Raw genomic sequence first — 72,089 nt, 5'->3', positions numbered from 1 at the left:
AAATTGATCATAGCTTTTATAATTAAATACCTATTCCGAAATATTAATTCTAAGCAATGGATCGGGGCCCATTTCGTTGAAAGTCGTAGGTGTACGAAGACTTTTGGGAGCCACTGTATAAATAAAACAGGGAACATATATGTGTGTGTGTATGTATGTTCCCTATACAAAGCTATAGTTTCAAACGGATCTTGACCAAATTTGTCAGGGAGGTACTTGCTGGGCATCTGAGAAGGAACGTAGGTGGTTTTTCGAACACTAGAAAACAACCGAATCGTTTGAATTTTAATTTTACCACCCGAAAATGGCGTTAAATGGCTCTTGCTACCCAATATAAGTATCCGATTTACTTGATTCAAGTCCCTTTCGAAAGCCTGCAGAAAATATCCGTGAAATTGATTTATTTCCTTAGAATTTCCAAAAAAACCAAGGCTGTAAAATCACCCGAAAAAAGTTAAAGCATTTTTAAGCCTAATAGAGCTCCAATATCAAATCGGAAATTTATTGTTTGCCAACAAGATCAAGTTAAATTAACGTGAATAAAATCATTTTTGATCTGTTGCCATTTTTTTCTTGACTGAACAAATAAAATTCTTTGCTTTTTGCTTCGAAGTAAAGCTTTCCCATTTGATTATTTTTTGGCCATTTATCTTCATTTCTGGGCTGCCAGCAGATGGTAATTTAGGATTTTAGCTGTATTAATGGAGAGCAGCGCTTAATTTCTGCGGGACTTTCAGATTTGCCGTTAACGAACTTTAAGAATCATTATTTTGACGGGAAATTTTACAGTATTTTTTTCTATTATTTAAGCCTAATTGTTGAACACGCGTCACTCGACACAACTTTTATTTTCCAGGTACACCGTGCGAAACCAGGCAACGCAGCTAGTCTATATAAATAAAACAAAGAATATGCGTGTATTTATAGATTTATATGTATGTATATATGTATGTTCCTTATACAAATCCACAGTTTACATGGGTCTCGACCAAATTTGGCAGGGAGGTACTTGGGCACCCGAGAAGGAACGTAGGGAGTTTTTAAACGCCAAAAAAGTACCAAACCGTTCGAATTTTAATTTTAGGATCCGAATTTTTTTTTTTTTTTTTTTAATATGAGGGCGAAAAAATGCTCGCAAATATTAGAATCAAGTATCCATAGCAACTCCCTGATTTTTCTGCATCACGTACTATTTGTTCCAATGTTCTAAGGTAATGAGAGCGTTAATTATAACTGCTTTTAACTAATTTCATGCTGAAATTTCATGCTGGTTTTCGTTTTGAGGTTTCTCCTATAATTGGGGATTTAAAATTTTTCCATTTTGGTTATTGACACAGAGTCATCCCTGAAGACAAGTACCCATTCAGTTTCAGGATAGTAAACTTCAATGGTGCCCAATTAGGTTCACTAATTGTAAAAAATCAATCGAATAAAAAAATAGTACTTCAGTATGTTCTTCACTCGGAGAATTCCCCCCCCCCCCCAATCCCGAAGTCAATAGTTTTATCTTGATAAAGGGGTTCTGTGCTGCTGCAAAGCTTATGCATGCAATTTGTAAGCTTGTACGGTAAAACATTTTCTACCAATTTTAATTTCTATAAAAATGATAATAATAAACTCTGTATATTTGTATATTCTTTATTTAAGTTGAGGCAATTTAACCGGAGCAAAAGAAGCACCAAACAAATTTATGTCACATAACAAGTAATGAATGATATAATAATTGATCATATTATGTTAATTAATAGGCCATTTGTTAGAATTAAGATCAATGATATTCTTCTCATTAAATAAAACCTCAACCTCATAAGCCAATATTGCACACTCCGTTTCTTGCTTTATTTTCATGATCATTCAAATTAAGTGGGCACCCACACGTATTTTAAGCATTCATGACCTAAAGAGATATAAATATTTGTGCATATGAAGGAATATTTAAGAAATTCTTTTTCGAGTGTCAGCAAAAAAGAGTGATTATGCAGAAGTGGGTTATCATCGCTCTCTGCTTTTCGTTTGTAGGAACGGTAAGTAAACGTAAATTTAAGTAAAAAATAGTTTTCATAGAATACGATGGTATAAACTTTTTTAAGGTTCGTTTGGAGTGATTTTCAGCCGAATCAGATATTAAACTTTTTCTTTCTGATAAATAAAATCTTAAAATGTATTTCTTTTTTCTAATATTGTACCCCGGCAAGTAAAGTCACGCAACTCAAAAAAAAAAAAAAAAAAAATCATGGGAGAAAAATGAAGGTTTTTTGGAACAGTAGTTAAAAATGATTTATTTCCAAATGTAAAGTCATGTGACGTTTACTAGTTACTTTTTGTTTTTTAAATTAATAATGCATACTTAAAGTTCAAAAATATTTCTTCTAAATTATCAAATTTACTGATGTATCTCTTTTTTCTCAAGTTGCAGCTTTCAAAAATTGAAAGCATAAGATTTGATCAACAATTTGTTAAAAATTAAAAGGGAAACAACTTAATCCCTTTTAATTTTTTTTAAAAAGACTTTTAAGCAATCTCACTTCAAAAATCACAACTATCGGAAAATTTGATTTTCAAATTGAATTTCTAACATTTCTTGGGTACAAATACAACACGAAATTTCATAAAAAGAAATTAATGTTTCAATCTCTGTTTAGTGGTTCCCCCTCCTCACATGAGGGGGGATTCAAATAAATAAATAAAACAGCCGGAGTCGAAGTTTGCCATTTTAGTTCCGACTTCGCAGAATAACAAGTACTTCATTTCTTTAATTCTTATTCCGAAAATTCAATACTCATCTTCATTGTTTTTTATGCATGAACCTTTTTTTTCCATTACGTCTGCTACAAGTTTTATCAAAAGAAAACAATTTTTAATCTTTTTTCGCGTATTTGACTGTTGCACTGAATTTTCTTAGTATTTGGACGGTCCTTAGCTCATATTGGTCATCTACCAACTAATGCTGCTAAACTGCGGTTCGGAATAGAAGCAACATAGAATACTATTATTCAGTAACACATTCAAAAGTTGTGTGTTTCTGTGCAACAATCTGTAAAGACTTATTGCATCAGTCACCAAATACTGCTTCACCAACTACTGATTTTTTTGCACTTAGTATGATTATTCTTACATTGGGTTTCAATTTTAGAGACATGATTACATGCTGCTTAATCAACAAAATTATAGGTTTTACTATACTAACACGAATCACAATAAATAAATAAATAAATAAAATAATTTCAATTATTGATGTCGATACATAAGAGTTATCCCTTATCCTCCTCCCAAGAACGATGGCGCACCCCCTCAAATGTTGCGAAAGCTTGACCACGGAGAGATGGAGGAACTGGAGGCGGAAACGGACAATTTCATTTTGTAACAGGTAGGATTAGCGAGAACACGAGACATTACTGCTCGCGCATTCTCGCTGATTCCACCTATTACAAAATGAAGCATTCCGTTTTCACTTCCACTTCGCCTGCCATCTCTCTATGGTCAAGTTTCATCCGCTTCTAGAGAAATCTTAATCTTCTTAACATCACGAAAGATAGCATGTTGAATGAGTCAGCACATTTTCTACTTTTCTTTAGATTCCGATGAAGAATATTCAAGGTGAACATTTATTAACGAAACCCCAAAGAAAGAATTCCAAATTTTCACGGGATTTTCAAACAACAAACAATTTAACTGAAGATTCTATTCCTAGATATGAATACCTGTCTGAGGTAAGTTGTGCATTTACATTTATTGTTTCTATAATAAAAGAAAAAATAAGGTGAAACACTAGTACCAGTGCTTCAGTAGTGGCCCCTTCAAGGTTTAAAGCATACTAGTAGTGGCCACAGTGAGTACATTTTTAAACTGTGTGTCTACAATATTAATTACCTCTCTAAAACATTCAATGAGTGTATTATGGCCCAACTCATCCTCAATCGTCCCATGATCTAAAAATGCAAGTTTAATTTGTTCATTTTTTTTTTAATTCATTTTTTTCCGGAACCTCAATTTTGATCCATTAGCGGCCACTCCAAAATCTGAAAATTTCAGTAGTGGCCATCTGACATTTTCCCATTTGAAGAATTTACATTACTTACTTTAAATTCAAATAAATGAAGAAAAAAATTGATTCAATATGATAGTTACATTAAGTGTCAACAAAAAATCATATTATTATTGTTCATTTCTTTCTTAAAAGTATATAAGTAAACTTGAAGTGGCCACTGTTGATGTACTGTCACCAGATGTTGATGTACTGTCCACTACTGGCGCTTAATCTTAATGCTTCATTTTAAAGTTCTTCTATATCCAAAGTATGTTAAAGAGAATGATGAATTCATGAAGTTATTCGAATATTGACGGTTTAACTTGCTCCAAGGAAACCTAGAATCTTTTTGAGCATTTTGGGTGCGCCCTTTTTGTGAGCGATCAACTCAATAAGTAATGAAAGTAGTGAAGCGAAATGCGTTATAAAACTGAAACCCACAGAAATATGATGGTGATTAAATTTTAACACCAATCGCTCTATGGTGTACACGTACAGTCGAGTCTCGACTTAAGCGAGGGATGGGCCAAGGCCCCTCACGTAAGTCAAAATTTCGCGTTGTGGTGAAGGGCATACTATAACCTATGTACACGAATTTTTAACATACATACCTGATTATTTTAGGCATTTTAAACACCTCTCAAACTGTTTTAAACTATTTCTTAACTATGTAATGCCATTTCTAAGATAAAGAAGTGAATTTTTACTGTATTTTTAAAAAAGATGTATCATTCAACATAAAATAGTGTTACGATGCACAAAATCAACGATCAATGGGAAATAGAGACAATAATTAAAACAAAACAGTACGTACAGTACGTTGTAATAACAAACTGCATCACTATAATGGTACTTTACAGTAGATATACAGTAATTATTAACTTTAAAAAGATGATGATGGTTTATGTTGCGCTATCGTATAGTTAGCAGTCTACCCCTGACAGCGCATGCACATCAAGCAACTCGTCAGAAGAAGAAAGACTGATGAACTATTTTCTAATTTCTGCCCCCGAAATTATTCTGCCAAAAATTTTCGTGTTGTGGCCGAGGGATTCACGTTAGCTATAAAATTCGTTACTCGTGAAAAACTCGCGTTATAGCTGTTTTAATCGCGTTGTAGCGCGAGCCGATTGAATAGTGAAATCGAATGATTTCCTTGTTTAACGTTTGAACGCAAAACGTTCATGGAGTTGGTGCATTCAGATTCTTAATTCCTTGGAAAGCTGTGTAGTTGCTGTGTATCGACAATGACGGGTTTTAAGGGGGGGCAGGAGGCCCGAGCACCCCCAAAAGGAAAAGTTAATTCATAAAGGAAAAATTAATTTCATTTTTTTTAATGACATGAAGAATTGTTTTACAGTTATTTAAAAAGGACACAAAAAACAAATCTTATTTGAATAAAAGCATTTTCCTTTGCTAAAGAAGTAATACTGAGTTCAGAGACCAGTGCGGCAATTTAACTTACCGGTTTCGAACTCAAACAAACCTAATACAGCCATTCGTCTATTAATTCTTCTTTGATGGAATCAGTAATTGACATTTTTTTTTTACAAATGTGTGAAGATGTGCCCAGAAAAGTCATTTCAATCCAAGAAGCTATTTGCGAAATAATAGATTTTTTTCTCAGCGTATGAACGATACAAATTGAAGTAAATTAGAAGATAGTTTCTTGGCAAAACCATATACGTATTAATTGAAACGGCATGTAGTGTTTAAATTTTTAAAAACAATCAGCAACTGCTTTGAAATTCTCAAAGAAGTAGCTTCTGAATTCTTCAATAAAATCTACATATTATAAAGCTATAATTTTCTGATTATATAATATTTTACAGTTAAATCTAAATTCATTTAAAAAAACTCTCAAACTTAAAAAATGAGGCATGGGTTTATTTAATAACCTTGTCCTCATGTCATAATCATTATGAATAGTTAAAACTGCTCGTTTTACAGCATCTCGGTGAAATTATATACACTGTAAAAAATCTCGGAAAACTCTCTGAATATACAAAAAAGCTTTCCGTAATACACAGATTCGTACGCCCTCAGCAGTTTTATGCTCTTATCAAAAACCTTTCCCGTTTAACAAGAAAGTAAGAGTCGACGCATGCGCAGCTCACACGGCAATTTTATAGTCCAGCAGTAAAACCAAACTGAAACTCGTGAAAGCACGCAATGAAAACAAGTGCTGACTCAAGTGCTGAACTCAAGAGCTGAAACAAGTGCGAAGTAACACTCATCAAGAGGATTAGTAGAAGTTTTGTTCCTCGCATGAATTCACTGAAGATAATTTTAAAGTTTTATATTTTCTTGCTAATGTATCGTCCTGAGATTGAATTTGAAGCTATGTCACTTATTTTTAAGTACGAAGTGCAACTTCTCGACGCATGCTCGTGGAAGGAATACAAACTGAAATTAAAAACCAAATAACTGCCGAGAGGATGCCATGTAAATTCGTTGCGTCGCATAACTTGTGTAGGTAATTTACTTTTTTCATGGATACTTTTCTTCTTTCTACCAAATGGGTAATTTTTGTAGGCAGAATTTTATTCTGTCATAAAAATCACCTTTTTGGTGACCAAAGCCTGCAAAAGACCACCCGCGACGAATAGGTAAGTCGCTTTGCAACTCTATTACTTTAAAGTGATTTAGTTCATATAAATCTCGTTAAAAAAAACTATTTTCCTCAGTAGGGCCTGGTGGGGGAAAGTGGTCAATGGGGTAAAGTGGTCATTCGTGAAATAAATGGCTATAACTTGGAAATAAATGTTTGAATTAATGTAAAAATTTTATTATAGAGTAGGGCAGTTAGAAACTCCATTTTGAATACAAAATTTTGCAACTGGCAAAATTTTATTGGGTGAAAAAAAATATTTTGTGTGAATATGAAAAGATTTAAAATCTAAACACCTTTTTTAACTTCCTTGGGAAATTTTGTTTGTTAGAATTATGAACAGATTGACTCGATAGGAAGCTTCCTACGTGTCTCAAGAACTCTTACTCATTAGCAGTTAGCTGAATCTCTTTTAGATAATTTTTTAGAACAACTTAAGTAAGATGGGGTAAAGTGATCATAATACTAGGCTTAACAAATATTGTGTATCTAATGCCACTTAATCGTTAAGTATAAGGAAGATATAAATTAAAATAGTAATTTCACTTAATATGTATTGTTTTTACACTAAACGGGGTTAAATTTACGAGTATATGCATATGCATACGCATATACTCGTGTAGGGACGTATATAGACGTATTCACATAAATGCACCAATAAATACGTATATGAGTATCTGCAAGTATTTTTAATCTATACAGATATACATTCGACTATACACGTACATACTCGCTTATACTCGTATATGTATAAACACTTATGTACTCAGGTAGACACGAATATACGCATACGTACTCAAGTATACACTTACATACAAGCATATGATATACAAGTAAACAGGGTGAGTTTAAACATTTAGGCAAATTATTAAAATGTGTTAGAGGGGAGGATAAGAAGAAAGAATCATAAGGAACATATGGTCACAAACACAATCACAAAGCACTCTCTTGCAATAACGAGACTTTGGAAAAAGTTTCATCTGTCGCTGCGCCTTTGTTGCGATGCTTGTATTAGAGCTACTACAGGATGTAACTTTTACCAACTGCTCTAAATATTTCTTAAAAACTAAAATGTTGGTTAAAATCATCTTTGTGTAACAAAATTGCGATTTGTTTGCATCCATCAGTTTCTGGCTTTGTGTGCATGTAGCGCGTCAGCGAACGTAAGTTTCTTATAACTCTTTGCTTCTTATCCTCCCCTTTCACACTCCTTAGATTTTTGCTCAAGTGCTTTTGCTCATTCTGCAGGCACACATGTACTGGTGTACACACGTAAATTTACTTATATACGTCTATACAGGACATAATCGTGTTTGCACGTACATACGTATATACTCGTGCTTCACAATATATATATGTGAGTAGACACGTACCAAACACGCACTAGATGTATCCACGAATTAAATCGTGTATACCCGTATATGTGTGTATATACACTTATATATGCGTGTATACGTCCACTGTACACGTATATACTCAGGTATGCACGTATGTACTTGATATACAAATGCATACACGCATATGATATTCGTTTACACGCGTATATTCCCGTATGTACACGTGACACGTATATACACGTGATACGTATATACTCGTGTAGACACGTATACACTCCTGTAGGTAATCACGTATACATGCTTATATACTCGTGTATGCACGTTTATACTTGAGTAGGCACGTGCATGCATGTATCTGATGCACACATGTATCTACTCATGTATGAACGTGTTTACTAATGTTTACACGACACGTATATACTCGTGTATACACACATATGCTTGTGCATATACTTTTAACTATAAAAAACACCGAAATATACAAATATTAGGGTTGTTTTTAATGGTTTTGCATTTATTTTTAACTATGACCACTTTACCCCATGCTATGACCACTTTCCCCCACCCTATGGGGTAAAGTGGTCATAAGTACAAAGGGAAAAGAAAGTGTTATAAAACTACTTAAATCAATATTTATTTTCCTAAAACTCAATGTACTGTGTTCCTTAATAATGCAATGTAAAATAAAAACAAAAAAAGTTTAAATGTTTAAAGAATTTATTGTATCTATTATTCACATAAGTTGAAAACCTATGATTTTATGACCACTTTACCCCACCAGACCCTATCATTTTTTCGTTGTGAACTATTGCAATTTGAAAATATATTACATTACATAGAACACATATTTAAAGTGCAAGTGTGTCTAATTTTATTCTGTAAAATTTATGAATTGAAGATTATAAAAAACTTTAAATAAGTGTTATTGTGTACTTTGTTTTTATGTGTTAATCTCAGTTAATATTTGGCTGAACATTTATGTATCAAGCATTATGAATTAAATGTTATAATATGCAAATTGTCAGGTTTGATAGTTCGTCTTTAAGGTTGCATGTTTTCATTCTCTTGTAAACAGTGTAGCTAGATTGTATGAAGTAAAAAAAAAAACTATCTCTTGTAATTAGGAACATAGTGCTTCAGTATTATCTAAATGACGATAGCTCTTTAAATATTTACATTAGCGAAACGCTTTAAATTAGTTAAATGTGTATTAATTTCTTTAACAAATCGATTCATATATGTATTTAAAAGTGTCTTCATTTTTTTCGTTTTACGAGCCTCAATTTTACCAAAAGCAAAAAAAAAAAAAAAAAAAGACTTAATAAAATAAATAATTTTGTATTTTTACACCATATTAAAGTATTAGACTTATAATTTATATGATACTTTGATTTATAATGTATTTGATACTTTGATTTATAATTTATATTATACATGAAATATTATTTATCTCAGCAGAGCTTCATTAGTACGATTTATTTTAGTTGCAATGTACCTGCCCTTAAGTTAAAGAAGCTGCAAATATAACAAACAAGAATTATTTCTCAATAATATATTTTTGTATATATATGAAATACACAAGCAATGAATAGCAATGAGAAAAAGAAAATTAAAAGTAGCAATTATTAGAATAAAGTTGAAAGGTTGAATTCGGAGCTCATCAGCCGTGGAAGATTCGATAAATATGGTCAAAAGACCAAAAGATATTAAACTACTTACTAAATAGAGAATGTTTAAGTTCTAATATATGCATTACATTGGGCCAAACGCACCATATGCTAAACTGTATGCAATAAACAAGAGCTTAAACCTAAAATTAAAAATAGGGGTTTTTTACCTCGGCTAAATTAAGAAACAAGTCCCTATAATTTGTCTTCCTCAGGACAGTACCTATTGCATGCATACTAGTTTAATGTAGGACAGTCAGGAGGAATGAGTCAGTGGCAAAAATGGAACAGCTGCATTTACATGCCAAAATAAAAAGTAATATTATTTCATGTCATTGTTTTAAAAGTGATCATTTTTAAAAAAACTATGTTATTAATATACAATGTACATATGGGGAGAAGACGAGGGGCGTTCACCACACAGACTGTGCCATTGACATTCTCAGGGGGTTGCTTTTTTAAGGGGGGGGGGGCGCTTTATAGCATTTTTTGGGTGCACCATCACTTTTATGGTGGGGGGGGGGATTCTCGTATATATGAAATGGAATAAGCATGTAATAGAGTTCAATGTTTTAATAAATAAAATATATATTGTATTTTGCGCACACTGTAAACATAAAATCAGTAACCTATTTTGAATAAGTATTTATATTTGTGATGAGCTGGAAAAGGGCAAGAACAGAAGAATCAACCCGAATGGTTCTAGCAGGGGGACTTGGTGTCATATTTAAATTCATCAATTTCTCTGTTGGTACTTTTCGGTACACTTTGTTCGTCAGAGAAATTGACTTGAGGTGAACGAATTCCGGAACGCAAAGGGTAGGTAAGTCCAGTCAAATTTTATCCGAAGATAAAAGCTATCAAGTTTGATACAAGATATGTTTTTAAGTTCTGCATTAAAAATACAATATGTTGATAGTTTTGTCTTGAAAATATTGAGAGAAAAACTCAAGATTGTTTAACAAACATTCCCCACTTTTCAGAAGGTACCCCCCCTCCAATTCAACGACGATTTTGTGATTAGGAATGAAACTACTAGATTATTTCATAATTTTTCAAAAATTTATAACTGTTCATATGTTATGCTGTTAACCATGCTATTTGGCATTAGAAATTCAAAAAAAAAAATCCACGAATGATTCTAAAATTGCTTGTATTATTGCTCTTAGATATGAAAGAATTGAAACTGATATGGTATGCAATACTATAATAAAGAATTATATTTTAGAAAAAATCACGGAAAAAGGATTCCGATATTCTCGGAAACGTTTTTGAAAATTGTTTGGAGAGTTCCGAAATACTCGGAAACGTTTTTGAAACTTTCATGAACCACAGCTGCACAGAATACTCAGAAACATTTCTGGAAATTACGGAAAGAGGATTCTTAAATACTCAGAAACGTTTCTGAAAATTACAGAAAGAGGATTCCGAAATACTCAGACACGTTTCTGGACATTACAGAAAGAGGATTCCGAAATACTCAGAAACGTTTTTGAAACTTTCATGAACCACAGCTGCACGATATACTCAGAAACGTTTCCGGATTTTTTTTACAGTGTATCGTTCGTATATTTTTTTGCTATTACGTTCAGCACCATTGTATGTGACTAGTGCTGCGTTCCCTCGTACTTACATTGTTCTTTTGAATTTATAGGGAAGAGTCACATCATCCGATTATGAAGATTACGAAGGTAAGATCATGAGTTTTATTTACATTTTCAGTTTGATAAAGTGTATTTTCTTAGTGTTACATAGAACCTTCGAATTCTTAGTGGTTTTTCGGTAACATTATCAAGAATTCATTTGCAGGCGAAACATTATTTTATTCTTACTTTACAATTTGATTGTCAATGAAGTATTACACTGCAAAATACTCTTATTTCAACTTTTTTGTAATATCTTAATTTTAATTCTGAAAATTTACTGTTTTAATGATAGCTTGCAGTTGGATGGAAAAACCTCATGTCATATTTCATAAACAAAGTCAAAGTAGTATACTGTGACCAATACGAAAGTTTCTTCAGTATATTTTTATGAGTTCTAGCATCTGAAGCATAATTACAACTACAAAATTTTGCCGTCTTTGCATTATTTCAAATTCAAGTTCCACGACAATCAGATTTGCGCAATTTACTGTTTCGGCGGAATGTATAATATATAATTTGATCCAAATTATACATTAAAATTCAAAATAAAATAATGCCCATATCGAACGGTTCTGCAGAAAAAAAAAGCAAGTCCGGGAAACAATCAACAGGGAAAACTGAAATGTATTTAAAAAGCTTTATTTTATGTGATAAAATCATTTGCAAATATTTTATTTTTTAAGCAATAGAAAATGGCAACAGATTGAATTCTGATTCTTTGAACCTTTTTTTTTTTATTCTGCTGCAAAATTTTTTTTTGCCATCAATCGCGCGCAGAACAATCCGTTACTTTAATTATTATCAAGATTTTAAACTAGCGAGAATGTTTTCTTTATCAAAATCACGAAAAATTGTTTTAGTTAATATCTCTCTTAGTTATTGTCCTACAAAGATGAGACTGGGCTTAACGGGAACTTTGGAAAATTTCTTTTTTGGTGCTTTGTAAGATTGTTAGTTTTCGGCTGTTCTTGGGGAGATTGCATTAAATTTAATTAATTTTTTTCTATATTTAAGTCTAAGTACGAATTTTGTCTGAATGACATCTTCAGATATAGCAGTCCAAACTAACGATAAAGAATGTTAGATTGCTCCATCCCCCTTAAGGACAATAAAGATATGGTGTAACCTCTGATGTCTACCTATATCTCAATTTTGTTTGAATCCCTTTATTACTATTTGAAATATAGCAATTAGACATAGCGAATTAGACATTAGATGGTTCTTGGAGGGATTGATGCCAAAACATAAGCAGCACCAATTCATGTGGGGGGTACATTAGGGAATCAAATATCACTCAATTTCATGCCGTAGTTTTTGAGCTACAGTGGCCAGAAAAAAAATCTGCCACACAAGTTGACGCATCTAGACAGACGTGCAGACAAACAAACATTTTCCAAAAATAGTCAAAATGGATACATTATATCTCAAAACGTGTGAATCTGTAGTACTTCAAAAATGTTCACCAATCTAAAACTTCACGGACAAATGCGAGTTTCTAATTTTCCATTCTTTGCATTAATGTCTACCAAGAGTCTTTCCGAACAAAACTGATAATGTTCTACATTTTTTTATACACCGTTTCTCCCTCTATCTCATTTCATTTTCAAAATAGAAATACCAGGTTCGCCGTTTTCCATCAGGTGGCGCAGGAAGTAGTTTTATTCACATGCGCAGGTCAGGGCTCTGGGGAGCAACACAGATGTAACATAATATACACATGTATTATATTCGGTGTACTCCATTCTTACAAATTCAAGTAACGAAATAATGTACTTCACTAAGTTACTATCCTAAATATTCAATTATCTTAGTATCAACGAAAAAAAAATCTCGTGTGATTAGAAAAGGCAATGTTCTTGTAATAACTCAATGTTTTTCATTTCAGAGAGGAAAAAATTAAGAATGAAAAAGGTGAAAAGATGTACAAAAACCATTAAAATAATATATAAGCTTGATAGGTTAACAAGTGAAATGCAATAACATTAATAATAGCAATAAATAAAAATAAATATGGAAAATTATTAAACCTTTGTTTTCATCGCCACAAGTCTGTTGCTTTTAACGAAAAGTTCCTTGTAAATTAAAAAAGTTGTCTCCTTTCTCCTAGAAAAATGTTTTTTAACTTACGCAAGCAGCTTAATTTTGCTCAGAGTATCAAATGTTACAAAAGCTGTTTTTTTAAATATTGAGAATCAGTGGGGAAAAAAAGAGTAACTTTAAGTTTTATATGCTAAATGATTTTCAAAATAGTAAAATGTAATGCCTTAAATTTTATAAAATGTGGAGATTTATGAAGTAATATGTGTCTTTAGATTCAGATATGTATATATTGACACATTTTACATAAATATTAATTTAATAAATGAGATTCATCTTTCATCAGTACGTGTAAAGCACAAATCAAGAAGTAAATGAATATTTTCGCTCTAAGAACTAAAACATTACATGTATGTACAATAGCCTTAAAAAAGCTAAACATCTGCATAAATAAATAAATAAATAAGTCCGCACATGTTTTAATATTTAATTGAAATCATTTATCAGACAAAAATAGAATGAGTTTATGGAGGGAAACACATAAAACAATATCGTGGAACACGTACTCTGCAATTTTGTTACGTTGCTTTTTAATATGCTTTAAATTTCTGAAGTATAGGAGAAAAATTTTGCGTGGAGTAATGCATCAGGAATTGTAATATATACACCAGAATCACAACACAAGAAATAAAACAAAAACCTTTTATAATACCTTTGAAAATAAGTACATGAACGGACTTCCTCTTTTTTTTTCTCTCTCAATAAGTTGTTTCAGAAATAAATAGTAGCATAAAAGTATAGCAAAGAAAAGCGTTTTCTTCAGCGCTGAAGGCAAAAAAAAAAAAAAAAACTGATAAGTCTAGAGGAAAAAAAACAATAGTTATCAAAATGAGTTACATCAAAAATTCCTTATATGCATCTAAATCAGGTGTTTTAGTGGACTCAAGAAAAATTTTTCTGAGGACAGTGTGAAACTTTCGGAAACTATGAGAAAACTCGGAGTTCGCGATAGAGTTCGCGAACTACCATTTGGAAAGCAATGAATTAAAGAAGACTTTTGTTTCACATAGTACAAACAACAATATCATGCAATATACCGACATGCCGATAAGAATACCGTGTTTAAGGCATGTATTAGCATCTTATACATTTCAATGAACTCAGTAGATATGTTCTTTCTTTAAAATCTCCGAGGTAAAAATATTTTAAAATAGAATGAAATCGTTTAATATAAAAATACTCACTCACAGAACTTCATTCAGGCTTTATATTCAAAGAAACCAGAAAAACAGTCAAACTTTTTTTCAACTTACCAGTTGATAAAGCATTAAGGTCTGGGAAAGGTATTCGAATTTCCACAACGTGAACAAAAGACGAAAATCTTACAACTCCAACATACCCCACCTGTTTACAACCTGCCACGAGCTAAGAAAACGTTATTTATTAACATCCCGCATTAAGAGGTTATTAACAAGACCAATTTCATATTTACCCTTTCCAAGGTCAGTTTTTTCTACAAGCTGGTATTTTCGAAAACAATCAGCTCTAGCACTTTCGTATTCGTGGATAATTAAGTCTTCTACTTGGATAATTTTAACATTTTGCTTCAGTGGTTACCGTTTGTAAATACATACATCAAAATTAGGGAACAAATAAAATTTCTTGTTTGAGTAGTGGTTAAATTAATGAATAATTTAAGTAGAATACAAAAATAAATCATTATTACAACGTGGGAAGTAAGAAATCAAAGAAATGCAGTGCCTTTACAGCAGAAGAAATGCAGTGCCCCTTTTTTTTGCATTACTGCCTTTGAGCAGTAAAGTAAAAGAACATATTACAACTTTAAACCGCTAAGTTTTGAGAAAGCTACATACACGTGTTTCGAGGTAGCAAGGAATCCCTTTCTCATTGCAAAAGTGGTGAGTTTGTGGATGAGCGTCGTATTTATAGACATCAGTTTTTATTTACAAACCTTTGACGGCTGTCTTTTCATCAATAAACTTACCTCTTTTGCATTGAAAAGGGTGCACATTGTGACCCCGAAACACGTGTATGCCATTTTCTGAAAAATTGAGTGATTTAAAGTTGCAATATTTCCTTTTAATGAGAGCATTGGTAGCTTTTTCGATGTTAAAAATTGATATGATGCAATTGATTAACCTTACATGTGGTTTTTGGAATAATATCCTGCAGACTTTTTGTTTAATAGTATTTTACAATTAGTATGTTTTGAGCCCTTTCAGATTTCATGACCAAGGTCAAGATCCCGTGAGACCGTGCGACTGCCAGGCCCTAAATATTAGCACTAGGAAGGGTCCTTTTATAAAAATTTCAAGAACCTTACATTTGCCAACATGATCTTAGAAAACATCAAATGTTTTTGTCTTTTATAAAGATTAATAATAAAGCAAGAGCCCGTGAATGCCAGACCTGCGTCATAGTATAAAGGCCAAACATTTTCTGCGAATGAGCATCAAAGCAAGTAAGAAAGGTTCGCTGTTATGTAAGCTGAATCGCGTTGACTTTGGCAGGAGTCGGAGAGAGAAAAGTTGTGTCGAAAACTAAGTCATTCCATGTTAAGTGACCTCGTCATCTCCACCCAACCATCTCCGATTTGAACGAAATTTTATAGAGGAGCAGACATGTCTTTGAAACTAACCAAAACAAATTTTCAGCTTCCAAGATCCAAATCCTGAGGATTTAAAATCGAAAAAAAGGGCTCCAAAATGGTGGATCAGCTTTGTGAAACGAATAGCCATGTTTAGCACGAGTTCCCCATTGGAGGCTATTTGGAGCCCCCTTTTCTTTTTCTTTTTGAGGTATCCTAGATCTTCATGATTTGTGTCTCAGCCCTTTAAAGCGTCCTCCAAATCTTAGATGGTTGGATGGGGATCACTAGGTCACGTAACATGGAATGTATCTATGATATTTAGCTTTTGCAGCAATTCTACGCACCTTTGCTGGGGTAGACCGACCAGTGAATGAACAGTTAAGCACAATTTCATTTTTAAAAAATCCTAGTAATTTTAAATACTATATTATACAGATCGTGATAGCTAAAACATTTTAATTGATCTATGTAAATATCTCTAAAAAATCGCGGGAACTTAAATGGTACCGCATGGCACACCGACCCAGTGAATGAACACCTCGAACCAGTAAATGAACACAAATTGGTCCAGTGAATAAACATGATAAATTTTGATTCAAAAAGGGACTAAGTTTCTTTGAGATCTATCTATCTATATGACTATCTATATCTACTTATCTATCTATATCTATCTATCTATCTATCTATTTTTCTATCTACACATCTATCGGTCTATCTCTATGTCCATTTACCTATTTATCAATGTACTTATCTATTTTTCTATCTACCTTTCTATCTACCTATCTATTTATCTACTTATCTATCTATCTATCTATCTATCTACTTATCTCTCTACTTATCTACTTATCTATCTACCTATTTACTTATCTATCTACCTATTTACTTATCTATCTACCTATCTATCCATCTATCTATCTATCTATCTATCTACTTATCTATCTGTCTATCTACCTAACTATCTACCTATTTATCTGTCTGTGCATCTAAATATCTACCAATTTATTATCCTAATAAATCTACTTATCTATCTATCTACCTACCTGCTTTTTTACCTGTCTATCTATCTATCTCTTTATCAGTATATTTACTTATCTATATCTATCCACCAATCTATATCTATCGGTCTATCTACCTGTCTATATATCTACCTACTATCTATCTCTATATTAGTCTTTCTATCTACCTATCTATATATTAACCACTACCTATCTATTTTTCTATCAATAAATCTATCGATCTATCTACCTACCTACCTATTCTGTCTCTATATTTATTTACCTATAAATCTATTCCCCTCTTATTTTTTATACATCTATCTCTATATCTTCCTCTATTTATCTATCTATCTATATACAAACATACATACATATCTACCTATCTATTCTCTCTCTTTGTATATATATTTCTATATCTCTATCTCTGTATCTACCTGTATATCTATCAAGAAAGATAAAGATATATAAAGATAGATGTAGATAGGTATAGGTTAATATACAGATAGAGATATAGATAGATAAAAGATAAAACTCAGTAAAAAGTGCATTGTTTACAAAGACAAAAATAAAGAAATTATAAAATATATAATGAAATACATAAATAAAATAAGCATATAAAACTATCTGCATTACAAAAAAGTACGAAAATGAAAATATCTCAAAGAAACTTCAAATTTCTTTTTAAATCAAAAGAAATTTTACCATTGTTCATTCACTGGGTTTTCGCAATTTTTCGTACCCAGTGACTGAACACACCTCTACCTGAAAATCTACGCATTCTGCATTGACTGAAACAATTTAAATCCATAGCCTAAATATGTATACTTAATTTTTCTTTCGTAGAGTTAAAGAATAAAATTTATCGATAAAAATAATATGTATCAAAATAATTCCTGGCAGGAAACCAGCCTTATTATTTTGAAAGAGAGAAAGAACGATTCACGGCAGTAAAAATTTCAAATTTTTTCCAGGAAAAAAAATATGTATCCAAAGTAACCAATCAGGTGTCAGATAGCTTAGAATATCAATAAAGAAGGCTTTTGTAGTGAATTTATTCAGAAAAAAAATTTTGGAAGCTTATTTTTTTTTTTTTTTAAATGACGCGCTGTTCATTCACTGGGTGGTGTTCACTCACTGGTCGGTCTACCCTACCTGTTTCCTACCCAAGTCATCGCGACTCAGCTTAAATAATAGCAAACCCTTCTCACCAGCTGTGATGTCCTTACGCAGAAAAATTCTGGGCCTTTATACTATGAAGTAGGTGTGGCACTCATGGGCTCTTGGACTATAAGCTACGCAACTTGGCGTTGCATATGATGTCTAAGCATTTGCCTGGTGCAGATGAGTGTAAATAAAGCACGCCAAACACTTTATCCTAAGCAAATAAAGAGGATTCCATTTTAATAAAAGCACCGATTCTTGTCCAAAACATCCTCTACAAAGACTCCAAATATGTTAGATCCTTGTTTTAATGTATGAATTTTGTGAAGAACACGGACTCTTATTTCTATAAAATACAATTAAACTTTGAAAATTTGAGGAAACAATATTTTAAAGATATTTTTTGGTTCAGTAACCGATGCATGACGTATTTTATGAGATATGTCTATTACTTGGGGCAATTAGTATTTTAAATATTTTTTTCTGGAAATTTCCGAACTATTTTTGTAATACGTAGAAGTAGGGTCCATATTCGTCATAAAGTTCATGCAAAACAAGAGTGTAACATATTAGTAGTCTTTGTAAACTGTTATATGGAAATCGATGTCTGTTACCGTGTGATTGCCCAAAGATGAGTTGAGTTAAAAATTGCCATTGCAACAAAGGAAATAGTTTCTATTAGTCTATCCATTGAGTTACATTTATAAGGTTGGAAATACTATTTACATGTTAGGTATGAACTGTCACAAAACGTTGCCAAGTTTGGCGAGATTTAGTGATTTCTCGCCAAATTTAGCAACAAAAATAAGTCACCAAAAATGATTTTCAAGAATTTTCAGAAGATAACTTATGTTAATTTTTCAATTTTTTTTTTCAGATGACCTCAGCCCAAAAATAGTAAATGGAAGAGAAGCTCAACCTGGCGAGCTACCCTGGATGGTAAGGATCTCATTTCCTCATTCTCCAGTTTCTTAAATAAATAAATTTACATACAAACAAACAATAGTTCTGATAATCAATTTTTAGAATATACTGTCAAGATTACTGGAAAAGGACGACAAATTTTGCTTATGTCAAGTATTGCAAGTTACAATGCACTGTATTAACTTTGATACAGTGCTCCCAAATGTAAAGCAACTTAATTTTTTTAATATATTTCGGAAAAACCTAACATTGTAACGTCGTAATGCTGTGATTAGGATCTGCGTGGTAGCCTTCGCAATGCTGCCAGGTTAGGTTTGTTTCAACAATATAAGACGGGATTTAAGTTAAAAAAAAGAGAGAAAAAATTGCAATCAGAAAGCTCATTAATTCTTCCGTATTTACTTTCTGAAGTTCTTTAAATTTGTAACCCCAAAGCAAAGAGAGGGTTATAAAAGTTTAACGTGTTTACCTGCGTCTGTGTGTATTTGTGTGCTTGTTTATTTGTGTATACTATGTGCGTTTTGTGCATGGCATAGTAGCTCTTAAAAGGATAAACTAATTTTGATACCTTTTTTGTTTGTTTGTAAAGTGATTTGATAGAGAGTGGTCTCATCTACGATTTGTTGAGTCGAGGGTTTTAAATTTCTAATTCAACTTTAGTTCGTGTTTTTAAGTAAGATTCCTATTTTTTATGGCACCTTTCTTGAAGTTTCTCTTTTACAAGTTCTGATTTAGGCTTCCATATGCCAATTTTTGTTAGATATAACTACGTCGTCACTACTTAAAAATCATCAGCAAAAAGGGATGCCAGAACTATCGCGAGGAAGTGCAGCTAAACACAATAATCTGTTCTTATTTTCGGAAAATGGCTTAAAACTGTGCTTTAAGTTTAGTACATACTTTGAAGTACTGTTCAACAAAACTTTTAAGTATCAATATTATCTTTCGTTAAAAGTATACATATGAGGCAATGAGAAGCAAAGAGACCTAAGTGGCAAAATTAAAAAGTTAGAGGTAACCAGTACAAATGGTAGAGGAACTTCTCTGTCTTGGGGCAAGAGATAGAAAAATCAATTAAAACCTACATAGGACATTATTTCTAAACGCATTTTACTCAAAACTTTAAAATGTCAACTTACATCCATTTGCTTCTCGCTGCTTCATATTTAAATGTATCTTTAACCAAAATATTTAACAGTTCCGATAGCAGTTCCTTTCTTCCTCCAAAATTCCATCAATCTACGAAAACTGTAGTAACTGTTACATAATTTCAATATGATATTTAAAAAATATTTTCCACTAAAAGTTTTAACGTTACAACCTTGCCCATCGAAAAATTTTATATCTGTATTTAACACTCTTTCCTATACATTTTTCTGTCATAGATATTGTTTTTAAGGAAAAATTATTATTACTTATTTAAAATAACAAGTTTTTTTTCAGGTAGCTTTGTATTATAATAATCAGTTCCGATGCAGCGCCTTCTTGATATCTCCTCGACTAGTTATGACAGCTGCTCACTGTGTGGAATTGTAAGACGATATCTTTGCTGTTAAGATTATGATTTAAATTGTATATGGTAATAATTTAAATAACGGTGCATTTTGTAACACTATATTACGCTCCTCATATTGTATCTACGGTTTGTGATCATACCGTTGTAGTTATCTTGCGCTTTCATTACAATTACACTTGACAATTCAAAATAATACCTTTTTTCATTGATCGGGAGTGTGCCTCTATTCATAATTTGATTTTTGCCATAAAGTGTACTTGATTGGAGATATAAACATTATTTATGATAAATAATATCTGCGTTTCCGCAACATTTTGTTTCAAGCATGGCAAATCAATGGCTTAAAAGGGTACTACTCTGCAAAAATTGCAACATCGTAAAAAATTCAAATGGTTTTTAATAGTTTTCAAAATTACCACTGCTGAAAAATTTCCACAAATTTACATCAATCAAAGGCGAACAAAAAGTGGTTAGATCCACCGATGTGTCACTAGAATAGCTTTTTATTTAGGAATGTCCAATTGAATAGTTGAAGGTTGGATCCAGTGTCTTCAAGACCTTCAAGCGTTGAATCGATTTATATAGCCTCTAATTGCACCGAACGCAGTGAAGTTACTATTGTAAAAGAACTTAAACGCAGAACACATAATCGGAGCTCTTGAAATTACTTCAAACATAAGCATTTATTTCATAATAAAGTTTCTTTTTTGGTGACGATAGGACATGAACTTAAACATTAAATCCCACACTCAATTTAGTTCATAGAAGATGCTTTTTCTTTTCAGCAGATAGTTTATCTTTTGGAGAACAAAGAAAATTAAATCATCTCAAACATTACATTTCAAACATTTCATGAAAGAGAATTTAATTCATAAAAGATATGTGTTCATTTCAGAAGATAGTTCCTATTTGCCGGTAAAAATGAGATATTTTAAGGCAAGCACAAAAACTTTTGGGCTTGTCACAAATTACTTTTACAGGAACTCCTCCATATTGTTTACCCTACATCCCCATCCCTACAAATATTTCGTCCCTCATTTTAAAAGTCTCGAGCCCGGGCAACAGGTGCCTCCCCCCCCCCCCGCTGTGCACGCCCCTGGGAAAGCACAACAAGTACAAATGGCTCAATCAATAAACCTTTTTGGAAATTTAAAAACTACTTGAAACGATTATTACATGTGTTCTAATTGTTTTGCGAGTTTTGGAAAGAGATCATCTTGTGTAGTTTTGTACGGACATTAATATGATTAAAAAAAGAGAGATAAAGCTTCTTAAATGAGCTAATCTCTAATTTATAATTTGTGATTGAAGTAGGAATAGAAAAAGAAAAAAAAAGATGAATTTTGAAAAAAAGGAAATAAAAAAGATGAATTTTGAAAAAAAAGGAAAAAAATAAATAAAATAAAAAACCGCTTTAAGGTCGTTGGGACCTGACACAAGGTTCCTGCGGCCAAAACTGCGTACTTCTAGACCCTTTTCATCTAGACAGGAGGCGACCGACACACACAACAGCACATACGTTTGCATACGCTTGGTTTTATTTATATAGATGACATAAATTTCCCTTTACTAGTTACAGTTAATCTGAAAATCCAGAAATGGTGTAACATATTACGGAAAAATCATTTTCTACGTAATACTTATCTCTCTCCCTCTCTTTCTTTGACTCAAAGCAGCAGGTGGAAACAAATGTGCTAGTAGCGAGGATGAAGCCCGCATTCACAGGATAAGCTGTCGTCATCAAAATCAATCACATTACAAATAAAATAAAGAGACCTATCACACCGAAATGAATTTTTACAAAAAAACCTTTTTCGCTTTGAAGAGCAACCTTTACTACAGCATTTTAAGTTACCGAAATATTCCTTATTCCATACACTGCAGAACATGTGGATATTATATAACTGAAGTCTGTAAAATTGTTATAAATTTACAGTTACAAAAAATGTTCATTTATAATTTTTGCTTCAATTTATCTTCAAATGTTGTGGATGTTCTTTAGTTGATGAATTTAGCTGCTAGTTTTTGCACGATATACGAATATGTTAAAATAATATTGATTTCTCTCTCCAATCTCCAATTCTTTTTTAAAGTTAGCTCTTTTTTCGCTTAAAATAACTCTTAATGGGGTAAATACGATATTAAAAAATCATGGGCACTGATATACTATGAACCATTCACTATGTCATACTTAGGTGATTAAAAAGATAAAAAAAATCGTCAAACCGAATCATATTCAGAAAGACAGACAAAGTTGTGTGCACAGTATGAATAAATTGTTTCTTTTTCATAAAATCTCTTTAAAATGTTGACAAAGTAAATGTTATGCGTATTTTAGAGATGTGTTTATTCAAAATTCTTATTGTAATTATTACTAAGAGTTCTGCTCAATGGAGTTCAAGTAACTCATTATAAATAATAAACTTCATATTTATGAATAATTTATTTATGAAGAAAATAAATTATTGATCAGGATATGACTTGAAAATTTGCTGAACAAGTACCTGAGCAAAAAAGTCTGAGTAATGAGCCAAAAAAAAAAAAAAAAAAAAATCGTTTTCGTTAAAAAAAAATCGTTTTCGTTAAAAACAAATTACGTATTTTGATGCATTTTGCAGTGGCATACATTTAAACCAGATGAAAAGCAGCAAAATATCAACTAAACAAACTCTAGAATAACGTTTGAGTTTACGTTAAAAACATAACCACTGTTTAACATTGCATCAAAAATAATAACTTCCGACAAGCGTTTCCAGGTTTCAAAGAACCATTTTCCAATCCAAGGAAATAATCTTGTGGACCAGACACCCAAAAAATCTACAAAAGACTTTAACGGACGTCTTTTTGTCCATACGTTATTTTCTGTGCATTGAAAAAAGAGCACCGAAACACGCGTATACAATGGAGTCGTTTCCGAAATTATAAAAGTATTTTTCCTGAAAAAGCATGCTTAAAAACATAGGATTTGACCATTTTTTAATAATTTGACAAAGTTTAATATATTTTTTAAAAAATTACTTTAATCGGTGTGCAGATTCAATTTCCTTTTTTTACGCTTCTGCCGATGACATCACAAGTGCTGAAATGCCATTCACTGATGCCATTAGAGCAGACCGCGATATTTAACTCGCTTCTTTACTCACATCAACTGGCAACGATATGGTTGCTAGCAAGCGTAGAGCGCAATATTTAATTTGCTTCTGAATTATCAGGAAGCGCATTAACCTGGAAACGCGGTAGACAGTAAACGTAAACATTAAGCGTGCCAGTGGAGTGCGCGCCAAAGTTCATCACTTGTGACGTTATAAAGACCACACCTTATTTGAAGAATTGGGCATTTTAAAAAATTAATTAAAAATTAAAAGTTTTGAAAATAAAATATTTTCCTTGCTCCATTTTTTTTTCTTTGCTCATTTTATCAATTTTAGGGACTAAAAGTAGTAACTTTTGACTGATGGAAACAACCCCATTTGTATTGCTATCTGTTAAACTAATGTTTTCTTTATGATTTTAACCAATCACAGAAAGTTAAATATTTTGTTTTTTAATTTTATTTGTTTTTCTCCTCTGCATGGTTTTCGGAGTAAAACTCGTGAATGCTCAAGAAAATTTTTAAAATTTTATTTTTTTCTTGAAGTGAAAATGGCATCGAGCCCTCGTCTGCCTTCTACGGCATTGCAGGGAACGTGGACCGCCTGGGAACGGAGACTCGGTTGGAGTTCTCCGAAGTGATTCCGAATCCCAACTTTCGCCAGGGTACGAACGAGTTCGACATCGCCGTCATGAGGATAGCCGAGCCCCTGGAATTCAACGACTACATGAAGTCGTTATGCCTGCCGAGATCAGGAAGAGACTTTGAGTTTGACTACACAGAAGCCATGGGATGGGGACTAACGGCAACGTGTAAGTTATTTCTGACATTCATTCATCTTTGAAGTAATACCAGTCGAACTCTCTTCTAACGAGCGCAAAGGAACCGCGATAATTGTGCGTTATAACCGAGTGTTCGTAAAAAGCGAGTTTGAGAAAAAATTCATAAAAATTCATCATGGTTGCTTTTTTTTCTTCTTTTAAATCACTGTGCAGTTGATTACTCTGCTTTGAACTATCTGAACATATCTTATGTCATTGTTTTTGTGTATCAACTTTTTGAACATTTCTTTACTCCACTAATTGAAAAATGCTGTCATCGCTTGTTCTCAGAGTTTATGATTTATCACTAACTTTGGTTTGGGTTGACTTTGGAATGTTAAAGAAAATTTACCAACAAAGGATCAGCCGAGCTGGAAGTCAATAGAAATTTTACGAATCACAAAAAAATTGCTCGCTTTAAGCAGAGTTTTCTCGTTCAAAGCGAGTTATGTTCCCATAGACTTAACATTGTACCAACTAAGTATTTCTGATTTCTTCGTTTAAATCGGTGTTCTCGTGAAATCAGGGCTCGTTATAAACGAATAATACAGCATCTAGGACAAAAAGATCCAGCATCTAGCCCCTGGCATTCACTTGAATTTTGACGTCTTGAATTATATTGTGCTTTTTAAGATCACGAATTTCAAAAGGACCTTAGTTCGTTGGGTTTCTTATTTTTACATATTTGACTGTTATCGTAATTTTAATAGCAGGAAACGTAATTTGAATCTAAGACGTCAAAGTTCAAATGAATGCTATGGGCTGGATGCTTGATGCTGTGTTCTTTTTTTGTCTAAAGACTGTAAAGCCGAGAGGGTCAGGTATAAATAAAGTTCATTCCATGGGCCATTGTCCAGGATGAGGGACATGCTCACGGAAGCTCGTGCATCAGAGGAGTTTGTATTATAAGCATACGAGTAGAAAAATAAAATCAAAGGAGCATATACTAGGGTTAAGTAAGCAATCCGTAAGCAAACCAACAAGCAATTCATAATTGCTCAATTACATATTTCTGAGCTACTTCATATATTAATAAAGAGTTATGCAAGTTATCCATGCTGTAAACATTATTTGCTGATGCTCTAAAATACTAGATACCGTAGAGACTATTTTATAGACACTGTAACAATCTATATTGACAATATAGCCCTTTTCTATAGCCAATCTAGTCAAATATATTGTTCTGTTGCTTATTTTTTCACATTTACTACTAATTAAAGACTACATGATAATCACTATGCATGAAATTAAAAAAAAAAATTCAAAAAACTGAAACCCGACTACGGTAAAAAACACTAAAAGGTAAGAAACAAGATAGAGCCTCTTTTATATCATCGTCTTATTGAGTAAAACAAGTCATTTGATATGTTTGATACTCCTATTTATTTAGTTCTATTGAAATTCTCTATCACTTTCAGATTAATAACATTATAATTCAGTTCAAATGCCATTGTCATGCGTTGGTAAAAAAAAAACTGTAGTTGACAACGCACGACAACGGCATTTGATTGAACTACAGTCGGACCCCGATTTAACGAACCACTATTTAACGAATTTCGCGATTTAGCGAATTTTTCTTTTCCCACGACTAAAATGAAAGCAAAAACCCCTATTTACCGAATAATAAAAATCGAATTAACGAAATATTTTAACAGCTGAAAAAAAAATTTCTTGTTATTTTGAGTTAGGAAATATTAGATTGTTTTTCAAATGTTGTATCCATACCGTCCGAAGCAGAAAAATACTTTTCTTGAACTCAGCCATTTTTGACGGGCGAGGGGGCAACCAGTGATTCTGATGCCGAAAGCGATAATGAAACTCCTATTAAAACTTACTTTTTCAAATACTTTACATGGCATGAAAACTGTAAAAACTAATCTCATGCACCAGGCTGCAAACGACATAGTATTTTCTCCTCTCCCACAAGTCGAAAGAGAACTATTTCGAGATAAGTATTAAGGAAGTTGTCAAACATCTATTGCTCAGTAGTTTAAATTTTCAAATTAACTAGTGTGTAATAAGTCGTGGAAAGCTGCAAAAAAAGTGTACACTTTCTAATTATGGATATTTTTGCGCAGTAGCTTATTCGGGTTTTAGATAAGGTAAGTGCAATTTTTTAATTTTTTTTCACACCTCGATATTACGAATAACTCCAATTTAACGTATGAAAGTTTCGGTCCCGATGAATTCGTTTAATCGGGGCCCAACTGTATAATATTATTAATCTGAAAGTGACAAAGGATTTCAATAGTACTAAATAAATGGGAATATCTAACATAGCAAATGACATGTTTTACTCAATAAGACGATGTTATCAAAGAGTTGTTTATTACCTTTTAATCACTTCTTTTATATCATCGTCTTATTGAGTAAAACAAATCATTTGATATGTTTGATATTCCTATTTATTTAGTTCCATTGAAATCCTCTCTCACTTTCAGATTAATAACATTATAATTTAGTTCAAATGCCATTGTTGTGCTTTGATTAAAATATACCATAGTTGACAACGCACGACATCGGCATTTGAATCGAACTATAATATTATTAATCTGAAAGTGACAAAGGATTTTAATAGAACTAAATAAATAGGAATATCTAACATAGCAAATGACTTGTTTTACTCAATAAGACGATGATATCAAAGAGTTGTTTATTACCTTTCAAACCTTGTTTCTTACCTTTTTTTTTTTTGCGGTAGTCGGGTTTCAGTTTTTTCAACTTTTATTGACTAAATGTTTTATTTTTCAAAAATAGTGACAAACATTAAAATACACTGCTAAGCAAAATTACTCAAAACTTTTAACGTTTCTTTACTTATAACTTAACCCAGTTGAATGTTACTTTGTTAAAGTAGAGATGAATAACTAACAAAATAGTCCTGAAATTAGAAAACTAAAAACTTTTATGAAACAATCACTGTAATTTAAAAAATAGAAACTTTAATATCTTATCATTTCGTGAAACCTGGACAAAAGCAGAATCAAAAAGGGCAAAATTCCGGGATTACAGTAACATTTTGTTCGAATAAGTCTTTCTGAATTAAAACTTTTTTCTCGATTATTCAATCTTGATTTTATCGAAAAAAATTTGACTGAGTTAAGTTATGATTAAAACTAAATAAAAAATTTTTTAGTCTATGGTTTTGTCCAGCACTGTAGTATAAGGAAAGATGCAAGTACGCTACGTAGGTAGGTACAAAAGGATTTCAAAAGCAATTTCTTGTATTGCTTCATCTCGCTGAATACACGTTTATTTTCGTCTTTTCTACCCCTTAGAATGCAATGCAACCCTATGATCCTACGTAATTATTGGCTGCCTGGATGGATGTACTGCCACCACTCTTAATCTGTAAAAAAATTTAGAATCACCCTGTATTCATCATTAGCAACTTATCAATTTCGAGTCGAGGGCGAAGCAAAACGATTAAAAAAACGGGCCGCCCGCCCTGTCTAGTGGTCAGAGGAGTCTGGCTACGATAGGGAGGACTCGGGTTCGAATCTCAGCTCGGGAATAGATGTACTTTCTCTTGTCCTTTCTTTGTGTGAATGTGTTGTTATGCTGTGAATGTTTGCCTACCCTATAAACGGATGCTTATAGCATGTGTGCACTGTGGAAGTCGGACTACACATCAAATTACGGTACAGTGGGAAAAGTGAAGCAGTGCACCCTATATTGCCAGCCTAGCTGGCACAAATCAACAACAACATCAGAAAAACATTTCAGAGAACAATCATTCATCCCAAAATCAACGTATTCAATGAGACCCGCTTTTATATTACAGTCTCAAAGCTTATGAAAATTTAACTGAGTGAAATCTATAAGATAAAGCATTTTTTCACGTTATAGTTCTTTGGATTTATTTTTGCGATTGCTTTTGTTGTTGTGATTGACATTTGAATTAGCAATCAATCGAAGAAAACTCTTTATAATAAAATTGGATTTTTTTTTTCTTATAGTTGGTGACGAGCCTTCGGATGTTCTGCGTGCTGTGGAGTTGGCGGTTGAGCCGCGGCCGTTATGTCAAGTGTTCTTTGCCCTTCTCATGATTACTATTACTGATCGGCACCTATGCGCAACATCTACAACCAGAAAAGGAGCTTGTTTTGTAAGTGCAGCTTATGAAATCTCTCATACTTAACCACAGAAATGAAACCATCTAAATCGGTGTTTCTCAACCTTTTTTTGATCGGTGGACGAACAAGAGCTTTTGAAAAAAAATTGCAGACTGATTTTTTTTTTTTTTTTTTTTTTTGAAAAAAGAAAAAAACATTCCATTTTCGAGCAGCTGTGATGTGGAATTTCAAAGATGTGAATTTTGAGGTGTTGTTTAGAATTTTGTTTAATGAAAATTCAAATGTGAAAAAGATGAAAATTTTCGACTGGGAGACTGCTAAACACTTATGAAAAACTTTTGCGGATGGCTCAGGGTTTTTCTTTTTTAACAAATAATAATATAAATGAATAAATTATGATATTACCAAAACTTTACTTGGTGTTAAACAACTGTTGCAAAAAAAAGTTTAACAGTTAAGAACAAGATAAGTAACTAAAATAGTAATAAACAATACTGAAAAATTATAGAAAGCTACGAAAGTTAATCAAAAAGTTCAGAAAAGGAAATCGTGTAGGACATTATTATTATCATTATAATGTTTTTTATTTGAGTAAAGGAATTATATTGACGAGCAAAAATGTCTGAGGACCGATCTGCTGGTGCCGGTTGCAAATTGCCAAACTAAATAATTTATTAGAATAATAATAGTACAGGAAATAACAGTTTCGTATTTTTTTTTCGCATCACCAGAGTTGTAAAACGATAGTTCAATTTGGATGATTAAAATTCTCATTTTTTTTGCAATATTAGTAGCGAAAAAAATATATTTCACAAATATGTAACAAAACGAAATTTGTTTCATAATGCAAAAATGATTTCATGCTTTTTATTGCCATTAAGAACAATAATTAAGGTATTAGCACTCGCGCAGATACACATACACGCACACAAAATGATTCATGCTGAATGAACACTGGAATGCCATCAACAAAGAGAGAGAAAGATAAATTTTGAAAACGCATGTTAATTTTTATTTTCAGTAACGAATCAAATTTAATACAATTTTGATTTTATTTCATATTAGTATATTATAATGAATGCTCTTTCGTTACAATATGCTTTAAATAATGCAAGTTTGCTGAATTTGGAAGCTTTCATGCGATTAAACATCTGATAATTGATTTCTGTGCATTTTTAGTAATTCCAGGAATGATCTTTACTTTATTTAACCCTTAAAATAAAGATTTTACAGAAATCAAATGATTCAAAAATAGCAAGAAAAATTAAAAAATTGCTTCTTTTGCCCCCTACAATTCTTTTTTTTTCTGCACTATGCATTATGAGATCTGAACACGTGCGGTCTCTGAAAACGAGGCTTGTTTTCTTTGAAATTGCATTTATTATGTGGTAGATCATAACGCCAGGCACCTCTTGATCTTCCCTTTCTTGATGACGAAGTGTGCATAATTAATAAGATTCAAAATTGTAATAATAATGCCGAAGCTTTGCTAGGTCACCCCCGCCCTAAATAGCGCTTAGTTCTTCCTATGAAGTTCAACTCGGAGTGACTTCCCAGCAATGGTGAGCCATCGTCAAAGCAATAAATATTCCCCTTGGTGCCTCTTTCCTATTTCTTTGATGTTCTTGCGAAATCTCTCCTCCTTCTGCTAACGGTATCCAGATTTTATGGAAAGTAGTTCCATTTTGAATTCCGAAAAAGAGCTCTTGAGTTTATGGAACGTATCAAGTTTGCACTTCTTGGGAAAGAGCAAATTGAAATATTTCGCCAAAAAAATTATTTTCTGTTAAACCAACTGGAAAGGTCAATTCATGCTGCAAAAAAAAAAAAAAAAAAAATCAAACGTGGTAAGTGTAGTATGAGAAGTCCAAAGAAGTTTCGGTACTGGGAAAACTGTTGAGAACATTTAACAGAATGAGGTTGGTTCTTTCAGTTAAAAGTAAAACTTTTAGTCACTGAAATTGATAGAATAAGCAAAGAAAATAACATGGACCCAGAAAATTCTTTCATTTTCCCAACAGTTATTTTTTAATTAATTTTTTAAAATGTCAGATTTTGAAAACAAGGCGTCGTCTTGATGACGTCACAAATCATGCTCTTTGGCGCATATTTGTACCGCGTTTTCACGTTATGATAATCAAGAAGCGAATTAAAATTGCGCTCTACGCTTGCTATCCACTATATCGTTGCCAATCCACGTGAATAAAGATGCGAATTAAATATTTTGCTGTGGTGAATGGCATCACAGAATGGCATTACATCATTTGTGATGTCATCGGCAAGAAATGTAAACAATGAAAGCGCAACGGCTTTAGTATTTTTTTGAAAATATTAAACTTCAACAAATTTTTTTAAAAATGGTCAGATCCTATGTTTTTAAGCATGCTCTTTCAGAAAAAATACTTTTAAAGTTTTGTCATCAAATTAGGTGAAGAGAGGTAGCGGTTTCTGAAGGCATGAAAGCCTCATAAAGGTAATTAAAAAATAATTTAAAATAATCAAAATAAATTTGGGATAGTTTCAAGCAGCGCTGCCAAGGCTTGGATTTTCAATAGACCTCGGGCTCTTGGGATTTATTTCGAAGTTCATTACATTTATTGAATATTTCTTTGATAAAATATAATATTTTTTTTAATTTTAAAAAATGCTGCATACGTACAAAGGAAAAAAAGAAAGATGGAAAGAAAAAAACTTCTCCGCGGTAGCCCTAGGTGTTAATTATTTCTTTCATTGACTTCCTTTAGGTTGATTGCAGCCTATTTTGTTGTTTATAAAAGGGAACTCAAGGCTACTAAGGGAGCTCACGTGGAAATGTATTAATCTATATATATAAAAATGAATGTTTGTCTGTATGTCATCCATGAACTCAAAAACTACCCGGCAGATTTGGCTGAAACTTTCACCGTTTGTTATTTTTGGTACTGGGAATGTTTATAGACCAGTTCGAAAAAAATCCAATCGATAGTTCCTTTTTTATTCCAATTTAAGTCACAATCCATTGGATAAATACGAATAAAATTATCGGCTGCAGACATTAATTCGCGTGAAAGATCTCATTGATAAGAAGTTAGCTTTTGCCATTTTTCTTGAGTTTGAACAAATAAATTCTTTCTTTATTGTTTTATGGCTTTTCATGCAACGGGGGGATTTAAAACTTTTTCTATTTGATATTTTTAGCGATTGATTGATCTTGCAAACTGCGTGAGTACAAAATTTGAGTATAGTTACGGCTTCACTTGATACCTGGACCGATTTTTATGAAAATTGCTATATATATGTATTTTTCCACGGAGAAGGTGCATAATATGCTCATTGAAGCCACTCACCACTAGGTGGCACTGCAGAGTAGCAACTTCTGCCCCGTTCAACCGATTGTCATGAAAATCAGTATAATGATGTATTTTTTTGTTGGCGTAGCAACGCGCGTCGGGTACAACTAGTCTTTTTATAAAAACTTTGTATTAGCATCTAATTTCAGTTTTCTTATGTTCTTCAACTCTCTGTTAAGTACAGCGACCTTTCCAAATTCAGTACATTTGTTTTGGTTACCCTGTGATTTATAACTTCTTTCAATATTCGATTTATTTTCTTTTTTTTTCCTAACTCGTACATTTTACGGAATGTTTTTGCAATGTATTTCTCGCTTCGTAAAACTTCTTCCATTGTAATATCATTTTTCATGCGTTATTTTATTTATTATTTTTCAGGGTGATTCCGGTGGACCATTGGTATATGATGATCCAATGAGTGGAAGTCCAGTTGCTATTGGTGTTGCTTCTTTCATCACTCCGCTAGGCTGCGCTCGTCCTTTAGCACCAACCGTGTACTCAGCAACAGCAGTTTTTGCCGATTGGGTAGCACAAGCTGTTGGAGAAGACGCCTCGGAATTGTGTTTCGTGTGATTGAGAAGCATCACCTAAAATTTTCATTTCTCTGATATTTACATTTTATCCTGTCTATTGTAAAGCTCTCTAAATGGGATCATCAAATTTGAGCGTTGATTCGTCTACAAGATAGATAGGATAATATACGAATACAAAATTATGTATGAATTAAAGAGTTAAATATTAAACTAATTTTCGATGAATGAAATTGTAGAATCGAATACTAAATATTTAACTGATATCTTACTTTTAGATTCGTAACGACCGGGGCCACCCAAACTGGAACACGCAGGAGGTCACTGTGACTTCCCAAAAATTTCCTCATTCGGCAAATCTTGTCTGACGTTTCGGCAAAATTATCATTTAGCCAAATGAAGTGTCATTCGGCAAAATCATCATCATTCGGTAAAACATTGGGCAAATTGAGAATTTCCACCCTCCCAAAAATTTACGTTTGGGGAGCCCCTGCTAACTGCTTCCCCAAGTTTCATTGATGAAATTCACGATATGATTTACATTTGTCGAATATTATGTATGGGATAAAATCGCTCATTCGGAAGAAGAGTGCCACAATACGAAGACATGAAATTTTACTGGAGAAGCGTTTGAAGTTGAACTCTTCAGGCAATTTGCATTAAGAAAAGTAAGTTTGCTGTGCCCTCCAGTGGTTAATATTAGAACAAAAAATCTGTTATTATTTGCCAAAAAATATAACGTCATTTGAAGATCTTTAAGCGAAAAAAAAAAAGAAAATCAAAAATTTCGTATTGTGGCACTCTTTTTCCAAACGAGTGAAATATGAATTACAAAATTATGTATATGATTGAAGAACATAAGTAGTAAGCTGCTCAACTGATTAGTTGTTATTTCATCTCCCTCAAAGCTGCCCAAATTTGATCACAATAATTGGTGCGAAGGTTGATGCTCGTAGAGAATCTACAAGAAAATACATGAATACAAAATTATGACCAAATAAAAAAGACAACGAAAATAATATTTAAAGAATTTTTAAATAACTGGTTCAGGCTTTTTTTGATTGAGGATTAAGAAAGCTTCACTTTGCATTAAAAGACGGGTTCTTAGAAATGTGTTAAATGTTTGTTTCTTATAAAATAAACTGATTTTGTTTGTGCATATGAACAATTGCAAATGTATTTGTGTGATTAAAAATAGCTGTACCGATACAAAATAATAAAGTCAATTCTTGTTTTGAATTGAAACGTTTTAAAATTTTATTCCCCTGCTGAACTCAAACAGTTAAGATGAATTTACACTGCGCAAAAGCAACGGAATATTTTTCAAGGAATTGCAACGGGGGTCTCAGAAAACCCGACATTGATTCTACGAAGTTTAAACTATATATATGTATATATAAATATATATGCATAACACACTACCGTGTTATCAGTCGCATGAATCGGCATTTTTCGTTCCCGTGATTTAAAAAATACTTTCAGCCACATTTTTGTAACGCTACAGTGTAATACTGAATCTCATCAAAAACAACCCTGTTGTAAAAATTTCCCCGCCAAGAAAACCTTTAACTTTTCCGCACAAAAAACAAAACCTGCATCCTAAACCCAAAAACCCTCAGCCATAAAAAGTTATGATATCTAGTTTGCCCGCCAAGTTTCTGCCAAACTATCGTCCTCCCTCTTCTCCTTTTTCATCACAGCTACTTCCATTAGAACCTCCTCCCACCTTCAACTCCTCAGAAATATGGATAGATCTTTTAAATTGTTTATCTTAATTGGCGGGAAGCTTTTCTAGTTGAGGTGGTTGCTCATATGCGTTCAGTTTCATACTCTATGTCATGCAAAATATTCTAATGGTTTAACCCCAGTTTCGCGCCGACATTTAAAATTTCTTCTTCCCTTAAATATATCAAAACTGAAAAACAGGGGGAAGGAAATTTCGTAGATATAAACTAGATATCATAACTTTATGGCTGAGGGTTTTTGGGTTTAGGATGCAGGTTTTCTTTTTTGTGCGGAAAAGTTCAACGTTTTCTTGGCAGGGAAATTTTTACAACAGGGTTGTTTTTGATGAGATATCACATTATTTTTGCATTGATATTATTACTTTGTCTGCATTTTTAGAATTGAGAACATCAAGTCAAAAAAATTTCAATTGAAGCAACGCTGTTTTGTGTTTTTAAGGAACAATAATGGCTAGCCTAATTTTACGTCAAGTTATTTTCTGACTATTACGATTCTATGTTCATTTTGCGAGAATTGGGCGGTTTAAATTTTATTGCAATCCTTGTATCCTCTCTGTTGCAAAGAAAACTTCTTGGATAATAAAATACTACATTTTAAATTATATTGTTTTCGAGTATTTTACAACTTTGCAATAAATTCTAGTACAGTTTCTTTATTTGACAGATTATTCAACATTTTCATGAAGGTTTCTTTAAATGTTTTACAGCTTGAGGGCTATTTTAATCTAGCTTTTCACTTTTTGTTTAATTACATTTTTTCTTAAATCGTGGATTATTTTACGTTTTATGGGATAATTTTAATTGTTTGGTGATTTATCTTTTTCTTGATAGAAGTCTTTGTCTTGTTTAATACCTAGTTTTGTTTAAAAGTTCATTTAAAAAACGAAATAACGCATGTTATCACCAAGCAAAAAAAAAAAAACTAAGCCATTAAATATTTTAAATTTGAATGTGTCAGAAAATCTATACAACTTTACTCGACGTCAAATGCGCATATCCCAAATTTGCCATAGCGAATGCGCATGTTGCGCTCGGACTAAGCTCATTAAAAGTCTTGCTTATATTAATTGCAAAAAATTTTTCAGCTAACAAATTACTGCAAAGCACGGATATCCACACACGTATTTCATATATTTTCAATTCATTATGTGTTGTTTGTGAAAAATCCATTAATTTAGAAAATAAGCAAACCAATAAAAAAGTGCTATTTTTCGCATTCAATTAAAAAGTTATATGTGCCGTATTCATATGCGTACAGTTTCATATAATTTGTCACGTAAAATATTGTAACGGTTTAACCTCAGTTTCACGCCGACATTTAAAATTTCTTCCCTCCATAAATATATCAAAACTGAAAAACAGGGGGGAGGAAATTTCGTATCGGCAAAACTTTGGGGGGGGGACAGCATTCTGTTCTCATTCATTAATTTGTTTCTCTGCTTAAGTATAAACAAACAACATAGAATCTGAAAACAGAAAGCCCAATGAGCTAAGTCTGCGCGCATGCGCAGTCGCTGTGGCAAATTTGTGATATCCGCGATTTAACGTCTAGTTGCAACTGTTGGATATGTTTTAGTCTTGATTGAATTTCATTTCCTAAGACAACTTTGGAGTAACTGTTAGATCTGTTCTAACCTTGCAATTGCAGTCTGAGATATTAAAAAAAAAAAAAAAAAAAAAACCCTATGAGCTGAGAGTAAGTACATAAGAATTTAGGGAAAATTAGTGATTTTCACACTTCAATTACTCCGGCCCATGATGTCCCTGGGGGTTGCATTTTTGTATATGTACTCAATGGCCCCCCAAGAATATGTATACAAAAAATCATTACCGTAGCCCCCGGAGGGCTGTGATAGAACCCCGGGAAGGTACAATTTGGGGGTAAAAACGAGGGGGGAAGGGGAGGGGGTCAAATGGCACAAAAGGCACATCAGTAGGGCACAAGGAATGTGTGTGCGAAATTTCAGCTTATTCCTTTTTTCGTCTGGGCTGTAGCTCTGTCAAAGAAAGCGAAAACTTTTTTGAACAGCCATTTTATAACTTTAATACCTCTACCCCCTGATGGTCCAGGGGATTGTATTTTGGTTTACGGCGTCAGGAGCCACTAGAGATTGAGTGTACCAAAAATCAACTCCGGGGGGTCTTCACGGGGCTGAGATACAGAGGGGTGAAAAACCCAAAAAACCCCAACTTGTTCTGTCGTGTAATCTTGTTCTTGGTCGCTTTTATTTTCTTTCGTCTTTGGCGGTGGATTTGCTTCTGTTGGCTGCTAACGTTTGGTTTCCTTGGCGGAGCGGGACGCTCCCGCGTCCCGTGATAGCTAAATCTTCACCGTTAGGTATGATATTCAGCGCACCAATCATGGATGTTGAGTTAGTTTTGCTGTTGCTCCCTTTCTGACATTATCATGAAGGAAAATAAATAGTTATCATCATCAAATTAAAATGTTCTTAAATCCCCAACCTATCCACTTTTAAATTATAATGGAACGATAAGTTTAGATTCTGATGAGCAGCATGTAATGTAGTTTCTTCTAAAATTTTTACTTCCTTTTACAAAAAAGGAAGTATTCTATTCGCGAAAAAAATTTCACTAAAAAATCGGCCTGAATTTCCATTTTGCTCACCCTTGAATGAATGTTGAGTTTTTTTTTTTTTCAACCCAACCAAACTCAAGAACAGTATGTCCTAGAAATTTGAAATTTGGTACGTAGACTCTTAATGGGGTCTAGTTGTGCACCTCTCCTTTTGGTTGCATTCGGGTTTCTAAAGGGGTCTTTTGCACCTTTTTGGGGGGAAATCATTGTTAATTTCGATGTAAACACAAATGATGTTTTAATTTGGCAGACACTTGACGATGTATGGGCAGTCTTTTGGTCGCCAAGTTTTGTCGCCGACTTGGCAACAAATTTGGCGATTTTTTTTTCCAATTTGGTTTCAATTTGGCCACTGTTGGTGATATTTAGAGAGTAAACTATTGAATTACATTAAAATTGCCAATAATGGGAAAATAACACATCAGATCGGTTTTTTTTTTTTTTTTTTTTTTGATGACATAGTAAATGCATTAATTGTGTGCAAAATTTCAAAATGGAAAGACAATGGATTATTATGGAAGCAATTTCCTTTGGATAGTCAAAAAAATCTGAAATGGGATATGCGTTCATTTAGCATGGTTAAATGGTAGCTTTAATGCTTCAGAGTTAAAAACAACATTGTTATTTGGGTCACATTAAATTTATTGCAATTTTTTACTATACATAGTTTGCTGAGTGTATAATTGCGGTTATACTTTCTTATTGTAATAAAGGTCATAAATTAAAAGTAAATAAAAGTATCGTAATTCTTTTCGTAAATCGTCCTCAAGTCCAAAGGTAATTAAATTGTTTAATACTCTTTGTGAGAGGTGGTGTAAAATAAATTTATTTCATTCAAAATAGTGCAACTTTGAAGCAGAAAACTAAAATTTCTAAATATTGAAAAACTTCCCCATTTTTGTTTCACAGTAACACGAGATTTCTATACTTGATTATTTTGCGCAGATGATAAGATATAAGAGAAGAAAATTTAGCAACATCTAATTGGCATTCAAGAGCAGCTTGCAAACTGTCACTTCAGGTTAATTGGATTAAACATTTACTTGCATATTTCTAAAAAAAAAATTATTGTTGAAATTTTTTTAATCGGTGTCTTGCATTGTAAAAACGTTGTGACTTACAAATTCGCAGAAAAAAAAATGCATACACGCATGTTGAGTTTATAAGGGATTCCTTTTTCAGCATGAATTGAAAAAGGTGATCTCTGTAATCCCAAAACACGTATATCAAACATATTTTCAAATTTTTTATATTATGAGGTTGTTTTCTTTTAAGCTTGGTTACTGAAAAAACGCAAAAATTATATCGGTTCCAACATGGAGATGTACCGCATGCTGAATTGATTTTTGAAAATATAAATAATAATAACAATGATAATTATCCTCATGTATACATATAATATCCTGATCGAGTAACGCTCTGACGTCACCAACAATGAAAATCGCGCCATGGCGTGCGTGACGCCATATTTTATTTTTGGAGCACCAAAAATTCAGTAAGCTTTATATAACTTGATTTTTTTTCGCGATGTTTGACACGCAAGGAAATGCTTTATTATGACAAGGCTGAACTGGATCCGGTAACTTAACTGTTTTACTGATCAGACTCATTTTAGGAGAATGAAGAAACGAAAAAGTGGTCAGCAGCTTAACGCTATCTACCGGAATTTAGGGTTAATCCACTTGAGTTAAGGTTAAAATTTCAACGAACAAAATATCACCCAACAGGTCATTGCTTCGCTCAAATGCAGAAGCAATTTTCTCCCTTCATACCTCGACGGGCGATTTTCTAGAAGTAATAATAACAATAACTTCCATAGCCATTCCATTGTGAAATTTAGCCGTGAATTTGCTTAGAATTTATTCACTAATCTATTTATTTTAAATTGCTTTATTATTTTTCACGTCTTGGAAAAATAGAAGACTGAAGTAAGAAATAACAACGTAAAAAAAAAAAAAAAGACATCCGACCTTTTTATCCATAACCTCATTTCTTTTGGATTGAAAAAGGCGTTCCTTGTAACGACGAAACACGTGTCTGCAATAATCTGCAATTTGTGCTTTTTGACGTTGTTACTAATATTTCTTACTTTACTTTTCAGCACAAAGGTATTTATTTATCTTAGAAGACTGGTTTTAAGATTTTTAAAATGAAGTAAAAAAATTAAATAGTCAATGCTATATTATGTCGAACATCAATTTAAAAATTAAAAAAATAGAAAGAGAATAAAGCCGATTCGAGCTATCTTTGTCAGAAAGATTCTGATCTACGGTTGTTTAAAAAAATCTACATAGCATTGGAATATTTTTAAATTGTTTCTTTGTTCAAAACCAATAACTCTCAAAAACGAAACCCCTAAAAATCGGTAATTCTAGGTTTTGTCTCCTCTTACGAAATGCTGTGCAGAATCAAAACGAAATATAAATTTTTAATTGAAATAAGTGTTCTTTGGATTACTTTAATATGGAATGATTTTTTTTTTGGAAAAAAGCATGAACGAGCATTTGGTAAAAAAGGTTTCTTGGTTCAACCCTGTTTTGCAGCTTATATGTCCAAAAACACTGCAACTTACTTTGCTTGTTGTGTCGTACTTTCAAAATCCAGGGGCAAAAACTATTGAGATTATTTATTTACAAAAATATACAATAATGCCTTACAAAAGTCACATGAACACAAATAAATTGAAACGTACTGTTATGTCGTATTATCGTACTTAAAAGAACCCCTTTCAACAACATGGTCGTAGTTCTTACCCACCTTATTTAGAGGGTTGCCACTCATTCATAATAATAAGCTGCTCAGGTGTTCTTTTCGGAGTAACTTACAACTAAAGAAGGCTCTTACGTAACATTGCTAACATAGTTTGCATTGATATTAAATTTCAGTTTTCTTAAATAAGCAATTCGCGCTGAGAGCGCACTTAACGTTCATCATTTACAAATGGGATGGGTATCGAAAATGTAGAATTTATAATACTAATTAAAATGATAACGTTTAACCCTTTTATTCTACGTTTAGACAAGAAAAAAAGTAAATGAGATGAAACACCACCCTAAGAGTAAGCTTGTTCAAACTTTTTACATTTATAATACGTTTTCTAAGAAATATTGTCGTGGGAAAATTCTATCTATTAGAACAAAATTTCCGTACTAATAAACATTTCATTGAAATTTGTAACTATAAATATTTATTTATAGCGCTTTTTTTTTTTTTTACTTGTTACAAGCGAAAAATTATAAGATTTTGTTTCTTTGCTATATTGCATTTGCTTTAAATATTATAGCTTCAATAACTTCTACCAAATTTTTATGAAGAGGTTAAACCAGTATATTTGTTCGAATATATTAACACTGTAAAAACAATTAAAACAATTCTGAAACCTTTCTGGAAAATAATGAGCGGCTGATGTGCCCAATTTCTTCCAATAACATATCTTGCAAAAACCAGGATTGTTTTAAGCTAAAAGTCAGTAACTTTTTCTGAAATTACCCTTGAAACTTTTTGAAGGATTGGAAAATCTACCCTGATATAGCCTGTCTTGTCTCGGAAACCTTTACGAAAAATAAGGTAGGTGTAATGTAACTGATTAGAACCTTTCTGATTAACCAAGAAAGCTCTAGAAGCATGAAAACTACCACAGCCAAAGCTAAGAAAGAATTGCAGGTAAGCATTTCCCTTGCCTTACAAAGCTGCAGATATCCAGCGACTTATTCTCTCTCATTAGGAGCTTAGTTTTTCTGGACGCGGGCAGTTGTCAAACTAAAGCCGAACATTTAATAAACACATTCAGTCAATCTTTAAACTGGTAGCTGAAAATATTTTTCGCAACTGTGAAAAGTCTGCATTTGTGCAAATTGTAGAAATTAAAGAAAATGTTCTTCAAAGATACTTGATTTTACGGAGAAAAAGTTGAAAAACTGCGAAATAGCTAAACGTTCCACGGAACTAGCCAGTAACGTTTCGGAATTTTTTTGCAGTGAAATGCTTCGAAGATTCTAGAACGCTTTTGCCACATGCATCAAAGTAACATGAAGTTAGTTTTTTCTTTCTTTTGAATTGGTAAAGAAACTCTGAACATAGCCAAATCCAAGAACGGTTTTTTTTTTTTTTTTACAAGTATTTGTTCGAACCAAATCCTCTTATTATAAGTTCAAAGTTAGGGAAGCGAGACACACATACAGACCAAACGACTAACCCATATTTCCTAAAATCAATTTTTTTTTTCAAAAATTGTTAATTTAATTTTTTTTTTCAGCAATATTTATACGATACGATTTCATGCCCATTCTCCTTTTTTCTATAGAAATTTCGTGGGAGAAAGTAAGCTAAAAATTTTATCATGCCCTATTTCATATCTATACATATTGTAAAACTATCTTGTGCAGTTAACTTGAATTTCAGACTTGAATTAGACATTTTAAAATTTTCGGTGGTGTTCTTATAATTGTGAACTGCTTCAACACGTGTATTTTCACAGTCAGTTTGATACATTCAATCATTCATTTCAGTCTGGATGATTCATTTCAGTCAGTGACAAAAATAGTATCGTTTTATTAATCTATATAAGGATCATTCTCCAGAAAACGCAACTTTTGAACGCAAATATTTTTCAATTTCGAAATCTTTCGTTTTCTTTTTTTTCTTTTCATTCTTACATGAAAGTGTTACCTACTAGATGTAACCATAAACAATGGCCCAGCTAAGTTCCAATTATTTTACTCATAAATAAAAAAATGCCTAGTTCATGGAAATAAAAAAAAGAAAAAACTTTTAATGTTTAACAATCGGGGCCAATTTAATATCAAAGTCGTAATTTTGTTAATTGTTCAAACAATCAGCTATTTTAATGATTAGAGGGAATATAATATTAAGCTCTCTTAATTAAAGTACGGCTTAATTAGCAGTTTCAAATGTATGTTAAAAAATAGTATTTATAAAATTTGAGGATATATTGGCAATTTATAATTTTTGTAGAATGCTTATTATTGATGTATTTCCCCTCCATCAGGTCAGTCACTGAGGTGAGGATCTTTCCATTAATATAGGCCTAATAAATACATTTTTCAGGGTTTTTTTTTTCTCCGTTGCTACAATCTGCACATTTAAGCATATGAAAACATGTTCACTTCTTTTTTTATATTAATTTACATCCCTGAAATTCAAGTTCACGCAGGTGAGAAGTTTTTAAAGCAAAATCTGTCTTCTTGTTTTTCGACAAAAACCTCACAACTTCAACTATGGCTGAAAATAAACAAGGGGGCTCGCTTGTGTCATGGAAAGTAAAATTTGATGTCATTACTGCCACGTGTTAATGAAGAATGGCATTTTGTGTTTAGGTAGCGGAGGTGAAAAGTTATTGTGTGACATGACTCCTTGTCCTTCTAAAACAAACTAAAACACAATATTAAAAAATTAAATATACTTAAACAATTAGTATTTGAGACACTTGTGAAAGAAATAAGAAATAAAAAAGTTTTTTCTTTTAATTAAACAAGTTATTGAGCAACATAAACATTCACACAAGGCGTGTGACATGCCGCGGAGATGAGAATTCACATGTTGCGAACCAAAAATATACTAAAATAAAAATTATTATTAAAAAATTATCGGCAGGTTTAAATAGATGTATTTTTGATGAAATTAAAAATCATTGTTAAATGAATTGTTCCTTTAAGTTTTTACTGTAGAAAGCGTGTGACAGAAAAGTTACACTTTTTGAAGAATGAGTGAATACACGCTATTTGAATTTCAAGGGCGAATAGAAATTTCTTAGGTAAAACAAATTATATTATTGTTATCGTATGCTTTTTTAAGAACGTTGCCTTTTATGCGGCCCACACTGTCAGTTCTCGACAACTGTTTCATTTTAGTATTTATAGCTGAAAATAGTTAAAAATGTATGCTCCACTGGCCTCCTTTTTTTTCTACTTTTTATAAACACACGTTTAACTTTTTTTTTTTTTTTTCAAAATAACCTGGCATGATAATATTTCACCATAATCATATCCCAAAAAACACATCAAAACATATTCTATCAAAAAACATTGTTAAAATATTTATTAACAAACAAAAAATTATTTATTTTCAGGTAACATAATTATGTCACCCTCACCTGGAGAAATTAAAAGACTCTAATTTAGCATTCAAATTGCTAAAAGATGACCTTGACCGCGAATAACCAGCGTAATACAGACTTCAGTCAAAAGCAAGCTAATGGGATTGAGTAAAATTCAAATAATATTGCATCACTTCTCTTTACACTGCTACAAAATGTGCTTGTGACGGTCGTTTCGGTAGTTGTCCTGGTAAGGAGGGGAACATGGGGCAAAGTAAAATAGCGGGACAAAGTGAAATGGTGAAATATTTACTCTATTTTTAGCTCCACCTATCTGGTATTATTTTAGTAGTCTATTCCAGTCAGGGGAAAAAAACCCGCCGAAGATTAAAACATTTGGTAATGCAGGCAGTTTAAAAAAAAAAAATGATTCTCATATTGTAATATTTTGTTGAGACCACCTAATATTCAATATAGTTTTAATTTAGTTAATATTAAGCTTATTTGTATTTCAAATAAACTTTACAATTAGTCAAGTACATACGAAACAAAGTGAAATAATGTCTTTCATTTACTCACTCAATCATTTAATATAAATCAATTACGTTATCATTTATTAATCAATTCATTTACATTCCTTCATTTAGTAATTCACTTATTTATTCATTCATTCACTTATTTTCTTATTCATTCATTCTTTTACTCGCTCATTTATTTTTCTTCATATTTTAATTGATTTATTCATTTAATTATTCGTTTATTGTTTCATTATCTTTCCCTTTATTCACTCAACCTTTTTATTTACTGATTCTTTTGATCAGAAATATTTTTTAATCGAATAGAAAACATTTCATGAGAAAAATATTTCATTTTTCACTTTGCCACTTGAGAAAAAAAAGTGACAAATTTTTCTTTTTTTCTTGAAGACTCAAATTTACTGCCAAAAGTAAAAAATACTGTTTCAACGCATTTTTTCTATGAAATACAATATTCTTTCTTTACGCACTTAAATTTTTAAAACAATTTTCCGATTTGTTCATTTTGAAAAACCTCAATGATATTAACCATTTCACTTTGCCCACATTCCCCTATATATACATGTTTAAATTTTATTGTTACTTAAATATGCGTTTGTACAATGCAATGTTTATTATGTGTAGACTTCACGGATTACGTTTAAGTTCTGGTAAAAAGAAAGCGTGTTGTTTTTATAGATTATATGTGAATTTGTCACTTCTTTGGTCTCACTCCTCTGGCAGTTTTAAAGCCAATAGCGTAACACCCTGAAGGTATATTTTCCCTAGGTGCCTATAAAACTCATAAAAGTTCAAACATCATCTGCCTTCATCTTTGCAAATACAAAAATAACAACTAGTATGGTAATGAGTATTAAACTAAACAGAAAAGTTTCCTTTGGGAACGCAAAAAATTTACCGTATATTCATCTTTACTAATAAATTACTTTTAAATAAAAAAAACCGCCTTCAAAAAATACCCAGGAATTAAAAAAATAAAAAGGAAATACTGTGATTACACTTACATTCTATTTCCTACCCAAACATAGAAATGAAATTTTTTTTACAATTCCAGTACAAAAATCAACTAAACACCGAATAATAAAATAAACACTGATTTAAATTACTATTTGATGAATTATTTTAAATACCTAACTAATTATATACGATCTCTTAATTTTTAATAACCTTTTGAAGTCGGGGCCTCCTATAAACAACTACATAACGTAAATGACAACCCACCGAATCCTGAATTAAACACTAATTTAACTACACGCGAGTCTTAGTCTTTAAAACTAAACCTACTCAGTTACGTTAGATTGCATTTTATATTTGCTTCAGAGAATCCTTAATTCAAAATTTTCATTATCATTTCTCTTAATAATATATATTTTTAGTACTTTATTTAACTATAGGTAAAGAAAGTATAAACCTTTGTTTTATGGCCTTTGTTTATCAATGGGTTTTATATTTAATCGTTTGTGAGGGAAATTGCATGAAATTTATTGTTTTACCCTTAACTTTTCCCTAAAGAACAATTTGGGTAAATCAAAGATTTGGAACCTAAGTTTGACCACCCCTAAAAAAAAAAAAGAAAAACCGCTTCACTAAGTGAGACGATATACAAAGTTAATAAAGTACAAATCGATTTAAATGTGAGTATGATATTTGAAGAGTTCCCTCAATTTCATAAAACCTGAACTTGATTAACATTAGACCGCCGAGGAACTATGCTGTTTCAAACAAAAAAACTTTTCCTTATCGGTACAGGCAGGGGCGTGTACAGAAAGTTTAGAGCCCATCACAAATGACTTTTCCGGGCCCCTCTTCATATTGTTTACTCCTATATATCACCTTTAGTTACAAAATATTGGGCCCCCTCCAGGCTCGGGCCAACAGGTGTCTCTCCCCCCTCCCTGTGCACGCCCCTGGGTACAGGTGTCTTCGAGTATTTGTGGAACATTGTACAAAGGAAAAACAAATCCGACGAGTTCAGAACCTCCTCCTTTTTTTTTTAAGCCTGCTAATTAATATAACCCTAATTTCAAATTGAACTGGCGGCATCGTGAAATAGTAAATCCAGAATATCGGTCAAATGTCGGAAATCATACACAGTTATAATGTATATTATTAAAGAATATAAATTAAATCGTGGGGGAGGGGTGTTCTGTATTCAATTCCCCCTCAATTGAACACTGAATATATTTAAAAATTGGAATATTAAAGTATGAACTTTATATTTTAGTGCCTAAATAAAGTTATTTATTAGTAAATAAAATATTAAGGTAATTGATTCAACTATTAAAGTAGCAAAATATATTTAATTTACTGCTTTGCTACGCAGTAATAAATACATTAGTAACACCTATAATAAAAAATTACCATGTGGCTCAGCGTTGAGAAAATTAATCATCCATGTGCCGCGAGAATTAAATATCGTTCAAGAGAAAGCCAAAAGCTTAGGTGTGAAAATACACCGATCACGGCAACACCACGTGACCATGACGTATGAAATTTAAAGTTTCTTGGATTTCTCCGAGACCCCTTATCAGATCCAGACCAAATTACAATGGGACCATCTGGGAAATATACCCTTCCAAACAAAAAAAAAAAAAAAATTCAAATCGGTCCAGTAGTGTTGGAATAATTCGAAAACACACATAAAAAGCCGCAATACGAAATCATAACCTACTTTTTTGAAGTCGGTTAATAACAAAGATGAAAGTCTAGAACTGTCTGTCTAGTACAGTAAAATTAGGCCAAAAAATGGCCAAACCCAAACATCCAAAAAAAAAAAAAAAAGTGAAACCTGTTGCAAATTACTTTTTACCCTTCCAGCAAGAAGGGGTAAAAAGTCCCAGCACTTTGCGCGTCGGGTTTTGGGGGGAAGGGGGGGGGGACAAAATAATCCTCTATTTAAATAAAAATAATTTCTATTACTTAAAAAAAATTCTCAAACCTCGCAGAAACCACTCTATAATAGTAAAATAATAAATTCTCACAGAAAAAAATTCTAATTAACAGGGGTACACAGGCGGGGGGGGGGAATGGGGGGGGGGGGTTCATGGAGCTGCTTTGCGTCATTGGAATTTTTAAGACAGTTTTTTCAAGGGGTATTTCTTTCTTTTTTGAGTTCTTTTATTCTGGATGGATACTCCGTCACACTTAAGGGGTGCACCATCGCTTTTTTTTTGGGGGGGGGACCCTGAATTTGCATTCTAAAATCAACTATTGCAGTGAAGTTTACGAAAAAATTTCCCTGATTTAAACTTTTCCGAAGTACAAAATGCCACACAATGATATAGTAATGTCAGAATGATAATTCTAAAAGATCTAAGCGAGCTCAGTAACCAAATTATTTGTGACTGGAGTTGTTAAACTGTTTAGAGCGCTGGAAAAAAAAATTCCTGTGCAGCATAAAAAAAGTCCAAATTGACCAAAGTTTCCCTACTTCTTCTTGATTAACAAACTTCAACTATTCTACAATCTTTTGCCATCACCGTAAGGGGGGACAAACCGAAATTGCCAATAGTGAGATGGGCAATGCTGCAATTCTGCACCCTCTAAGTCGGTGGGGGTTCTCCCCCCCCCCATTTGCAAACGCCGAGCTATCTCTCTTTTACGCAGCTGGTTATGTGAATTATGCTAAATATGCAGACATATACTTTCAACACTATCTCAAGCTTTTGAGTACATTATGCAATAAAAAAAATTTGATCACATCAAACATCAGCTATACAGCGATCTAACTCAGTGACAAATTCAGGTGGTCTAGAACCTGTAGTGATTCAACGATAGAACAAGTCTTGATGAGAGCAATGAGCAATACAACAATAAAATGCTAAATATTTGCACCTTTTTGTCTCCCAGCCTGGAAATCACAATCCGTTTCTAAAGCCCCCAGAAGTTTCTTCCCTCTTAAGTTGGTAGTGGTATTGCTCGCTGATGATAAGGTGAGTTGCGATGAGACCTTAAACGTTCGGGTAGTAGCTATTATCTGAAGCTAAAGGTTCATCCACCATCAGAGAACGAACAGCTGGTGTTATATATGAGGCAGTTTTGAATAAAACGCGTTTAAAGATAAGATCCTAGGTAGGCTTTCATTGATTTTCTTTTCAAAATTATGCTGTATAGAAGCAAATACCAGGTCTACTAGTACCATCTCTTGCCTCAAGATAGAGGAGAGATTTACCGACCATTTGTACTGGTTATCTCCAAATTTTTAATTTTTCCACTTGCATCCCTTTGCTTCTCACTGCCTCATATGTAATAGATGGAAGATACCTGCTTGATCATATTTTTGGTAATGATCTGTAAACTTCAAGGAAATATGCCAGCAGTGCAGTGTATAGGTAATTTGTAAGTATGGGAAAGCTAGTGTCATTTTTGATGGATGCAAAGAAAGCACCGCAGAAATATAATCTGCGTCCTATGACAACTGTCAAGCCTTCTGCTCTAGAAGACTTTCTGCGTCTCAAATCTTGTGCTTGCTCTGAGGAGTTCATTGGATATAGTGAATGTTTGAAAAGTCTGAAATTGGACTGAAGTGCTCAATTATATGCACAAACTGTGTTAGACATAGCTGCAACAATAACGAGTTTGCTGAGGATCTAGATTCTAAAAAACATCTTGATAACGAAAACTTTTTGTTAGAAGCTTAGGAGAAATCATTTGAAAGCAAAAAGAAAAAAAAAACAGTTCAGCGTAATTTTTCTGGCCATTTAATCAAATGTGCACCATTAGAGGGGGTGGGGGGAAGGATAATATTTTAGTATATAATTTCGTTTTGGGAGGTGAGCTACTGTTCTTATGGGGTGGACAGTGCTGATTTAATGCATTTTTGATTTGCATGAAATAATACTTCTACTTGAAATAAAAGGGAAAGGGGGGGGGGTGAGGATTAATTTTATTTGGTGGAGGGGGGGGGGGTTGTTGTACTTTGAGAGGAGGTGCATCATCGATCTTGGAAAATGGACACACTCGATTTCTAACTTTAACTTAGCATAAAATAATGTTTCCATATGAAATGTATGGAGAGGGGCTCGGGGACACTGCTTCGTTTTACGGTGATAGGGGGGCTCTGTAGCATTGGTGGGTTACGTCACCCCTCTTGGGGGTCAAACACCTTTAATTTCATGCTTTTAAATTTAGTAAAACATAATATTCTCACTTTAAATTTACTCTAAAAATTCTGGAAAAATACTCAAAACAGCAATTTTTAGATGCCCCCCATTCCAAAACCCGACGCACAATGGGGTGGGACTTTTTACCTGTTCTTATTGGGAGGGTAATAAACAATTTGCACCAGGTTCAGCTTTTTTTTTTTTTTTTTTTTTGGATGTTTGGGTCCGACCCCTATTTTTACTGTACGGGATGTCTGTATCTCTGTGACGCGCATAGCACCTAGACCGTTCTGCCGATTTTCATGAAATTTGGCACAAAGTTAGTTTGTAGCATGGGATGGTCACCTCGAAACGATTTTTCGAAAATTCGGTTTTATTCTTTTTCTTTTCCAATTTGAAGAACATTTTCTCGAGCAAAAATTATTATAAGATGGACGAGTAAATTACCAAGTTATCAAAACGTGGAACCGTAACATGGGCAAGCCAATTGACGTTAAATTCACCTTACATTATTTGTAAATCTACGGGGGAATCAAAAGACCTTTTAATGCTCTACTACGGGCAAAGCCGTGCGGGTACCACTAGTCCATAAATAAAACAGACAGCTTGTGTGTGCAGGCGCTTCAGTCGCCTCCTGGATACATGAAACGATTCAAAAGTATGATATTTTGGTTACATATTGATATGCGGTTCCTGATACTCCAAGAAGTGTTCGCACCAAAAATTCTAATTTGTTCTTTTTTTACTTTAATTGTAAAACAGAAATTATTATTTTTAATGAAGGATTACTTTGATTGTTTTCATCATTCCGCGAGTTATAATAATTTAACTCAATATTTATGGCTTTTCGATATTCGCCGTATACGTTAGTGTTAAAAAACGTGCTGATAAACCCCACCAACGCCTGCGAAATGGAATCAATTATATTTGTTTTTGTACAAAGACAAGACCGTTTTGTGTGTCTTAATGTTTTTTCAGGTTAACTGAAAATTATTTGCAAGTCTCAATTCTACAGCCATGGAAATTTAAGTGCGTCGTTACCTTTCCAAAACATAATGGGTTACAAAACCTCAGGGATAAGAAATAGGAGTCGCATGGATTTTGGGGTAAATTATTCGGAATACCTCATTTCCCCTCAAAGTCTGCAACTCCGCCAGTGCTTACGGAATCAGAGTCGGAATCTGACTGATTTTGGAGTAAAGGGGTAGGAGTCGGAGGTTCTAAAATTTTCGGAGCTGGAGTCGGTCATCTTCCCTCAAAGTCTGCAACTCCGCTAGTGCTTACGGAATCGGAGTTGGACTGATTTTGGAGTAAAGAAGTAGGAGTCAGAGGTCCTAAAATTTTCGGAGTCGGAGTTGGAACAGGACATTTTCCGTTCGACTTCGCAGCCCTGAAAAATCTGCCAAAAAGAAACTTCAGTTTGATTTTTCATTCATTCATTTTTATTTTTTTAAATGCAGGATTTTTCTAGTTTAAAATAAAAACCAATTTGAGAGGGAAAATTAACTAATATTTTGACTGAAAAGGGAAAAATGTTTTCATTTTCCCTAAAAAGACAAATCCTGTCTCCATTCCAGCAAATTAACCAAAGACGAATTTCAGGTCAACTGAACTATTGACATACTTCTACAGTTCTTCACTTAGCGTTATAACTAAACGGATTCACTCCTTTCACGTTATGGCTACTCGGAATTTTCTGATTTATCGGGCAAGGTGGGTGCCCACATTTTTTTAATTGTCCGATAATCCAATGACCTATAAGGTTACTAAGCTTTATTATATAAATGATGAAATAACTTGATATCAGTTTCCTGGATTGATAAGTTCATTTCATTCAGCTATGCTTGTTCTGCATAGTATATTGATTTCGATTGGAGTGTTTTGTGCAAAATCTGTAAGTAGAAATATGCTATAGATGTAATATTTTTTAGATTGATCATTCGATTCATAATAAAGCAGATTTTTTTTTAATATTTATAATTAGCATTGATTTGGTTTGGTTCATTTTTAGTTTTATATTAATACGTATGTAACTGTTGAAAAACTTAAACGTAGTACAATGCACAGTTGCAATGAAAATTGCACATAAGGTTCGGAAAAAAAATATATAAGTTTTTTCGGAAAATATGCGTTTTGTGTAAAATTGTATAAAATATTAACTGCTTGAATAAGTTATTTCGCATGTTATGTGGATTTATGTACATCTAAAATAGCAAAAATCAATTTTAACAAAAAAAAAAGTTATTTTTATATTGTTGTTGCACTGTAGCATGATTTTAAGTCGTATTTTAAGTCCTAATGATTTGAAGCTAAGACACCTAATATTATTACTTCTTGTTCAAAAACGAAATATTTTTAAACACTTCATAAATTGTAAATTTATGTACGAACATTGGCATTTGATTAAGCATAAAACGGAAATCATTAAAAAATATATAAGTGTAACTGGTGGTAATTTTGTTGTTTCTCATTTTTCAAAAATATTTTCTTCTGACAGAGCATGGTCAAAAACATGAGGTAAATTACTTTTTTTTTTCTTAATATTTGACTCATTTTCTCTCACAAAAAAAAAAACTTAAACGACATTTAACCGTTGTTTTCATTTTTGCTGCTGACGTCATAAGAGAGGAAATTATCAGGGTTAAATTTTCAGGGGTCTTGTTCCGTTGATAAATTGCTCACGGTGAAAACACAATTAAAAGACGATATCTTGTCAGAATAGACAACTACGCACTCCGATTCAAGATGGCTTTTATCATTTGTGACGTCACACGATGAAACATTTTGGTTTAAAAAACAGACATTTTAAAAATTAATCAAAAATTAAATGTTGGAAAAATTAAAGTATATTCTGGGGGTTTTTTCGCTTAATTTACCGATTTCAGTGACTAAAAGCAGTACTTATGACTGAAGAAAACTTGCTCATTATTTAAATGGACTTAAAAAGTTCAAAAGATTTCACATGCTCTATTGACATTGAATGATATTGCAACTCATTGTCAGCATTCGACTTTTTTGTTTTATTTAAGTTTTAAAAAGATACGAAAAGTACTCGTTTTTTTTCAGCAGTTGATGCCTGTTTTCTCAACTAAATTAATGTGTTAATTCAGCTAATTTTCCAATGAGTGTCCAACGTGCGTTTTAAAGTACTTCCTGTTTCGCAGAGGGGAGTACTTCTTTTTTGACTACAGGAACTTCGACTTGCTCGAGTTCGTTTGCAAGTGGTTTATTTTCCTCGACAGATACCTGATACAAAAAATAGGACGATTTTATCATGAAATTGCTGCCTGGGTAATTGGTTGGGGAAACCAGCAGAGCAGTCTTTTCTTTTAATGTTAACCCTTCTCATTTAGATGTTTGTTGGTTAGCCTTTAATCTACAAAAGTATCTCCCCCCCCACCCAAACCACACACAAGACGTAAAAATGGGACGAAATTCTTGGGCAGTCCACAAATGATGTCACGCTTTAACGGGGGGACGGGGGGGGGACGTAAAAATGTTACAGTTTATGAAAAGCGTGATGGAGGAGGTAAGAAGTGTGACATTACGCATTTTTATAAGGATATGTTTTTGATAAATAGCGTGAACGTGACAAAAGAGGGAGGAGTGGATGTGACAAAGCAGGTAGGGTGTCAAAATGTTGTCAAATGTAGAAATGAGTAAGGCTTCTTTTATGGATAGCCCTTAATCCGTAATTAGTCAAAAGTAATAGAATTATTCTATATTCAAATGCTGTATATATTTTTTTAAATATACTAAAACGTTTAAGTTTATCATCTAACTATTTACATCTATAAATAAGTAGGGGATAATGAATAAAAAATATTGATAGGAAAATCCGCCAATCCTTCTCTCCTCTCTTTTACTATGCTTTAAATCTCTATCAAGAATCAAAACTAACAAAATTTAACTAATTGATGTGCACAGAACTGATAAAATAAAATTACTTAAATTATGATTTAAATGTCATTCACCGAATTTTATACTCACTTTGGTAATTTTCCAACATCTGCTTACCTGTAAGATATTTCTCAAATAACTACAGAAATTCCGCATGATATCCAATTTTCATTAATTCTACGGTTAATGGCACTACTTAAACCTCAAACTGAAACAACAGTAACAACAGACGATACATTAAGTGCATTAAAATCTTCTATGTCATACATACTTTACAAGCGCACATTTTCTTATCAAAGCAGGTTGTGGCAGTGCTAACAAACGCTTCATTTTAGAACATCTGAAACTCAGAAATTAAAAGTTTCAAAATCATTGTTCGTTTTTCAGAATTTCTGAAGAATGCCTCAAAAAGATAGGAAGAACAGCAGTACGATAATTTTGGACAGATTAGTATATGTCCTAAATCTAGATCAGGTTTTACACGGCATTTGCTCCAGTAATCCAGCGTTATCTCAGATTTCAAAAATGTTGATAAGAGAGAAAATCTTCAACTTTCACCATCTCTTTGACCTATTTTTTACTTATTTTCCAAAAGCTAAAAAATTAGTCATGAATGCTAAAAAATGTGTTTCTACTCCTGGTGCGTATCCAAGGGTTCAAACTCTTAAAATATTTTGACACACTAGCTCTTCTCTCTCTCACTCTTCTTTTTCTAAATTATCTATTCGATTTTTATGAAGCACTATTCTGTGAGGTAGTACAGAAGGAAATACATTTGACAAATACGGTACTAACGTAATATTCTATATGGATTCTTGTCAAAACAAAAACTTCGTCAAATACGGGGTGAACTGCCAATAATGGAGCCGTCGAACTTTTTCCATAGTTGAGGCAAACCTAACCTGGAAGCGCATTTTAACGCGAAAATACAATATTCCACGAATACTAAATAAATAACTTAAGGATTTGGTATATGAAATGCATTTTTCTATTTTAATTTTCTTTAAAATGTACATTTATAAAAATATATATTTTTTAGGAGAAAAAAATAATATTCAGAAGAAAAAAACACTTCGTTGCTCATAACTGTTGTTTTTTTATGCTTAAAAGCGAATGAGGTTCAATAAATAAAAAAATATTAAACTCGATTCAGAAAAAGTTTTTTCAGAAATGCAACTTTTTAAACTGTTTTTAGAAATGCTGAATCACAAAATTTTGTTTTAGGCACCAAGTGTATCTGAAGAATCTGAGAATAAACCAGGTAAATTAATTTGTGAATTAATCTAGTTAAAATACATAATCTCATCATTGAAATTTGAAAATGATGCAATAAAAGGAAAACTTATTATCAACATTTACAATAGATCACATAAATGTAGAATAATACATGGAGAGAGGACTACAATTAAAGCATATGTAAAAATGTTGTTTGCTTTTTAATTTTGAATTTGTCCAATTTTTATTAAAACTATTATTTTCCTACTTTTTATTTTCCCCAAACACATAATAAATTCAATAATTGTGCCGTTGACAATATATTATTCAAGCATCTTTAAAAATGCATAGTGGAGTGAATAAACAAAGTGCGTTTATTAATAGAAATAAAACAAAACTGTGCGGGTACAAAGTGAGCAAAACATAGCATAATTTTATATTTTGGCAACATTATATAAAACGAATAGTAAGCATACACCGACATCCCGGTTAAGACACCCACATACTGCATTTTCGTCCTTGTTACGGACTCCTCAGTTTAGAATAGTCAATAAACGAGCTGGCGGCAGATGTCTTCTCACTGAAACTGAGATTACCTTCACACTGAAAACTAAAATTGATTTACCACGCAAGTCAGAGTTTCTGCAGCTATGCTGTGGCTCAACTCGTAAAATGATGGTAAAAGTTTAAGTTATAAACCCAATTAGGGTTAGATAGTTAGGATTATTACCTACAACGTTTGTCTTCATTTTTCCAATTGAACTGCACCATTCCTTGCGGACTCTCGCTGATAAATTAGCTATCAGGTTGAATGTAATCTCAGTTTAAATGAGAGAACATCCGTTTCCAGCTCTTTGACACTTACTATTCCAGATTAACGAGTCCATAACATGGAGGAAAATGCTGTCCATGGATGCCACAACCAGGCTGTCGGTATATGCTTGTCATTCTGCCTGAGCCTTTGAGGGCATAACTTACAGCTTTTTTATAAAAAAGAATATTTCCTTCAAAAACTACTTCTAAAAACACATGACAGAAAGCATGATATTAACGAAATTATCATACATCAAAACTTGTGTTTCTAAACAAAACTTTTGTAAAAAAACAAAGAATATAGTGAAATGTGCGGAATATACGATATAAAATACAACGCAAAAAAAAAAAAAATCTATGTTGCTGTTTTGTAAAAAAAATAATTATAATGTTAACATTCATAAAACGAGATCAATCACATTTTTCTCTTCTACAATTTTATTTTTTTTAAACTCTTTGCAGACGTTTGGAAAGAACCATATACCATTTTCAGATCTATGCATGATTTAATATTACTAAATTTATTTTCTCTTTCTTAGACGAACTTGTGCCAAGAATCGTAAATGGTAAAGAAGCGAGAGAAGGAGAATTTCCTTACACGGTAGTGAAAAACCTTTTTTGCTCTTTAAAACGTTAAATGCAATGTACTAACATTATACCTAAAACATCTCATTATTTTTTGAAATGATTACAAGTTAAATCTAGTTGCTCTTGAACTGTTAAATTAGTAAGAAAGGTAACTTTTGAAAACTATCATACGCATATGAAAAATGGAGTTTTCCCGAAATTATCTTTTTTTAAATTCTTTTTATTAAGTTTATATTTATTTATTTTTTATGTTTAACATATAAGCGACATTTATCGACCAATTCTGAAAGGAATGAATCTCAGTTCAATAGTAGTTTGTAACTTACATTGGAAGCAACAATCCGTCGCAAACTCTTAAACGTACTCGCTACTTTCAGTCATTCGTCATCTATCTCTTATATTTAGTTTTTATGCGTCTCTAGTAATTACAAAACGAAGTTGTTGCCAGTTTGTGTAAAATATTCTGAGAAACTAGTCGCACTTATAAACACGAAATAATGCATATTGATTGCTTTAAAACCAAGACAGTTAGACCTAGAACAAAGAATTTATTACTTCAGTCGAAAATATTTCTTTTATTTCTTCGTCCTTTTTTGGCAGAAATTTCGCACGTAATTGTTTGTAAGCGTCTAGTGACTTTAGAAATAATTTAAATGTACCATAGACTGAATAAAACTACTACTGTTTCTTTAAATAAATTTTGCCTTAAGAGGCAAAAAACAAAAAACAAAAAAAAAATATTTTTGTGAATTGCTCGAAGAAAGACTAACAGTAGAAATAATTGTAATGTACCAATAAACTAAAAAAATAATTTCTCGTCAAATGAATTTTGTTTTAAGATTAAAGAGAAAAAACAAGGCGATGGAGTCAGAGTAAAAATAACCAACTCTGACTCCTTTTATTTTAAAGCAGTTCTCCATCTCCGACTCCTGATTTCAACAATATTTCACTTAAAAATAAGTACGACTCCGACGCCGCAGCCGTGGCAGAGCTACGGACTCGGAGAGGAAATGATGACTCCGATTCCTTTGCCCCAACATCAATCCGACTCCAACTCCGCATTCCTGGGTGCAGATGCGAAAAAACATTGGAGAAATTTCTGTCAGATATATTGACTACTTTCCCTACAGTGACAACAATCTGGTCTTAAGGTTCAGTGTGAATCTCATGCATACCTAGTACAGCCTTCAGCTGTTCATAAAAAAACAGAAAGAAATCGAGGAATAAAAGATCTTGTGAACGCGGCGCCTAAGTTACAGGACTACTTATTCCAATCTATAGGACAGGTTATACCACAAAGTTATTAGACATTGCTCTAAAGCTCGGTACTAGGAAATCTGAATAGTAGTCTCTGACTACCAGAGCCACAAAAAATGTAACCATTTTTGGCTTTTGGTAGCCGTCATCTTTTCTTTTCTTTTTCCTTTTTTTTAAATGTACTCAGCGCAAAAAAAGTAAATAAATAAATAACATAAGGGATTTTACTTTGAATTATGTTGCCACGGTGGAGTTGGCTGATGCGCTGCACGTCTCAGGGTTGAAAGCATGTTCCCGTAGCACGATATAAGGTACGATCTTTAAAAAATAAAAGAAACATATGGACGCCACTTTTAGCGACTGAGACTAGATTTTTCGCTAGTCATTTTCAATAAAATGATCGCCCGTTGATGACTGGCAACCACTAATCGACAACCTTACATTGCTTTCCGTACAATCGTTGAGGCACTGAAACATTTCCATTTGCATTTCCGTTCATGAAAATCATTTTCCATATTATCTAAAGGCAACATGGCAAAAGGCTTCGTGCTAAAAGATGTGATTTGGTAGAGATAGGTTGGTACATAGGACGATCGACAGTTATACAGTAGGGTGGATTGAAAAAAATGAAATTTCAAATCTTAATTTGGAATACCCACCAAAAGCTGTGCATGTGTAAGAACATTACACATGTAAAATGTTATCAAGTTTGAATAACTCTTTAAGGGTCCTACCAAGGCATTTCTCCAAAAATAAGAAAAAAGGTCAATTTTCCAAAATTTTTATGAAAATAATAAAGTTCAAAATTTTTACTCTAATACCATTAAAATGTTTCCTTTTAACACGCTTTTCATGTATCTTCAAAATTATTTACATTCTTTGCAGTATTAGATTCACACACAAGTTCATAAAATTCCGTGAAATTTCCAAAAACTGACTTTTTTCAAGCCTTTTTGCACATTGCAATATTTTTTCTTTTAAAGTCCAATTTTTTTGCAATGAATGTACAGAATGCAGTTTTAAATGGAAATGAAATTATACTTTGTTATATTAACAGCCCAGCACCTACGACAAGGAGCGTAATTTCTTCAAGCTGGACTAGTGGTTAATTGTCGCATTTGTTTAGCAAATTACCTATTGGTCCTGCGAATATTCGCATGGACCAGCAGTTTCACCATCAAGTAATGTGAACAGGTGACGCAAAGGCTGCTCATATGCAGTTTGCAGATTAACCATGGGACAGGATGTCCAATTTTATTCTCAATGGCCGCAATTGCACCGTTTTTTTTTCTGGTATTCGTGACCATGTCATCACAGCTAAAAGCTAAAAGATCCTTAAGGCTTAAACAAATTTTCTGTACAAAAATCACATTGCTTTAGCGACAAGTTTTCCCGTTCCAGAAGTTAGCATCACATGACCCATATAAAGAGAATTGGATTTTTCAACCATGGATTCCTCGCTTATGGTTCTTCGATGGTATCTGTCTCCAACCATTTCTTTTTGTCATAGTTTTGTCTTTTCGGCTGTCGAAAAATACTTCTCAAACCCTTTCACTTCTAGCTTGCAGCCCAGCTAAAAATAATCTTCAGAAAATCTGCAGAAAAAAAATTTTTTTGAAGTATTTTTCAAGATTTCTGCAGATTTTTAGAAGACAAGCAAAATCTGCATTTTATCTTCAAAACAATCTGCAGAAAATCCACACAAAAAAAGTTTTCTTTTTAGTTTTCTCTTAATATTCTGCAGATTTTTTGAAAGTAAAAAAAAATCTGCAAATTTTCTATTTGCAAATTTCAATTAGATCTACAGAAAATCTACATAAAAAATTCTCTTACAGTTTCCTCTAAATAGTTCGCACGTTTGTAGATATTTCATGGTCATCAAAAAGAAATCCGAATTTCAATTTAAATTATTTTTCAAAGTTTTATTACAGCATAAAGGTTTTTCACACTTTAAATTTTTTTTATATTTTTTTATATTTTTTAGAAAATTAAACATTTTTTTGTTTTTCTAATTAAAATCAGTAATAAATAACTTAAACTTTCCCCCCAAGAACTTTGATTTATATTTTGATAACTTAAATTGAAATTTAAAAGCATTTCAACACGTTTGAAACATTTACCAAATAAAAAATGTCTGTTTATTGTATTATATAAATAATATGACATGAAAATCAATTTTAATATAAGTGCGTGATTCAAATCAAATAAGAGTGAAATTACAATACATCATTTTTTATTTATTTATTTATTTTTTTTTTTTTTTTTTTTTTGGAAACAAAACGATATTGAATAACGCAAGTTATTACATGGTTTGAAAGGGCTTTCAAAAATGTCAATTTCAAGAAGGATACGGATTAGAACAGAGTCAAATTAGTCTCACTTGGAGAAAAATCAGGAAATTGAAATTAAATAAGAACAAATATGACTTGAAATAATGTTCTCAACAAACGCACCGAATGTAATGAGTACAAACGCACCGAACGCCAAGCCTCTTACCGTCCAAGGAGGCCTCGGTCCGTCCCGCAATATTCGGGTGCCACAAGGCTACGAGAGTAGATGACCCCTCGACCAGGTGACGCGCATTGTTTTTTTGCTCCGTCACGGAAACAAATAGTTAGGGAAATTTCAAGTTTCATCATTGGAAACCCATAAAAAAATATTGGATTCATGCCTCGGTTCACAAAAAGGTAAGACACTTTAAAATTCAACAATTATTATTTGATTAAATTAACTTTTATTTAATAACTGTATAGTATATTAGGGTTAGTTTGAAATGTTATGCCTAATCGGAGGTTTTTAATTTTTGAAATTTTAACTTTTTCACCGATTGACTTAAAATTTTGAGCGAACATTTACGTTGTCAATATCTATTAATAAAAAAAATTGTGTTACGATGTCTCAATAATAACCAGCCTAATTAACTTAATTACTTTAACTACCACGTGGTCGATTTGGAGGAATTTTTCGAAATTTTTAATTTTTACAAATAGTTCTATTTATTATTTCGTCTTGAAACTTTATACTAATTTTACAATCATAGCGATGTATTTTTGTGACAAATTTGGTTTAATTATTTCAATTTGCATAAGCTCCAATTTAATAAAATTTGAATTTTCATTTTGGAGGAGTAGTTCAAGTTTTAATTATATGTTTTATTAAACAAACATGAAACACCACTCTGCAGTGAATTTACTCATTTTTATTAAAGAAATGTCGAAACTTAAAATTAAAAATGTTTTCGTATTTTTATTGCATTAATTTCATTTGTTATTAATTGTTATCTACTATTTTTAATTTGCTGGGTACATTTTTTGCAGTTTATCTACAGATTTTCTGCAGAATATTTAAGCATATTTGAAACATGCATTCTTCACAAAATCTGCAGAAAAAAAATCTGCAGAAAATTTGAGCATATTTGGAACACGCTTTCTGCAAAAAATCTACTGATAAAATCTGCAGATTTTCTTTAGAAAGCATGTTCCAAATATGGTTAAATTTTCTGCAGATTTTTTAAAAAGATTTTCTGCAGATTTTTTTTAGCTGGGAGGTTTTGAAGAGAAGAACGTACTTCGTCTGTGACACCTGTGACACTTCTGTCGCTGTCTTCAAATTGTATTCCTATCAACGACTTTAGAGCGATAATTATTTGACACAGTACCACAATCCTGTACTGTTTCTGAAGCAATTGCTGCAGCACATCGCACATCAATCAGAAATGCCGTACTGTTAGCACACTCTTGATAACGTTGGCAGAGAAAGCCTCATTTGTTCCACTTTTGAAGTGACATCAACACCAAAAAATGTTGATGACTCTGTTGGTGGTAGTATAGCCGTTGCAAATTTTTCTTCTTCTGGAATTGAAACAAAACTTTGCTGTTTCTCATCAGTGTTATTACAGGATCTCGTTACGTAAGTGAAAATGAACGTGTAAATCTTTCCAGTGATTACTGTTGAATAAAGTACATCAGAGAACTGATGGCTTTGCGAAAATTTTGAAGGCCTGACAAGTGGCTTCTGTTCATGAAGAAATAAGAGAATTCTATAATTCAAGGATTAACTTTAATGCATCAGACTACTCTGATGTTATCAACCGGCAAGAATGCGCAATAACTGCCACATCTCTCCAATTTTAGCTGTCATATCTAATGAAAGTCTTCAACAATAGATTGAAAACACCAACGCCAATTTTGCGTTCGTTTAGTTCTCCTGTCACACTCAGATGGTAGAACGCTGTGCTAATATGGTGAAAGAAGCTTCTTTGTGATTAGTCAATCGGCAAGAGATGGCTTCATAAGAGCAAAAATCAAATCTCGAAGTATCATGTCATCGTTTGAATCAAAAAATGATTTTGAAGAAGTTTCATGAATGGATGTGACGAACTGATTATTTTCTGTGGCTTTAACTAACTGATACTTTTCAAGTCCATTTTGTGAAATATTATGCTTATATGTCAGAGCGACTGAGTGTGAGTAAACATACATTCTTTGTAACCAATGCACTTCTCTCTATGTTTTTTAGTTAATACAACTAAATCATATTGATAGTTTACTTCTAACGTAAGATGAGTAATTTGGGGGCACGGCAGTGCCCCCGCCAAGTCGAGCGCGAAGCAAACACTGCCGTACCATCCTTTACTGGAACCATTTCCCCGCATTTTCAGGGCTCTTATTTGAGAATCTTCTGATGAGACTAGAACGCAGAAAGTTTCGTCATCCAGTAAGCTATAACCACATACTTAAAATCCGAAATTTCAAGTCTGTAGGTCATTTAGTTCCGAAGTTAAGCGAAAGCAAAGTTTCGCATTTATGACACTCACTCACTCACTCACTCACTCATGATCATCAAAATAGAACTAGTACTTCCCATAAACTCAGAGAGATGAAATTCGGTACAGAGTTAGGGTTTGATGGCCACATAAAGGGAAAACTATAAAAACTAGGCTAATTGAAGATCTAGAGTGACCCTGATTAGAAAACACAAGAGCCCAACCAAACTATTAGAGATCGACATAGCGCCTTTACAAAAAATATTCAACTTGGCGGACCGCTTCATTTGATGTCAAAAATCGAAAGCTGAAGTATCTAATGAAGAACCCTCAGGTGTATTAGAGATATGGTAATGCCCCCTTCTACTATTGGTACATAAAAAAATCGACTGTCATTGCAAAAGTCCAGCGTAGTAAGACACATCTTCTAATTTAATCTAGCCTAACTTTAGTCTACTCGAACATTATACAAATTAAATGTTTCTACAAAAAGAAGTGAAATCTCACCAAAAACATTCTGTAAAAAACTAGCCAAGTCTCGATGGAGCTGCTTGTTTATCTCTAAAAAGTTGTGAAATCTAGACAAAGTCATGACAAGTCTAAGGTTCCTTACTGCGATTTCTTTATTATTATAGTTAATGTTGTGTGACTTGGCCGTTAAAGGGTACACAAGGGTACAAAACCAGGTGCTCCATGACACCATTGCACCAATCTTTCGCCAGAACCGCTAACCATTGACGATGGAAAATTGCCACTTGGAAAACGTGTAAACAAAATTGACCTGTACCCACTAAGGTATAAAGAATGTCTAACGGCCAAGTCACACAACATTAACTATAATAATAAAGAAATCGCAGTAAGGAACCTTAGACTTGTCATGACTTTGTCTAGATTTCACTACTTTTTAGAGATAAACAAGCAGCTCCATCGAGACATGGCTAGTTTTTTACAGAATGTTTTTGGTGAGATGCATTTATACTTAATACATGTGACTCAGCAGATGGAAAAGGTAGAATGGAACTTGAAATGCAGCCACCTGTTTTTAGTGGATGCTGGGCTGTTAATGTAATAAAGTTTAACTTCACTTCCGTTTAAAACTGCATTTGTACAGGTGTTGTAAAAAAGAAAACTGGGCTTTAAAAGAAGAAATATTGCAACGTGCAAAAAAGCTTAAAAAAATCAGTTTTTGGTTAATTTCGCGAAATTTAACGGCTTATGTCCAAACTTAATGGTGCAAAGACTGTAAATAATTGTGAAGATACATGAAAAGAGTGTTCAAAGGAAGCATTTTAACCGTATTATAACAAAAATTTTAAACACTAGTATTTTCATAAAAATTTTGATAAAATTGACCTTTTTTTCTAATTTTGGAGAAATTCAAGCCTAGGTAGGACCCTCAAAGAGTTGTTCAAAGTTAATAATATTTTACATGTGTGTTGTACTTACACATGCACAGCTTTTGGCAGGTATTCCAAATTAAGATTCAAAATTTCGTTTTTTTCGATCCACCCTATTATACAGTATACAGTGGGATCTGTAAATGAACCGAGGCGAAAATTTTCCCACCAGTTCTTCAACTGCGTATTATTAAATATACTTGCTACAACTGTCGTTATTCTTTACAACAGAAGTGGAATTTTAGCGGTAGCATGGGTCGAATTTCTAAACGCGCATTGTTGTGTTTTAATTCCGACTATGCTTTCTCCGATGAAAGTTGTTGATTTGAATCCGTACTGTTACTTCTTAAAGTTTCGCCATTTTTTATGTAATACGCTGTATACTATATATATATATATATATATATATATATATATATATATATAAAGCAATCTAGTGCGAAATTGGTTCAAAGGCACTTGGTTCGAAGGGACGTTAATTGACTGTATAAGTACCATATGTATGAAAACACTTCAACAGTTTTTTTTTCCTTTGGTAGGTAGCACTTCATCGCCAAGGAAGATTCATATGCACTTCCTTTTTAATATCACCCAACATAGTTATGACAGCTGCTCACTGCGTGCAATCGTAAGTATAACTATGCACTGGAATAATGACATTAACTAAATGTTTAAACTTGCAATAAAATGCTGTAATATTTTGAATTTAAATACCATCCAAATGTATTCTGCAAAATATTTTAGCAGCATTTAATTCCCAGTTTATCTTCATAGCATCTTATTACTGAGCAATTTAAATTACATATCCTACATTTTAGTACAAGAAATATTTTTCTGGCGCGATTGGTTCGGGGTCCGTGGGGTAAAAAGTGCTAAAAACCGCTAAAAATCTTATAAAACATTAAATAACTTTTTTAGACTAAGCGTTTTAGAAATAAATTATAGCCTATGTTACTTCCTGATAATGTAGCTTTCTATTAGAGAAAAAACAGTTAAAATCGGTCCAGTAGTTTTGGAGCTTATTCACTCCTTTCGGTTGATTCCAATAGGGTAAGTCAGCTTCAGAACGTCTTCTAGGTGAAACTAAATCAAAAAAGAAAGGAAAGAGTGGGAAATCGCAGTATACAACTTGATGCGCGAAAATTTTTGGACGGCACTTTTAATCACACTTGAAATAATACATGATGTTTTTGTAATAACTAATTTTATCAACACAAAGGTAAATTTAACGCTAATAAATTCAAAGCACTTACCTTAGTTCAGGAGATCAAAAGACTGAAGTATTGCAGATAGTTGGGCATGTTTTCTTCAGAGGGGTCAACTTTTTCCATAATACTTGTAATGTATGTGACTGCTAATACCAGGGGGAAATGCTTTCTGTCACTAAGTTTTACCGTTGATAAAGATCGCTGGGGATTGAATTCAAAAAACAGCAAACTAAATTTGAGATACAGAGGTTTTTGTAAAATGGACAACATTGAATTAATGCTGTAAATGCCAAGAAAATTTAAATTTCAGTATAGAGAGGTTCTCGAGAAACAGTTCTAAACACTTTCATTCCGAACAAAATTCGTCAAGTTTAGAGTATTATAATTAAAAGATCAAGGTAGAGGAAAACAACAAAAAAGATGGATATTCATCAAAAGATGGGGCTGAGGAGTCTACTTATAACTCAGCAGTTTTAATATTTTACTCATTTTTTACAGATAGCAGAACAAGGTAATTTTGAGTTTATGTCGCACACTAAAATTTTCTTGTAGCAAATTCTTAAGGAGCTTTATTCTTGAACAGACCTTGACAACATCAATATTTACAGTGAAGTACTTTAATCAGATTTAATTTACAACACAAGCCTTTATCAGATGTGTTTACCTTTCGAAAGGTAATACTTTTCTACTGAAACATTCATTAAAATAATTTTCTTCTGAAACTGTTTTGAAGTTATGTAAACGAATTTTCAGTACTTGTAGCTTCATGCTCTCATGGAAATTCAGCATTTAAAATGTCAACATGCCAGTAAGATCGTTTGCAAGGCAGAACAAATTTATAAAACACTTCTGACTGTGCAACGATCCAACTAGTTAAAACGAAGTATAAATCCATATCATTCATATAGAGTTGACAGGAACAAATCACTTGAATAAAATTCTCAAGCTCAAAATGCATCATTTTCATTCCAAAACATATGAAACTCAAGATACGCACGATTCAGTAACAACATCACAAAAAGGTAACAAAAGCTATTTCACAATATATCGATTAGCAAAACTAAACATTATATTCAGGAATATGTTTCACAATAATAGCGACCGAAACAAAAATGACATTTCACATAAATGAGGCATAACTAGCGAAGTAAATGTCCATCACTTAACACTGTGCAAATGTAAACAAGCACATTATAAAGACGGCTCTAGACAAATCACCAAGCGTAAAATCCACAACCGAGCTATTTTAATTGAAACTTTATTCCATCTAAGACGCAAACAATTCGTTAATTTCGCCAAAATCCTTTTTTGAGATTAAAAAATACGAAAACAAATGACTTCGATTAACATGCGATTGCTATTCAGAGGAACAGCGGTTAAAGGGCTATTTTGGTAAATCGTTACGCCAGAAGAGGGGTCTTGGACCGCTGTAATCGCCAATGTTTTGATTAGTTTCAACGACCGGTAGGTCTGAGCGCGCCTGGTTAGTCACCGGTAAACCGATTACTCTATTCGGACATACTCTTTAGCGCGCAGTGTCCGTTATGGCTGACCTTCCCTACTTCAAAAGTGATTTCGTTTTCAACATAATTCATCAAATTGCAAAATCGAAAATAGTAGTGTTGATAGTTTATTCCTTAAAGCTTAAGTTGCAGTTAAGGATTTGACCCATGTAATAACAATGACATAATTGGTGAATTTTCATTCGCAGAGGCAACGATGTCCAGCCCGCGTCCGCCTTCTACGGTATCATCGGAAACATTCGTAGGGAAGGTCCTGATACTAGAATCGAATTCAGCGAGGTGAGGCCACACCCCCAATATGGTGATGGGACATCTGAGTACGACATAGCAGTTTTCAGAACAACTCAACCCGTGGAATACAGCAACAACATTCAACGTATTTGTCTTCCAGCTGCTGGCAGAGAATTCGAAGGAGAGAACGTCATCTCTGTGGGATGGGGAGTTACATCAACAGGTAAATAAAAAAAAAATCATACGCACTGCTAAATCAAAAAAGTATGAATAATTATATTTGAAAGAGATAATAGAAATAGGCAGCTAAGCACAAAATGTTATGACAATAAAAAGTAAATGCTTTAGTATGCTGTCGTACTAAAACAAAGGACAGAATACCAAAGATGTTGAATTTAAGCAACAAAAATGAATATATACGTTGTTTTTTCATTTCTATGAAGGAAAATGCAAAGCATAGTGTTAAACATAATGATTGTAATTGATGTTAAATATTTTCCATTGAGTAGCATCGAATAAAATCGTGGCAGAAAATCCGGGATTTCGTTGCGCTTTTCCCTACACAGATAAGAGATTTTAGTACTATTACACTGCTCAAAACAGTTAAATTAAGCAATATTATGTTTTACGTTGAATAATGGTTTGAGCGAAATTATTTGTGCCGAAAATAAAAGAAGAATGTCACTGGAAGTAGTGGGTTCGATTCCCACCCGTGTCCGGGTTGTGATAGCCTCTTTTTATGCTGTAAATCTTTCTTGGGTGATCTTGTCTTATGCTCCCAATTGAAATTGCACTTGAAAGTGGAAAATAATGATCGACATGCAGTAAATGCTATGTGTCAGTGAGTGCGATTCTTTAATGAAGTCATTTGACCAAATCAGAATCTTGGAGACTTTATTGGTCGGTTTAAGAGAAGGGGCAAAAACAAGCCGTAGTAGCAGAAGCCTCTGAAGCTTCCCAATGTGTGATTTTCAGGATCAGTAACCGTTTTTCGGGGAATGGAATTGCAAAACGATGATCAGGGCAAATTCATAGATGTGCCCCCCCCCCTCCCCTCCAGCACTATGAAGATCTATCTTTAAAGTTAATTACTCGGGAGCGACCGAAATCCTTTTCGTCAGCACCACTTTCGCTTGGCTACTGTCACAACAGCTTCTACTCAAATTATTTGAAACTGGCTCCATGCTATTGGTATATATGCTTGAAGATGAATGGTATGTCTTAGGTCAACAGCGGGACATCTTTGTGCCCCCAGGGAGTTCACAATAAAGCTGGAGAAGAAATGAACGGAGCAGTATTTCTTTCTCTGACGAGTCCTGTTTTTCTGTTCAACCTATGTGCATTTTCATCTAGAGGAAACTAGAGGCAATCGTGTATTCGTGTATGGAAGAATCAGATTTCGTGGTGAGGAATTGATGGTATATGTTAGTATCTCCGTTGGTCTATTCATGGTCGCGCCGATCTCCTCCTCATTCGAAATGAAGGCGGGGCCACTGATATAATGATGAGATTGTCAGATCTCTTCTAGTCCTTGAATGATTTCACGTTAATGGAGGACAATTGATGGCCACATAGTGCTAACTTGGTGAACGCTTTTCTTTTCGAGGAAGAAGTCACACAAATAGAATAGCCAGCGTGATCTCCAGACATGAGCCTCACCAAACATATTCAACAGAAAATGTTTGGCACATTCCATGCAGATGAGTTACGGCCTCACTTCCATCCCCAAAACCTCACTAAGAACTTCCCTTACTCTTCTCGGAGAGGGGGAGAGAATACTCAAGTTCTTCATTAATAGTCTCATTGACTGTTTGCCTCAAAGGTGTCAAGACCAGCCTCATTGCTGGCTATCCGGGGAAACTATATCTTCTCCAAAAAACAATTTTCGATCAAAGGAAAGAAAAAACGCTTTGTATTCGATTTTTCGCATGCGCACAAATTGTGTATTTTTCATTTTGCATCCAAATCCTCAGTAAAATTCATTTTTTTCTTCCAAAAACATGTTATTTTTTTCTCATTTTTGAACCTACTACATCAATTATTTAAACAACTCCTCAAACTGAGCCAATTTCCGCAGCCTTAATATTGGTGAAAGTAAGATAAGTATGTCTGTAAAAAAAGTGAGGAACCTTTTTGAATCATGGCAAACGATTCCTTTGAAAATAGAAATAGTAGTTGATAAAAGGAAATACGTTAACAACTCCAAAATTGTATCAGGTGGGGTACTGGTATCCCCCTATCACCCCCCTCCTGTAAATGTGTACCAATGGCCATAACGATTGCACTTTCGACTAAATATGATCTGAATAAGCTCGTAAAACTTAAAAATTTAACTTAAAATTTTGTTTTTATCAAATCACAGGTTTCGACGTTTCGCTTTTCTGCCATCCTCCCTCCCCAGTTCCTCTTAGAATGCTACCGAAGATTTTGATTTAGGTATGCTTTCACATGCTGGGCAATTAAAACGTTTTTTTTTTTTTTTTTTTTTTTTTTTTTTTTTTTTTTTGCCGAATTTTTGATTAGGGGATGTCCACAGATTTTTCACTCTTTGAGTCTGCTCATGAAACTGTGACAAGTGGATGAGGGGGGTAAACAAAAAGTGTGACAAAATATATATATATATTTTAAATAAGAATATGTTATTGAAAAAATAGCGTGACATGTGGCAAAGGGAGGGATGGTGAAGGGTGACAATTTGTGACAGAGCGGAAGAGGGGAGTCAGAAATTTCGGAAAAAATTATGACATCATTTATGGACAGCCCCTTATGCTGTATATTTATCGAGTTTGAAAGATAAACTAAAAATCAACCGTCTCTCATTTTTGCTCAATCATTTGATGCGTCATGTGCATCATTAAAATGCATACTTCTTTCACTTTCAGTTGCCCAAGAGCCACCTGAAACATTGATGTACACCACTGTGCGAGTGCAGCAGAGAAGTTCCTGCCAATTATTTTACGGTTTTATGGGGATTACAATCACAGATAAACATGTCTGTGTAGTGTCTAACAGACCTACTGGAGCCTGCTTTGTAAGTATTGTTTTGCTGGCCGTACCCACAAAATTTTAAGTATAGAAAAAAATAAAACAGTGGAATCGAAATACGTTCTTTTTTTTTTTTACCTTTCACTTTTTTATTCTTCCATTCACCAATGTTATTAAAATTTGCTTTAAACTTACTATCTTTCCTCAAAATATTTTCCCAGTATACTTGTTCTTTTTTTTTTTTTGAAGTGATGGGGGGGGGGGGCGGTAATAATGTATGCTGTTATGGCTAAAAAACTGAAATTATACTACATTATATAAAGTGTAATTCTAAGAGTTCTTTGTGCGAATTAATTATATATATATATATATATATATATATATATATATATATATATATGTATATATATATATATATATATATATATATATATATATGTATATATATATATATATATATATATATTGATGTCTGCAATGGTTATCTACCTACATTTTAATTGAAATTTTAATTTCAGGGTGATTCCGGAGGCCCTTTGGTGTTCGATGACCCAAGCGGAAGGAACATTTCCATTGGTGTGACGTCATTTGGTTCTTTTCTGGGCTGTGGAAGACCGTACGTTCCTGTGGTTTATACAGCCACATCCGCTTATAACGACTGGTTGATTCAGACTGTAGGAGAAGACGAGGATATTTGTTTTGTATGAATTGCTGGAATTACGGACTAGAATAAAAATTTATAAAAAACATACGCTTTTTTGTTTTTCACACTTATTCCACTTTTCTTCAGAGTTAACAATTAGGCATTTCTTATGAACAACAAAACAAGTGTTTCTGATGATCTGATTAGCTTAAATAATATCTCGGCACACAAAATTTAATATGTTTTGTTCCATGTTTTTTGTTCTGGTGTCCTCATAACAAATTTAACCATTTAGGTTTAAGTAATAAATAAAGAACTTTGTGCAGAGAAGTAAAAGGAAATAACCAACTTTTTATTGCACAACTTACAGATTACTACCGACACGTATTTCGAGGTTTCTAGGAAACCCTTTTTCAAGGCAAAATAGTTAACTTTTGAATGTAAAGATATCCGGTAAAAGCAAAGAGAATGAACAGCAGACAGGTTAAATATTAAAAACAGATAATTGACAAAACAAACAAGACGAAATGGAACTCAGAGCCAAAATTTATTGCATGATTCCCTTCGAGAAAAAACCGTTAAGCAACAAAATTCTCAAAAAATCACGTAGTAATAAATTTTGCTGCCAAAACAAAACTGCTAATTAATAAATTAGCAATACATTTCATGTTACAAAAATTTGTAACGCATCAGTTGTTATATTTTGCGAAAGGCAGAATAAGTATAATACAGAAAAACCTAGTAAAGGTTAGAAAAACAGAAAAAAAAGCACAAAGTAAAACAAGAAATGAAAACGTAAAAACAGATAAAATAAATAAGAAATAACAATTATCACCTACATCACAAAACCATAGGAGTTCCAAGAAGAGAAGTAAAAAAGACTACTAATTATAAGAATGGATGCCAAACTGCAGAAAAATGCTTAATAGCTCGATAGACAAAAGTATTTTTTTTTTAATTAAGAGACTTCAAAACTCCTCATGCACCACAAAGTATAACATAAGGCTTACAAAAGTAAGTAAATTAATCGCAAAAATCTTAAAACAATTAAACAACATATTCCAGAACAACATAAAACACAAATTCCAGACACAAAAAACAATTAAAGTCCAAAATACAAAACAAAATTCCGACGAACAGCAAGTAGACAAAAGTATTAAAAGCACAATATTTTTAACCGACTTCAAAAAAGGAGGTTATGATTTCGTATTGCGGCTTTTTATGTGTGTTTTCGAATTATTCCTACACTACTGGACCGATTTGAAAAAATTTTTTTTTGTTTGGAAGGGTATACTTCCCAGATGGTCCCATTGTAATTTGGTCTGGATCTGATAAGGGGTCCCGGAGAAATCAAAGAAACTTTAAATTTCATACGTCGCGGTCACGTGGTGTTGCTGTGATCGGTGTATATAAGGTTCTTTCTCTTGAACAATATTTAATTCCCGCGGTACATGGATGATTAATTTTCTGAACGCTGCGCCGCATGGTAATTTTTTATTATAGATGTTACTAATGTATTTATTACTGCGTAGCAAAGCAGTAAATTTAATATATTTTGCTACTTTAATAGTTGAATCAATTACCGTAATATTTTATTTACTAATAAATAATTTTATTTAGGCACTAAAATATAAAGTTCTTTATTTAATATTCCAATTTTTAAATATATTTAGTGTTCAATTGAGGGGGAATTGAATACAGAACACCCCTCCCCCATGATTTAATTTATATTCTTTAATAATATACATTATAACTGTATATGATTTCTGAAGTTTGACCAATATTCTGGACTTACTATTTCATGATGCCGCCAGTTCGATTTCAAATTAGGATAATATTAATTAGCAGGCTTCAAAAAAGGAGGAGGTTCTGAACTCGTCGGATTTGTTTTTTCTTTGTACAATGTTCCAAAAATACTCGACACCTGTACCCAGGGGCGTGCACTAGGAGGGGGGAAGAACACCTGTTGGCCTGGGCCCGAGCCTGGAGGGGGCTCAATATTTTTTGTAACTAACGTGAAATATAGGTTAAAACAATATGGAGAGGGGCCCGGTAAAGTCATTTGTGATGGGCTCCAAAATTTCTGTGCACGCCCCTGACTGTACCGATAAGGAAAAGTCTTTTTTTGCTTGAAACAGCATAGTTCCTCGGCGGTCTAATGTTAATCAAGTTCAGGTTTGATGAAATTGAGGGAACTCTTCAAATATCATAATCACATTTAAATCGATTTGTACTTTATTAACTTTGTATATCGTCTCACTTAGTGAACCGGTTTTTACGCTTTTTTTTTTAGTGGTGGTTTTGTTTAGGGGTGATCTAACTTAGGTTCCAAATCTTTGATTTACCCTATTTGTTCTTTAGGGAAGAGTTAAGGGTAAAACAATAAATTTCATGCAATTTCCCTCACAAACGATTAAATATAAAACCCATTGATTAACAAAGGCCATAAAACAAAGGTTTATACTTTCTTTACCTATAGTTAAAGAAAGTACTAAAAATATATATTATTAAGGGTGATGATAATGAAAATTTTGAATTAAGGATTCTCTGAAGCAAACATAAAATTCATTCTAGTGGAATTTTTAATCTTCATCTATAGTGGGGCCATGTGAAAAAACATGCGACTTTTATCACGAGTTACATAACACTAATTGCGAAAGATAAATTGCAATTTACAATATTAAGATTCAAAATATTTACAATTTTACAAATTTAAACTTAAAGCGATTTCGTTTTTTTTTTTTTTTTTTTTTTTTTTAGTGACTCGTGCATTTGCTTTCGGAAAGCAAACTTTGATAAAGTTGAACAAATGATGAAGAAAATTTTTTTTGTACATTAGTTACGCATTTGAAAAAAACTTTCTTCACAGTCGTTGAAAGTCTCCGAGACGCTCGCCGTGTTATTTACACCACTAAAAAAAAAATTAATTACTTTTAAATAAAAAAAAACCGCCTTCAAAAAATACTCAGGAACTAAAAAGCAAAAAATAACTGATTACACTTACGTTCTATTTCCTACCTAAACGTAGAAATGAAATTTATTTTACAATACCAGAACAAAAATCAACTAAACTAAAGACCGAATTATAAAATAAACACTGATTTAAATTACTATACAACTACATAACGTAACTGAGTAGGTTTAGTTTTAA

The 72,089-nt window shown here is 32.9% G+C and overlaps 2 protein-coding genes across 2 annotated transcripts; both read left to right on the top strand.

Moving 5' to 3' along the window:
• Positions 1-15,746: 15,746 nt before the first annotated feature.
• Positions 15,747-32,422, top strand: LOC129220866 (transmembrane protease serine 9-like). Its single transcript, XM_054855298.1, has 6 exons — positions 15,747-15,807; positions 18,970-19,031; positions 20,460-20,548; positions 24,170-24,435; positions 28,404-28,552; positions 32,228-32,422. The coding sequence occupies exons 1-6, from the start codon at positions 15,747-15,749 to the stop codon at positions 32,420-32,422; spliced, it is 822 nt and encodes a 273-aa protein (XP_054711273.1).
• Positions 32,423-51,933: 19,511 nt separating this feature from the next.
• LOC129220865 (transmembrane protease serine 9-like) lies at positions 51,934-69,002 on the top strand. Its single transcript, XM_054855297.1, has 7 exons — positions 51,934-51,942; positions 53,538-53,574; positions 54,881-54,942; positions 62,888-62,976; positions 65,268-65,533; positions 66,664-66,728; positions 68,814-69,002. Exons 1-7 carry the CDS (start codon positions 51,934-51,936, stop codon positions 69,000-69,002), a joined length of 717 nt encoding a protein of 238 aa, XP_054711272.1.
• The last annotated feature ends 3,087 nt before the right edge of the window (positions 69,003-72,089 follow it).

This window comes from Uloborus diversus, chromosome 4 (genome assembly GCF_026930045.1).
Source record: "Uloborus diversus isolate 005 chromosome 4, Udiv.v.3.1, whole genome shotgun sequence".
In the NCBI taxonomy this organism is placed as follows: domain Eukaryota; kingdom Metazoa; phylum Arthropoda; class Arachnida; order Araneae; family Uloboridae; genus Uloborus; species Uloborus diversus.
The sequence above is the reverse complement of the archived record's forward strand: the minus strand, read 5'-3'. Positions and strand labels throughout refer to the sequence as shown.

Excerpts from the sequence above, each read along its gene's own strand:
- LOC129220865 (XM_054855297.1), top strand. Across the intron at positions 62,977-65,267 it reads GCTGCTCACTGCGTGCAATC|AGGCAACGATGTCCAGCCCG; the intron begins GTAAGTATAACT and ends TTTCATTCGCAG. Across the intron at positions 66,729-68,813 it reads TTCGTGGTGAGGAATTGATG|GGTGATTCCGGAGGCCCTTT; the intron begins GTATATGTTAGT and ends TTTTAATTTCAG.
- LOC129220866 (XM_054855298.1), top strand. The coding sequence starts at position 15,747 with ATGCCAGACCTGCGTCATAGTATAAAGGCCAAACATTTTCTGCGAATG. Across the intron at positions 20,549-24,169 it reads GCTGCTCACTGTGTGGAATT|TGAAAATGGCATCGAGCCCT; the intron begins GTAAGACGATAT and ends TTTTTCTTGAAG. Across the intron at positions 24,436-28,403 it reads ATGGGGACTAACGGCAACGT|TTGGTGACGAGCCTTCGGAT; the intron begins GTAAGTTATTTC and ends TTTTTCTTATAG.